At 40.1% G+C, this 72,089-nt stretch overlaps 1 protein-coding gene across 1 annotated transcript; it reads left to right on the forward strand.

Annotated features, from left to right (window-relative positions):
• The first annotated feature begins 2,180 nt into the window (after window positions 1-2,180).
• Window positions 2,181-59,994, forward strand: cops8 (COP9 signalosome subunit 8). Its single transcript, XM_063051808.1, has 9 exons — window positions 2,181-2,308; window positions 5,075-5,145; window positions 9,036-9,084; window positions 19,366-19,498; window positions 36,221-36,328; window positions 38,949-39,011; window positions 39,670-43,549; window positions 50,815-50,883; window positions 59,572-59,994. The coding sequence occupies exons 1-7, from the start codon at window positions 2,231-2,233 to the stop codon at window positions 39,747-39,749; spliced, it is 582 nt and encodes a 193-aa protein (XP_062907878.1). The 5' UTR covers window positions 2,181-2,230; the 3' UTR covers window positions 39,750-43,549; window positions 50,815-50,883; window positions 59,572-59,994.
• Window positions 59,995-72,089: the final 12,095 nt, after the last annotated feature.

Consider the following 72,089-nt stretch of genomic DNA (forward strand, 5'->3'; position numbering starts at 1 on the left):
TGCTTCTACCACCACCCCTGACAGAGTGTTCCACGTACTCACCGCTCTGTGCAAAGAACTTACCTCTGGCATCCACACTATATTTTCCTTCAATCACCTTAAAATTATGCCCCTTTGTATTGGACATTTCCACCCCGGGAAAAATGTAATTGGTTGTCCACTCGATCTGTGACTGTTATCATCTTGTACATCTTTGAAAGTCAGTTCCCTGTCTGGATGAACATTTGAATTGCTTAGGCAGAGATCACTGTGGATCTAATGCCAGGGGATGTGATTAGTTCAGGAAGGTATCCATGGGCTGGCATGGATGAGTTGGGCTGAATGGCCTGTTTCCATCCTGTTCCATTCCGTGAAACTTTGTCTCTATAAGGCACAAGTTCAGATATTAGTAAAGAGTCAATAACAAAAGCAGTGGAACCTGAAACATGAACTATACATCTCTTCCCACAGATTCTGTATGACCTAGTGAATGATTCCAGCAATTTCAGTTTCCTCTTTCAGATTTCCTGCAGAGATGGACATCGTCAGTCCAACCTTGTAGGAGGCTGAGTCTACACACTGTTTTCTTTGGAGCAATCTTAAATGAGTTCCTATGTGTATATGTCCAAACTCATGACGAATTGTTGTTTCTATAGTAACATGGATAGCTGCCACACAACATCTGTGGGCTGCCATTGAAGTCTAGATCACTGTCCACTCGATGAATCTGTTGTCCAACAGATCTGCTTCCCTAAAGGCAGTTTGAATTTCCTTTCTCTCCTTGTTCGTCCCTTAACGTATATATCAAATAAACTGAGCAAGATAAAAGCACGGGGATATAGAGGCAAGTAGAATGAGAACAGGCCCTTTGGCCCACCAAGTCCACAGCAACTATCATCCACTCACTTACACCAACACTGCGCTGATCCCATTTCTTTATTCTCCTCACTTTCTCATCAACCCCTCCCAAATGCTACTGCTGACCGACACACCAGCTACAGAGCGTAATTAACCCACCAACCTGTTTGTTTTTGGGTTGTGAATCCAGGGCACTCAGAGTAAACCTACGAAGTCACAGGGGACACGTGCAAACTCCACATTGACAGAACTTGGGGTTAGGAATGAATCCAAGTCTTTGGTATGTGAGCCAACAGCTCTATTCAAATTTGCCTACACTTTACTCCAGATCAGAAAACAATAAGGAAGAAGAATTTAAATGGCCTGCAAGTGGGTAGTTAACAAAGAAGGGAAGAAATTATTATCATGGGAAATGGGAAATTATCCAGTGATAGAAAAATGATCAAGTAGATTATTGTTGAGAATATGAGAATCCGGGGAAGCTGCCCTCTCTCCTTGGCATCCCACCCTGGAGGTCCTGTTCTTTAACTTTCTGCCTAACTCACTAAATTCTCTTTGCAGAACCTCAAGCAAGAGGAAATCTGCAGATGCTGGAAATCCGAGCAACACACACAAAATGCTGGAAGAACTCGGCAGGTCAGGCAGCATCTAGGAAAAGAGTATCCAGAACAGTCCTGCCAAGGGGTTTTGTCTCGAAATGTTGACTGTACTCTTTTCCGAGATGCTGCCTGGCCTGCTAAGTTCCTCCAGCATTTTGTGTTTCTGCAGAATCTCATCTCTCTTCCTGGTACCAATATAGGCCATGACCTCTGGTTGATCCTGCTCCCCTTTCAGAATGTCCTGTGCCCGCTTAGAGTTATCTTTAACCCTAGCATTAAAGGTGGCCAATTATCAATCCTGGAGTCCCCCATCACTATTGCTTGCTTGGAACATGACCTATCTTGCTGAGAAACACAGCCAGCAGTGGTGCCACAAAACAGGCTGCTACTGTAGCTGACTCCTTTGACCTCCATGCTCCCGCACAGGGAGTGACTATTGTCATGATCCCACAGTAAGGATTAGCAGAATCGGACCACACAGCCACGATGGAACCAGTGGTCAAAGGGACTTCTTGTTTGAATGCCTATCGTTATGTCACTCAGAAAGTGAAAATAATCTTTTCCTTGTATTTAAATTGATGTATAATGATGTTATATGGTCCTCAGTAATTGTTATTTGGCGCTGAGGCAGATCAGCCTGATCATGCCGCACACTTTGCCTTCTCAGCGGCTAGGCTGCCTCACCTCCTCCTGGACAGCAGGGCGGCGCTGCAGATTCGCGGTGGGTGTCGCCTGCGCGCAACCCGGAAGAGGAAACGTGGAAAGGAGAGGACGGCGGCGAGCGGTCAGCGAAGATGCCCGCTGTGGTGATGGCGGGCAAGTCTGTTGCGTTCAGCAAGCTTCTGGAGCAGTGCGAGACGCAGGAGCTGGAGGTAGCGCAAGAGCGAGCGGGATGGTCTCCACAACTGGGGCTCGAATTCGGCGGAGCGGTGGTGGGGACTGGGTGGGTGCAGCGTGAGAGGAGGTAGCACTCCCCCCAAACAATCGTCATGTCCTCCCCAAACTAGCGTCATTCCCCCCCAAACAGTCATTGGCTCGCTCACCTATCCTTCATCATGTACCCCCTCGACCGTCATCTGCCCCTATCAGCACCCTTCATCATTTAAACCAACCCTCACCTGTCGTTATCCCAGCCGGCTGTCAACAAACTCCCACGCGTTGTCTCCCCCTCGCCATCTCCCCACCAATCGTCATCATCTCCCCCTACTTTTCCCATCATCTCCACACCTTCTCCTGTCAGGTCTACTCCACCCCCGCCATTATCTCCCATCCTCGCCCATCTTCTGGCCCTAGCCGTCACTTTCCATCCCCTTCCTTTTCTTTATCTTCCACGTTACCCTTTCACTTGTGCGATGCCTCATCCCTATCTAACTCTTGACTCTCAATCCAAATCTCATACCTCCAGATTTCCCCACCCCACACTTCTCTTGCTTGTTCTCAATGTCTTCACTGCTCCCCCTCCCTCTGGCTTTGAATCCTAAGGTTCAAACTGAATACCAGTAATGACTTCACAAGAAGGCTGACACTCCTGGGTATTATTGATGCAGTTATATTCAGTGATGGATGCTGTCGTTTGTGTGAAGCATTTTACAGAAGTCCTGCATGCCTTTTAATATGAACCTCAGTGATCCATTTTGTAGAAGATTAGGAGAGGCCTTGTTATGGGCCCTGACCAACGTTTGTCCCCCTCAACATTTTTGCAATGGATTGTTGTGTTATTGTTACATTATTTGTGGCAGCTTGACTCCACATTTCCTACATTACAACAAGCGTTGTAATTTTACAGTATGAGTATAAAGCATTTGGATGTCTTCAAAAGCACAGGATCAATGCAAAGCCATTGTAGGAATGGAAAAATCTGCCATTGTATCTATGCTAATCTTGAAAGGTTGCAGGGTTTCTAATTGAGAAAGTGATTGTGAAGGCAAACTGGATAGACAGAAAAATTGGAAAAGGCAGAGTAAAGGTGGCTGTGCAAATTCATGAAGATCCCTAAGTAGTAAAGCTTTTCATTCCCTAATTTAAAGGATTACATACAGAACTTATTCACAGAAAGATCAGTGACATTATCTAATTGCAGCAATGTTGGAGCAAGAGAGTACATAATACAAAGCAAAATGATTTTTATAGCCATGGCAGGTGATGGAAACTTGAAAAGTTGCTGCAAAGTATCTAATCTAAATGGCATTTATACCCTGGGTGTGTATGGCCATGACAATCAACTTGATCGCAGCCCTACTCATCCCTCATATCTCAGCATATGCAATACCTGGAAGCCTACAGCCAAAACACAGCCACTTGGATCTCCTAGAAAGGCAGGGTGAATCTTCAGCCACCCACTCAATACTGTCCAGCATTGCCAGATTATTTTTTGTTGCCCTGTAGATTGGTTGGTAAGTCCCAGTGTGTAATTTTCAGGCTGGTGAGGATTGGAATTGGTTTGTTATTGTCACATGTTCTGAGATCAGTGAAAAGCTTGTCTTGCATACACTTCATACAAATCAAATCATTACAGACTCCATTGAGGTAGAATAAGGTCAAACAATAATAAAGTGTAACAGCTAGAGAGAAAGTGCAGTGCAAGTAAACAATAAAATTCAAGATCATAACAAGGTAGGTTGTGAGGTCAAGCGTCCACCTTATTGGACTAAGGAACCATTTACTAGTCTTATGACAGCTGGGTGAAAGCCGTCCTTTAGCCTGGTTGTATGCACTTTCAGGATTTTGTATCTGCTCCCCAAACGAAGAGGGAAGAAGAGAGAATGTCTGAGCTGAGAGATGTCTTTGATTATGCTGGCTGCTTTACTGAAGCAGAGAGAAGTATAGGTAGAATCCATAGAGTGGAGGCTGGTTCCTGTGATGTGCTGAGCTGTGTCCACAACTCTCTGCAGCTTCTTACATCCGTGGACAAAGCAGTTGCCATACCAAGCCGTTATGCATCCAGGTGCATTGATAAAAATTGGTAAGGGTCAACAGGGACATGCCAGATTTCTTTAGCCTACTGAAGAAACAGAAGAGATGGTTATGGCTATGGCGTCTACGTGGCTGGACCAGGACAGGTTATTAGTGTTTACTCCCAGGAACTTGAAGCCCTCAACCTCAGTGCTGAGGGGCTATGTGGCCCAGCTAACAGAGGTTTAAATGGACGTCTTTAATATCTCTGAAACAGTCCATTGCCCCTGCAGGCTTCAAGGCAGCCACCATTTTACCAGTGCCCAAGAGAGCAAAGGTACTGTAATTGGCCTGAATCATTTCCACCCATTGGTACTGACTCCAACAATCATGAAGTGCTTTGAATGACTGAAAATGGATCATACAAAATTCCACCTTCTAGCTACATTGAACCCTTTCCGGTTCGCCTACCACTCAAACCAGTCCACTGATGATGACATAGCTTCAGCTCCCTCCTCTGTCCTGCCCCACCTAGAAAATGATGTCTCGCGTGCCAGGATGTTGCTTATCCACTTCAGCTGGGTTTTTAACATGACCGACCCTCAGAGGCTGGCGGGTAAAATGTCCTCTTTGAGACTCAACATCCCTTTCTATGACCAGATCTTGGACTTGTTAACAGTAGCTTATTAAAACTGGAAGGTTATTCCATTTTTTAGTGAAACTTACACCTTTATCTTGATTTGCAGGCTCCTGGTGGAATAGCAACACCTCAGGTTTATGGCCAATTGCTTGCATTGTATCTTCTGCACAACGACATGTGAGTACTGAAAAATGGAGCAACATTGCATAAAATTGTATCATTTCTCTGAGCAAATTATTGAATTAAATTCACCATCGTGTTTAAGTTTGTGATCAAGAGGACTGACGAGGGCAGGGCATTAGACGTCTGCAATGACTTTAAAATGATATTTGACTAGGTTCCACATGGTCATCTGATCCACAGCTTTAGATTACATGAGGTCCAGGGTGATCTAGCCAATTGGATACAAAATTGGCTTGGTAGTTGGAATAGGAGGGTTTTTCAGATTGGAGGCCTGTGACCAGCTGTGTACTGCAGGGATCACTGTCGAAAGGATGTTTCCATGCTATTTGGTTCTATGACCTTTAGAATTTAGATGACAATCCAACTTCTGTCTAAATGAAATTTTACTCTTTTTGATGTAATGTTTCAACCAAAAATGAAGTGGCAAACCTCATATTTTTATGGCCATTGTCTCCTCTTCTCAAACTGTTCACAATTTAAGGGAGATGTAATGGTTTTGAAGGTCTTAATAATTTTCAAACTAAAGTGAAGGTTGAAGGTACTTGCATCAACTCAAAATTTACTATATCATTCCATATTGGTGCAGGCGTGACCTGTACAAAAAGGACGGGTTACACTTAAATCCTAGGGGGACCAATATCCTGGCAGGGAGATTAGCGGGGGCTACTGAGGTGACTTTAAACTAGAATGGTTGGGGGGTGGGAATCAAATTAAAGAGGCTAGGTGTGAGGAGGTTAGTTCACAACAGAGGGATGGGAACCAGTGCAGAGAGACAGAGGGGTGTAAAGTGAGCATAGAAGCAAAAAGTACAAAGGGGAAAAGTAAAAGTGGCAGGCCGACAAATCCAGGGCAAGCATTAAAAAGGGCTAAGAGAGTTGTAAAAGAGCGCCTGAAGGCTTTATGTGTCAATGCAAGGAGCATTCGTAATAAGGTGGATGAATTGAAAGTGCAGATTGTTATTAATGATTATGATATAGTTGGGATCACGGAGACATGGCTCCAGGGTGACCAGGGATGGGAGCTCAACATTCAGGGATATTCAATATTCAGGAGGGATAGACATGAAGGAAGGGGAGGTGGGGTGGCGTTGCTGGTTAAAAAAGAGATTAACGCAATAGAAAGGAAGGACATAAGCCGGGAAGATGTGGAATCGATATGGGTAGAGCTGCGTAACACTAAGGGGCAGAAGACGCTGGTGGGAGTTGTGTACAGGCCACCTAACAGTAGTAGTGAGGTCGGAGATGGTATTAAACAGGAAATTAGAAATGTGTGCAATAAAGGAACAGCAGTTATAATGGGTGACTTCAATCTACATGTAGACTGGGTGAACCAAATTGGTAAAGGTGCTGAGGAAGAGGATTTCTTGGAATGTATGCGGGATGGTTTTTTGAACCAACATGTCGAGGAACCAACTAGAGAGCAGGCTATTCTGGACTGGGTTTTGAGCAATGAGGAAGGGTTAATTAGCGATCTTGTCGTGAGAGGCCCCTTGGGTAAGAGTGACCATAATATGGTGGAATTCTTCATTAAGATGGAGAGTGACATAGTTAATTCAGAAACAAAGGTTCTGAACTTAAAGAGGGGTAACTTTGAAGGTATGAGTCGTGAATTAGCTAAGATAGACTGGCAAATGACACTTAAAGGATTGACGGTGGATATGCAATGGCAGGCATTTAAAGGTTGCATGGATGAACTACAACAATTGTTCATCCCAGTTTGGCAAAAGAATAAATCAAGGAAGGTAGTGCACCCGTGGCTGACAAGAGAAATTAGGGATAGTATCAATTCCAAAGAAGTAGCATACAAATTAGCCAGAGAAAGTGGCTCACCTGAGGACTGGGAGAAATTCAGAGTTCAGCAGAGGAGGACCAAGGGCTTAATTAGGAAGGGGAAAAAAGATTATGAGAGAAAACTGGCAGAGAACATAAAAACGGACTGTAAAAGCTTTTATAGATATGTAAAAAGGAAAAGACTGATAAAGACAAATGTAGGTCCCCTGCAGACAGAAACAGGTGAATTGATTATGGGGAGCAAGGACATGGCAGACCAATTGAATAATTACTTTGGTTCTGTCTTCACTAAGGAGGACATAAATAATCTTCCAGAAATAGTAAGGGACAGAGGGTCCAGTGAGATGGAGGAACTGAGTGAAATACATGTTAGTAGGGAAGTGGTGTTAGGTAAATTGAAGGGATTGAAGGCAGATAAATCCCCAGGGCCAGATGGTCTGCATCCCAGAGTGCTTAAGGAAGTAGCCCAAGAAATAGTGGATGCATTAGTGATAACTTTTCAAAACTCGTTAGATTCTGGACTAGTTCCTGAGGATTGGAGGGTGGCTAATGTAACCCCACTTTTTAAAAAAGGAGGGAGAGAGAAACCGGGGAATTATAGGCCGGTTAGCCTAACGTTGGTGGTGGGGAAACTGCTGGAGTCAGTTATCAAGGATGTGATAACAGCACATTTGGAAAGTGGTGAAATGATCGGACAAAGTCAGCATGGATTTGTGAAAGGAAAATCATGTCTGACGAATCTCATAGAATTTTTTGAGGATGTAACTAGTAGAGTGGATAGGGGAGAACCAGTGGATGTGGTATATTTGGATTTTCAAAAGGCTTTTGACAAGGTCCCACACAGGAGATTAGTGTGCAAACTTAAAGCACACGGTATTGGGGGTAAGGTATTGGTGTGGGTGGAGAATTGGTTAGCAGACAGGAAGCAAAGAGTGGGAATAAACGGGACCTTTTCAGAATGGCAGGCGGTGACTAGTGGGGTACCGCAAGGCTCAGTGCTGGGACCCCAGTTGTTTACAATATATATTAATGACTTGGATGAGGGAATTAAATGCAGCATCTCCAAGTTTGCGGATGACACGAAGCTGGGTGGCAGTGTTAGCAGTGAGGAGGATGCTAAGAGGATGCAGGGTGACTTGGATAGGTTGGGTGAGTAGGCAAACTCATGGCAGATGCAATTTAATGTGGATAAATGTGAAGTTATCCACTTTGGTGGCAAAAATAGGAAAACAGATTATTATCTGAATGGTGGCCGATTAGGAAAAGGGGAGGTGCAACGAGACCTGGGTGTCATTATACACCAGTCATTGAAAGTGGGCATGCAGGTACAGCAGGCGGTGAAAAAGGCGAACGATATGCTGGCATTTATAGCGAGAGGATTCGAGTCCAGGAGCAGGGAGGTACTACTGCAGTTGTACAAGGCCTTGGTGAGACCACACCTGGAGTATTGTGTGCAGTTTTGGTCCCCTAATCTGAGGAAAGACATCTTTGCCATAGAGGGAGTACAAAGAAGGTTCACCAGATTGATTCCTGGGATGGCAGGTCTTTCATATGAAGAAAGACTGGATGAACTGGGCTTGTACTTGTTGGAATTTAGAAGATTGAGGGGGGATCTGATTGAAACGTATAAGATCCTAAAGGGATTGGACAGGCTAGATGCGGGAAGATTGTTCCCGATGTTGGGGAGGTCCAGAACGAGGGGTTACAGTTTGAGGATAGAGGGGAAGCCTTTTAGGACCGAGATTAGGAAAAACTTCTTCACACAGAGAGTGGTGAATCTGTGGAATTCTCTGCCACAGCAAACTGTTGAGGCCAGTACATTAGCTATGTTTAAAAGGAAGTTAGATATGGCCCTTGTGGCTACAGGGGTCAGGGGGTATGGAGGGAAGGCTGGGTTCTGAGTTGGATGATCAGCCATGATCATAATAAATGGCGGTGCAGGCTCGAAGGGCCGAATGGCCTACTCCTGCACCTATTTTCTATGTTTCTATATACTGTAAGCACTGGTGGAAATGACTGTACTGGTGCTTTAATGATCTTTAAATATAATGATTGCTACATTGAAAATCATGTTGTTTCTGTTCATTATTACAGGAATACAGCAAGATATCTCTGGAAGAGAATACCCCAAGCCATCAAAACAGTGAGCTATAGTTTAACAAGCATTTTTTTGCTGAACTATTGTTTGTATTAAAAAAAAGGATTTGTATTTCTATCGTACTTAGTGTATAATGAAACAGTTAATATACACATTATTAAACTTCCAGACTGAAAAACATTGTGATATCTGAGCATCTTAATAGCCAAAAAAAAAGGTATAGTCTAAGCTAAAGAAGTTGATTATTTTTATCTATTTTCCATCGCATCTCTATAAATGAAGGTGCATCACCTTTGGAATTACATGGCTTGATAGAAAGGTTTATGTGATTCGTTTGCTGTGATGAATTTGGGAAACGATGTTAAAAGCTATAACCGTAAGCGTGCAAAGGCAAACACTTAAAGAATTATACATAGCTACAATAAATATCTGTTAAATGTCCAGAAACCCAGCAGTAAAATTGGTCCACCCAAAGCCAACAAAAGAAGTTAAAGATAACGTTAGAACAAAGAAGAAGACTTATAAAAGAGCAGTACATCTAAGTGTTATGTTTTGTGACTCCAAAACATAAAACTAATTGAAAGAAAGACACGGACCCAGGGATAACTCATGTACGTTCTTAGTTTTACTTTAGTGAGCTGTGCACATGTGACATAGTGGTGTAATGGTGTATGCCATTCAAGTGCATACAACCCGCAATGAATTATGTAAACAACAGAGAAAGTTAAATCAAACATGTTTGCAATATTACTTGAATATTACTGAAATATTAATTACACAACACTAAAGATTAGAAAGATCTCAGATTTCGGCAAAGGAAGATCAAGAAATTTACAAAGAAAGGAAAATTAGATTAAAAGAGTAATCTATGAAGAAGTATAAATGACCATAAAGGTTTTAGATTTGTAAGAAGGAAATGGTTAGCAAAAGTAATGTAGGTCCCCAGAGTACTGAGATTAGAGAAATTATATCAGGGAAAAAGGAATTAAAGGAAAAATTAAACAAAATATTTTGTTTCATAAAATAAATGGTGTATTTTCTCCTGTAATGTAGCAGAGAACACCAAGTTTGAGTGTGAATGGATAGCTGGGGGATGAAAAAGACAGTAATCGACAGGACAGAAAGCTAATACATCCTCAAATTGATGACCTCAATGTCTTGAAATAAGTGGCCACAGAGACAGCTAGTGCACTGTTTTTCCATCTTCCAACTCTGAGATTCTAGAAGGATTCCTGTATATTGGAAAATAGCAGATTTAAGAAAGGAGTGACCAAGAAAACTGCTATCAAGCTAGCCTTGGACCATTAATAAAACAGATCCTAGAATCTGTTACTAAGATAGTGATAACTGTACCTAAAAAATAATAGGGTTGAACAGAATTACTATGCATTTCTATTTTAAATCATTAAATCATGTTTCCCAAATCTTAAGAAAATAGGAGGTTAACCATGATGGAAAAGCAAATTATTATTTAAACATAGCGAGACTACCAAATCTTGTGGTACAAAATGATATCAATATGTTCTAGTGCCTAAAAGTAGAGTAGTTAATGAAGAAGAAAAAGTGGTGTTTTTTTTGCAGACCATTTGGCCCTTACAGCAGGTGGTATGCGATATAAAAATAGGCAAGTTTTAATGTTACTATTCAGACCACTATTGCAAGTAGAAATGGAGTACTGCATACTAATTTGGTCTCCATTATTCAAGACAGAATATGCATGCATTGGAGCAGTGTAGTGCAGACCAGGTAATTCGTGCAATGCATGAAAAGGATTTTGAAAGGGATCGATGAGAGAAACGTCAGAAGGCTATTTCTTCCAGTAGCAATATTTACAATAAGATATTTTCCATTTATGACTTGAATGAGGAGGCACTGCTTCTCTAGCCTTTTGTTGGAATTCTGTACTCCAGAGAACTGTAGAAGGAGAAATTTACAAGCAATTGAACAAAGGTTTAGGAAGCGCCCAGGAGAGTAGTGTTGAGATCAGGGACTAACTAAATACATGAGGAATATCTGATTTTAAATTCAGAATCAGAATTAGGTTTAATATCACCGGCATATTTCGTGAAATTTATTCCAATTTGCGGCAGCAGTACAATGCAACACAAGATAAATATAGAAAAAAACCTGAATTACAGTGCATCTATGAGTGTATACGTGTATATGTGTATTATATATGTATGTATATAAAAATAAGTAGTGCAAAAACAGAAATTTTTAAAAAAAGTAGTGAGGTAGTGTTCATGGGTTCAGGGTCCATTTAAAAATTGCATGGCTGGGGGGAAGAAGCTGTTCCTGAATCGCTGAGTGAGTACCTTCAGGCCTTTATACCTTCTTCCTGACGGTAACGATGAGAAGAGGGCATGTCCTGGGTGGTGGGAGTCCTTGACGATGAATGCTGCCTTTTTGAGGCATCACTCCTTGAAGACCTCTTGGATACTATGGAGGCTACTACCCATGATGGAGCTGACTAATTTTACAATTTTCTGCAACTTATTTTGAAATTTCAAAAATATCTATGATTAAGTGCCATAAGAGTTTATCAAATAAAGTAAGAACACTTGAGATTGGGGCTAAAATACTGTCAGGAATTGAGGATTGGTTAAAACAGAAAATAGAGTAGGTGTCAAAGGTCATTTAGAGTTGAGAAGCTAGAACTAATAATGCATCTGCCGGTTCTCCTCTATCCACTCGCCAAGATTTAGTCATAAAATCTTAGAGCTATGCAGCACAGAAACCAGGCCCTTCAGTCCAATGTCAGTGCAAACTAAATTTCCTAACTGAGCTAGTCCGATTTGCCTGTGTTTGACCTAAGCCATTCCTGTCCATGTACCTCTCCAAATGTGTTTTAAAAAATCATAATTGTAACTGCTTCTTGCACTTCTTTTGACAACTTCTTTTCATATACAGACCACCATCTGTGTGGAAAATGTTGCTGCTAAGTACCTTTTAAGTCTTCTTCTCCTCCTCACTATAAACCATTGTGGTCTCCTTTTGCGCTCCACAGCTCTAGATAAGAGACTGGTTGTTCATCTTATTTCTTTTCTAAACCTCTAAGATCATCCATCAGCCATCTCCATCCCAGGGCCTAATCTCTTCATAACTCAAACCCTCCAGTCCCAGTAGTTTCCTTATAAATCTTTTAACATCATTTCCAGTTCAATGAGACCCTTTCAGTCGCAGAGTGACCAGTACTGTGCACAGCAGGCCAAATGTGACATTACCAACATCTTGCACGGCTATAACATGATGTTCCAATTCCTGAACTCGGTATCCTGATTGATGAAAGCAAGTGTGCCAAATGCCTTCTTCACTATATTGTCTACCTGTGTCACCACTTTCAAGGAGCTATATATCTGCAACCTGAGGTGCAGTACTCACTAGGGCATTTGTTTTGCAAGTTCTGCTCTGATTTACCTTGCTAAACAGCCTTGCATCTATCTGAATTAAACTCTTTACCATTCTTCAGCCAATGGCCCATTGATCAAGATCCCATTGTAATATTACACAATCTTAAAAAAAAAGTGAAGATTTATTTAAGGTAATTTTCTCCTTCATGAAGCTGTGCTTACTCTGACTAGTTAGATTGATTTTCCAGATGTACTGCTTTCTCCAGTAATTGATTTAACATTTTTCCAATCCCCTCACACTTCTCCAGAAAAGATGGAGTTTTTTTTTTGAAAGGTTCTATCTGTTACTGGCTGGCTTTATCCCTGTCCAATTTTGAGCTCTACCAGAAGTGGAGTCTTCAAATATCTGTACTCCTACCTTTCTTGCCTCTTAATCATTCCCAGGTTTACTCCTTTTATTGTTGATTCGCCTTCAACTGTGTAATCCTACAATGCTGGAATTCCTATCCTTAACCTGACCACTGCTCTTCCACTTTTTCCTTCTTTATAGTGTTCTTAAAACACTGATATATTTGATAGGATATTCACCAGTCCAATATGAGGGACAGCTGTCAAATTCAACGTGATAATGCTCTAGTAAACCACTTTTTGGAGAGCTGTGTAAATACAAATTTGTTTGTGTTAAATACTTCAGGACTTGGCACTGAATTAGAAAAGGTTTTAGAGTATTTTTTTGGGTGTTAAAATATTTTTTTCCGCTGATAAAGGTTTCATAATTTATAAGCAAAGGACATACAGCAAAGAGCACTTACAGAGTTTCATCCATAAAAGAATGATAAAGTCATCAGAATGTCACTTTACAAGGCAGGATTAAGTGTTGCCAACTCAGAGGATTTTATGTTCGCACACAGTCCTTATTAAGATGTATTTTCCTGCTCAAGTTTGCATGCCTTAATTAGAGGTTCTTCAAATGCATATGTTTTCTTTGGAATGCTTTTGAATAACGTGACAAAGAAATGGAAGAAGAAGTTTAATTCGGACAAGTCTAATGTGTTGTGCATGTGGGAAGTCAGCTTCAATCGGGACCCTTGGGAACATGGATTTACAGAGGGTTCTTTGGTGCGAGTCCATTTCTCCCTGAAAGTGACAACATAAGTGGATAAGATAGTAAAGAACATATGCTTTCATCGCTGAGGGCGTTGAGTTTAATAGTTGGCAAGTCATGTTGCAGCTTGGATTAAGATGCATTTGGAGCATTGTATGTAAAAGAGATTCACCAGAATGTCAGCTGGATTAGGGAGTATGAATTATAAGGAGAGGTTGAGCAAACTTGGATTGCTTTCTCTGGTATGTTTGAGCCTGTGATAATGACCTTATAGACGTTTGAAAAAATATAAGAATCATTGATTGGGTAAATAGAGTTTTTCCGGGTGTTAAAGTATCAAATACCAGAAGGCGTAACATGGAAGATGCAGGGAGGATAACCTATAGGAGATTTGAGGCAAACCTTTTATTCCCTAGAGAGTAGTAGGTACCTGGAATGAGATGCCAGAGGAAGTGGTGGAAGCAGACACAATAGTGGAGTTGAAGTGTTTCTTAGACGGGTATGTGAATAGGCAGTTGTGATTAAAGTAGCATCGTGGTCAGCACTGACATCATATGCTGAAGGGCCTCTTCCTACACCCTACTGTTCTTTGTTTTAATGCTAGGAGAGCGCTAAGATTATGAAATACAATGGATTCTGGTTAATTGGGCCTTCAGTTAGTTGGGACATCCACATATTAGGGACAATTCTTTGAGAACAAAAACTGACTGAGAAAATTGCCAGGCTTCCCTTTGTTTATTTGGGACACTATGCTACTTAATTGTGACTGGAGACTGTTGCTGAACAGGTTCCAACTAGTGTTAGTCACACACACACTTGTGCAGCTGTCAGACGTTATACTGTGTTTAAATCAAGCAACTTTTAAATAACATTAGTTGCATGAGTTTGTGTTGAGAAAGCAGTGATTTTTGTCACTGATAGTTGGCGAGAAATAAGCAGTAAGACAATTCCGAACTGTTTTGCTCACTGCACTTTCAAGCAATCAGTCTTGAAGATGCCAGAAATGGCAGGGAGTGAAAAGAAAATGATTTCACTACTTCAGCAAGTTAGGAACTACAAAGAATTTGAAAGTATAGACAATCATCTTTAATGTTGCAATAAAAATGAAGATTTGGCGGATGCAGTTGTCTATATTAGCATTATATGAAAACAATTCATTATTTGCACTAGGTGTCAGTGCTGATTTTGTTCATTCCTTATATAACTATTAGGAACTAATGCACAATTTTACAGTACTGTAGTACTATTGGTAGTGTTCTAATTTATTCTGTATTTCATTTAAATACATAATTTATTACTCAGTTTGTCTTCTTTATATCTTTTCAACTACTTCCATGAACCTGGCTAATTGGGCCAAAAAGTATTGGTCCCTATATGTCCCACTTAACCGGAATCTACTGTAGTTAAATTGAGACGAAACATTGGACTACAATGGTGTCTCTTCCATTTGATAATTTTTTTCAAGTTTACCATAGCATGGATTTTAGTTTAATCGGTCTCAAGAAGTCTCAGTGTAGAAAGGCAGTCTGTTTCAATATTGCCTTGTTCACTGATAGGACAATGCTCAATCAGTGAATGGGAGCACAAGTTGCCAACTGAAGATTGAAAAAAACAGTGTTTTGTGGTAGCTTCTGGAGTTTGGACTGCACCCAATCAATCAACATGAGCTCAAGAAGAAGTGACTTTGCACAGGTCCACAATTGAAGATTAAAAAAGCAATGCTTCACAGCAGTTTTCAGAGTTTGGATTGTGCCCGATCAGTCAACAGGAGCATGAGAAGTGACTTAACACAGGTGAATAAAAATAAGGCGGGGCAAGCAGAGTAGCCATTGTGTGAATGGGCCAGTGTGAGAGTGGCTTTGGCTCATCAGGTTTGGGCAAGGTAAGTATCTGGTAGGTTTCTTCTTTTGCTTTATTCTTAATTTTTCATTTGTTTGGGCACAGTTAGCGCAGTGAGAATAGCTCCAGGGGCAGTTTTGTGTTCTTTGTGCCAGATGTGGGAATTCTGGGAGACCTCCAACCTCCTGGATAACCACATTGGCAGCAGGTGCACGAGCTGCAGCTCCTCAGAGGACGCGTTGAGGAACTGGAGCTGCTGGTCGATTACATTCGGCTCATACAAGAGACTGAGGAAGGCTGATAGAAAGGAGGTACAGGACGAGAAAGGAGGTTGCAAGAGACGAGAAGAAAGAGAAATGGGCAGTCGATGCAGAGTACACCTGTGGCCAATTGCCTCTATAATAAGTATACCGTGAATGTAGCCGCAGCGACCGTGTTTTTGGCACTGAGTCTGGCGCTGTACCTCAAGAGAAGAGGAGTGCAATAATGATTGGAAATTCCTTACTTAGAGGAATAGAGATGAGATTCTGTGGACACGATAGAGTCATCTAGATGATATGCCTCCCAGGTGCCAGGGTCATGGACATGCTGGATTGGTCCACAGCATTCTAAAGGGGGTGGGGTGAGCAGCCAGAAGTCTTGGTACATTTTGGCACCAATGACATGGTTAGGAAAGGTCAAGAGGTTAACTCGCTAAAGGTGAGGAAGTAAAATCTGAAGAGAGATTTTTGGAAGCCATATAGAAAGCTTAAAAGCAGAACCTGGAGGGTGGTAATCTCTGGATTGCTGCCTGTGCTACATGCCAGTGAGGATAAGAATAAGAACATTTGGCAGGTAAATGCATGCCTGAGGAACTGGTACAGTGAGCAGGGGTCCAGATTTCTGGATTATTGGGGTCACTTCTGCGGAAAGTACCACGTGTACAAAAGGGACTGGCTATACCTGAACCCAAAGGGGAACGAGGTCCTTGGGGGCAGGTTTACTAGAGCTGTTCAGGAGGGTTAAACTAATTTGGCAGGGGGGTAGGAACTGGAGTGATAGGGCTGAAGATGGGGTAGTGTGTAGTCAGACTGCTAGCAAGGAGAGGCTGATGATATGGCAAAATTGCAGTGAATGGAATGTAAAAGAGGGACAAAATTGAAAAGGGTGATGAATACAGGACAGAAAGTATATTTGAATGCACACTATACAGAATAAGGTAGATGAACTTGTAGTACAGTTAAAGATTGGCATGTATGACATGGGAATCACTAAATCGTAGCTGGGAGCTTAACATCCAAGAATACATTTTGTATTAAAAGGACAGGCAGTTAGGCAAAGGGTGTGGTTTAGCTCTGTTGGTAAAAAATGAAATCAAATCCTTATAAAGAGATGACATAGGATCGGAAGGTATAGAATCATTGTGGGTAGATCTAAGAAAATGCAAGGGTTAAAAGACCCTGATGAGTCTTATATACAAACCTCCAAACAGTAACAAAGATGTAGGCTATAAATCGCAATGGGAGATAGAAAATGCATGTCAAAAGGGCAATGTTACAATAGTCATAGGGATTTCAATATTCAGGTAGATTGGGAAAACAAGTTGGTGCTGGATCCCAAGAGGGGGAATTTTTAGAATGCCTACAAAATGGCTTTTTAGAGCACCTCATGGTTGAACCCACTGGAGGATCAGCTCTTCTGGATTGGGTGTTGTGCAATGAATGGAATTGATTAGAGAGATTAAGGTAAAGGAACCCTTCGGTAGAAGTGCTCATAATATGATAGAATTCACCCTGCAATATGAGAGGGAGAAGCTAAAGTCAGATGTATCAGTATTATAGTGGAGTAAAGGGAATTGCAGAGGTATGAGAGAGGAGCTGGCCAAAATTGATCAAAAGTGAACATTAGTGGAGATTACAACAGAGCAGCAATGGCTGAAGTTTCTGGGAGCAATTGTGAAGGCATGGGATAGATCACCCCAAAGAAGAAGTATTCTAAAGGGAGGATGACGCAATTGTGGCTGACGAAAGAGAAGTCAAAACCAACATAAAAGTCAAAAAGAGGACATAAAATAGAGAAAAAATTAGTGGGAAGTTAGAGAATTGGAAAGCTTTTGAAATTCAACAGAAGGCAACTAAAAAGTCAATAAAGAAGGAAAAGATGCACTAATACTGTAAACTGTTGAATAATATTAAAGAGGATACCAAAAGTTTCTTCAGATATATAAAAAGCAAAAAAGAGGTGAGTGGATATCGCACTGATGAAAAATTAGTAATGGGAGACAAGGAAATGATGGACGAACCGAATAGGTATTTTGCATCAGTCTTCACTGCGGAAGATACTAGCAGTATGCTGGAAGGTCGAGAATGTCAGGAGGCGGAGGTGAGTGAATTTGGCCATTACTAGGGAGAAGGTTCTTGGGAAACTGAAAGGTCTGAAGGTAGATAAATCACCTGGACCAGATGGTATACACTCCCGGGTTCTGAAAGATGTGGCTGAAGAGATTGTGGAGGCATTAGTAATGATCTTTCAAGAACCTCTAGATTCTGGTATGATTCCAGAGGACTGGAAAATTGCAAATGTCACTTCACTGTTCGAGAAGAAAGAGAGGCAGAAGGAAATTGTAGACCAGTAAGTCTGATCTTCATGGTTGGGAAGATGTTGGAGTCAATTAATTAATTAAGGATATGGTTGTGAGGTACTTGGATGTCCATGATAAAATAGGCTGAAGTCAGGGTGGTTTCCTTAAGGAAAAAGCTTGCTTGACAAATCTGTTGGGATTCTTTGAAAAAATAATAAGCAAGATAGACAATGGAGAATCGGTGGGTGTTGTGTACTTAGATTTTCAGAAGACCTTTGACAAGATGCCACACAGGATGCTTCTTAACAAGCTAAGAGCCGTGATGTTACAGAAAAGTTACTAGCATGGATAGAGAATTGGCTAATTGGCAGGAGACAAGGAGTTTGAATAATGGGAGCTTTTTCTGGTTGGCTGCAAGTGAGTAATGGTGTTCCACAGGGGTCTGTGTTGGGACCATTTATTTTTTACATTATATGTAAATGATTTGGATGACAGAATTGTTGGCTTTGTGGCCAAGTATGTGGATTATATGAAGATAGGTGACGGGGCAGGTAGTGTTGAGGAAGCAGAAAGCCTACAGAAGGACTTCAGCAGATTCGGAGAATGGACAAAGAAGTGTCAGATGGAATACAGTGTTGGGAAGTGTATGGTCATGCACTTTGGTAAAAGAAATACAAACATGGACTATTTTTTAACTTGGGGAAAAAATTCAAAAACCTTTGGTGGATAAAAGTCCCTATCCAAGTTTGGAAGTGCGCAGGATTCTGTAATAGTTAATTTGCATGTTGAGTCGGTGCTGAGGAAGGCAAATGAGATGTTAGCATTTGTTTACAGTGAACATAAAAATAAGTTTGTAAAGTTGTGTCTTTATAAAGCACTGGTGAAGCTTCACTTGGAATATTGTGAGCAGTTTTGGGCTTCTGATCAATGAAAGGATATGGGAGAGCGTTCAAATAAGGTTCTCAAAAATGATACTGAGATTGAAAGGCTTATCATATGAGGAGGATTTGATGGCTCTGGGCCTATATTCACAGGAATTCAGAAGAGTGAGGGGTTGAAACCTTGATCGAGTGGATGTAGAGAGGATGTTTCATATGGTCGGGAAGACAAAACCAGAGGGCACAGCCTCAGAATAGAGGGACATCCATTTAGAGTATGCATGAGGAGGAATTTCTTGCCAAAGAGTGGTGAATCTGTGGAATTCATTGCTGCAGGAAGCTGTGGGAGCCAAGTTATCGGTTATATTTACAGCAGGTAAGTTCTTGATTAGTCAAGGGCATAAATAGGGAAAAGGCAGGAGATTGAGGCTGAGAGTGAAAGGATCAACCGTGATGAAATGGTGGAGCCTACCTGATGGGCTAAATCGCCTAATTTTGCTCCTATATCTTGGTAGTCTTGTCGTCTTATCATCAGTTTTAATACCTGAAATCTCAATGGTTTACCTTAATGTTACTTTCTCTTCTAAATTGTAGGCTAATCCTGAGCTGGGAGCAATATGGTCTGTGGGGCAGCGTGTTTGGCAAAGAGATTTCCCAGGAATTTACTCAGTAATTAGTTCACATCAATGGTCTGATACCATCCAGCCTATAATGGAGGAACTAAGAGGTATGAAATTTTCAGATTTTCTGATAAATTGAGAATCCGGCTGCTTATAATCCTTGCCAAATGAGGGGCTATTGAGTATGGATACCGTGGAAAAGAACTAGCAGTTAATATATTTTGCACTGCAGTGTCATAGAGTCATCCAGCACTGAAACAGGCTTTTCAGCCGCCTGGTTCAGGCTGATCAAGATTTCTCCCTGAATTAGTCTCCTTTAGCTGCATTTGGCCCATATCCCTCTAAGTCTTTCCTATCCATGTAATTATCTAAATGTCTTTTAAAATAGCTGTATTTGGATCTGTTAACACTCAAAGTGGCACTTCTGGTGTGCTTTCAGGTATGTTGTTGAGTGGATTTCGCACAGTCAGGCTAGCTTCTCAGTGAAATGTCAAATGGATCAGGTGCTGCAGAGATTCGTGTAGGGAAATACGGAATAGGCAAAACCTGCAACAGCATCTCCTCCATGATCTCCATCAGCACAGCCTGGTATGGAAACACCAATGCTCTTGAAAGGAACATCCCACAAAAAGTGCACCTAATTTGTGGATTCTGAAGAACCACAGACTATTCCACACATTGGGCCGGTGGCTGATAATGAGAGTGGCTGGATAGTTTGTGAGCTGGAGCCCTACTGCTTGCATGATGATGTATTAAATGTATCTTATCAACTCCCATGCTTCAGGAAGCAGGGTCTCAGCCCATTTTTTCTCTCATATTTCAAGCCATCCATTTCTGGTATTATCCACATAAATCCTTCCTGCAGCCTTTTCAGCTTAATGGCATTGTTTCTGTAACTAGGTGTTCATAAATGCATACAATGTTCCAAGCACTGTCTCACAGGTGTTTTGTACCATTGTAGCACAATGTCCTAGCTCTTGTACACAAAGTCTTGACTGCAAAGACAGGTAGGCCTACCAACCCTGCCCAGCTGTGTTGCCATTTTCCAGGAACTATGTACCTATAGCCCTACATTTCCCTGTTCTCTCTGTCATTTACTGTGCAAATCCTGCCTTGGCTTATCTTATCAAAATGCAGTGGTTCACACTTGTCCAAATTAAATTCATCTGCCATTCTTTGGTCCACTTTCTCAGTCGATCTATATCCTGTTTGCCTACTGAAACAACAGGTCCAGAGCAAATGCCATCTCATTGGCTCTGCACTTTCATTCATAGCTTGTCACACCAGACAGCCAGCCACTCTAGTGTTGGTTGGTTGATCTTGAGCAGGTCAGTGTCAGCTAAATCAGGTGAGAGTGGATAGTTGCACAGAACGTGTTCAATGTGCTGTATCCTTTCGCCACACTCACAGGATTCGATGGTCTTTAAACCCCACTTCACCATATTGTCTCCTGTCCTACAAACTCCCGCTGCCGCTCTGTTGAGAGTGCACCACTTCTGTCTCTCAAGCAGTGCCCCATCTGGCAACATTTCTGTGGGGCCTTGCACTGTTTTGTTTGATGGGGTTCTGGCTTCTGTTTGTTGCCAGAGGTCAATCCTGTATGTTTGGGGGGATGTTCCTCCACTGCAGCAAAGCTTTTCCTCGATATTAGGCAGTTGGAAACTGGCATATAATAATGTAGTGTGTGCCATGGATCCGAGTTCTGTTTACCTTTTTCAATTTTTGTTGTAATGTGTCTTCGGATCTCTGGGGGAGCAATGCCTGCAAGTCTGTAAATGATGTTAGTGGGTGTGGGGCGCATTGTGCCTGTGATTATTCGGCAGGCTTCGTTAAGCAATGGATCTATTTTCTTCGCATGGGCTGATCTGCCCCACACAGCTGCACAGTATTCTGAGTATTCTGCAGGTGCATAGCAGAGTGCTAGAGCAGTTAATCTAAGTGTGTGAGCATTAGCTCCCCATTTCCTGCCTGCTAATTTTTTCAAGGGAGAATTGCGAGAGCCAGTTTTCCCTCGGTGTTTTTGGATGTGGGTGGCAAATGAGAGCGTCCTATCCAGTGTGACGCCTAGGTACGTTGGAGTTGGATGGTGTTCGAGCTCCTTCCCACACCAGAAGATCTTGAGTTTCCGAGCTGCTTCTCGATTCCTCAGGTGGAATGCACACACTTGAGTTTTTGATGGATTTGGGTTCAGAGACCATTTTTCATAATACTGCTTCATTGCTTCGAGGACTGCTGTAAGTCATACTTCAACTTCTTGGAAGGAGTTAGCTTGTGTTGCTATGCATAGGTCATCTGCATAGATAAACCTGCGTGTGTTAGGAAAGGTTGGTTGGTCGTTTGTGTAAACATTAAATAGTAGAGGTGCCAGGACTGATCCCTGTGGTAGTCCATTCTTTTGTGGACGCCACCTACTCTTAATTCCATTCATTTCTAAATAAAATCTGCAATTTTCTTTGAGGCTTCTTATTACTTTGACCGTGGTTTTGTTTTTTAACATTTTAGATAATTTCAGTAGAAGGCCTCTGTGATTCACAGTGTCGTATGCTGCTGTTAAGTCAACAAATACTGCCCCTGTAATTTGTCATATTTCTTTTTTTTTTAATTTTATTTTTATTTGGATAAGGAATTCACAAGTATCATGTACTTTTCACACGTATAACCTTTTCTGTTTTTTATATGTATAAAACTATAATTACTTATACATTCTTAAGTACACATTGAGATGATATAAAAGGAAATTAGACACTTAAATAGATAATTATGTACAGTGGTAATTCGAATCTATTAAGCTAAGTAATGGTATTAGTTGTTAAGAAAAATAGTAATAATAGTTTCCATATATCTCTTCTGGACCATTTCTACTGGTCCAAAATGTTGCATGTAAGCCTATGTAACAACCATTGTAGGTGTTTATATCCTAATTTGTTCATGCTTGCTCCGGCCCGCAGACATAATTATCCAATCCCTATGTACTTATTTACTTAATTTTTCCATTTTTTATCCCTTTCCCAAATCTTTTCCTTTACTTGTATTAATTCTCTATTTTCCAAAAGAAAACAAAAAACAGTAAACATTTGGACTAGGGGTGCTTACGTTAGCAATATTACTGTGTTGATGAGAAGAGCAGTATAAATCATTAGGAGAGTCATCTAAAGTCTGCTCGCATTGGGGTTATATATTAAATCCATTTATTCCAGATGTGATAAAATTTTTCTTTTTGCATTCTCAGGGAGTAAGTCAACTTTTCCATTTTAAATATTTCCAAGATAATTTCGTGCCAATCTTCTAATGTAGATGGTATTGGATTTAGCCACTTCCTAGTGATTGATTTCTTACTTGCCGCTAAGAGGGCCTGCAGCAACTTTATATCTTCCTTCTGTTCAAGAAACACAATACATGCCCCAAATAGAGCGTTTCAAAGTTCAGAGGTATCTGGGACCTAAGTACCTTAACTAATGTTCTATGAATACCTTCCCAATATAGACTTAATTTAGGGCAATCCCAGAAAATATGAAAATGATTTGCCTCCTTGGAGCTGCACCACCTCCAACATGTCACGTTTGTATCTTTATATTTTTCCTGATATGGGGTCTTGAAGTATCTTATAATATTTTTCCAACAATGTTCTCTCCAAGTCAAAGAATTAGTCGAGGACCACTGAAAGCTGCAGATTTTCCCCCAAGCCTCCTCTGAAAGTACCAACCCCACTTCTTTCTCCCACTTATCTTTAATATACAATGTGTTTACATTTTTAGCATGGGAGAGTGCATTATATAATCGAGAAACTGATTTACTAGGTATTGAACTGCAAGCCGAATTCAGAATCTTGAAAAATTCTAATTCTACTGTTGATAGGTCTGTATATCTACAACTCTGGTTAACATAGTTTTGTACTTGAAGGTACCTAAAAAAGTCATTGTGTTCTGGGCCATGTTTGTCCTGCAGGATTTGGAAACTTTGTAATACTCTTTTATCTATAAATGAGAGGTGGGTTGTAAGACCTTTCTTTATCCATAGTTCAAATCTTTTATCTCCTCTGTTGGGAAGGAATTCGGTATCATATGCACACCATCTGAAGAGTTTTAACATGTTATTAATTCCACACGAATTAACCACCTCTGCCATACTTTTAATGTAAGATTTATCCAACTGTTTTTAAATTTTTCCAATTGGACCATCAATCCTTTGTCAGCTATTGAGGCCTGTAGAGGAAACTAATCCAAATTCTATTTCCTTCCATCTAGCCTTATATTCCCTATTACACCAATATAACAGAGGGGTTATCTGTGAGGCATAAAAATAATTTCTCAGGCAAGGAAGAACCATACCTCCTCCTTCCTTCCCTAACTGTAAGGTGTTCTATTGAATTCTAGGTTTCTTTCCTTGCCAAATGAAGCGGGAAATTCATTTGTCCCATTCCCTGAATTGATTATCATCCACCTCCATAGGTAAAGTACGGAAAAGATACAGTAACCGAGGAAGAATATTAATTTTTATACTATTTATACTTGAATTTAAACTTAAAAAGGGGATAAGATTCCATCTATGCATATCTGCTTTTATCTCTGAGATTAATGGCCCATAATTTACCTGTGACAGCGTTGAAAGATCCTTCGGCAGGGTTATTCCTAAATATTTTAATGATTTAGCTTCCCACTTAAGATCGTATGTATTCTGCAGTTTTTTGGATGGTGTATAATTTAGGGACATAACCTGCATTTTCTTTACATATATTTTATAACCTGATATTTTCCCAAAGTCATCCAACAGTGTAAACAATACTATAAATGATTTTTCTGGTTCACTCAGATAGACCAAAACATCATCTGCGAATAACGCCACTTTCTGTTCAATCCCTGCCACCTTGATACCTTTTACGATTTCGCTCTGTCTTATTAGCTGGGCAAGCGGTTCAATATATAGCGCAAAAAAGAGAGGAGAAATTGGGCATTCTTGTCTAGTGCCTCTCTCTAAGATGAAGGAGTCAGAGAGGTCCCCATTTATCTTAATTCGGGCTGTAGGGCTGTCATATAGAGTCTGAATTACTTTAATAAATTTTTCTTGAAAGCTGAATCTTCCTAACACTCTGTCTAGGAATGCCCAACTAACCGAATCAAAAGCTTTCTCAGCGTCCAATCCTACTACCATTGTCTCTGTCTCATTCTTATTAACCTGTTCTAATATGTGTAGAGTTCTCCTTATGTTCACCTGTGTTTGTCTTTGTTGAATAAATCCAGTCTGGTCTAAGTGGATTAGGCCAGGTAAAAGCTTTTCCAATCTGCGTGCTAATATAGATGTAAATAGTTTGTAATCTAAATTAAGAACACTAATTGGCCGATAATTGCCACATTCTAGTTTATCTTTACCCTCTTTAGGAATAACTGAAATAATCACTTCTCTCCAGGAAGGTGGAGTTTCTCCTCTCTGCAAGATCCAATTAAAGGTGTTAAGTAGTAATGGGGCTAACTGTGACCTCAGCGATTTGTACCACTCTGAGGTAAACCCATCAGAACCCGGGGACTTTCCAGCCTTTAACCTAGAGATGGCCACGTTCAGTTCTTTGGCAGTTACTGGTTCTAATACACTTTCATTTTGTAAATCTGTAAGTATAGGTAGATCTAAAGAATTCAATAAACTGTCTATATAGGGCTCATTGGGGGCCCGGGGTTGGGAGTACAGCTCTCGATAATATGTTTCAAAACTCTCTTGAATTTTCCCTATTGTACTCTCCACAAGCTTTGTCTTTCGATTCTTTATTTTATGAATTGTATTGTCTGCTTGTTGTTTTCGTAATTTATATGCTAATAATCTAGCTGATTTACCTCCTACTTCATAATTCTTTTGTCTCAGGTAAAGAAAATTTCTTTGAGTTTCCAATGTATAAATATCGTCAATTTCACTTTGCCACTTCCTAATTTCCTGTTTTAGATTTGAATTACTTTTGTTGCTATCTACAACTTGAAGTTGTTCTAATTTTCCTTGAAGGTCTGCTAATTTTTGTGCATTGATTTTTTTCATGTGAGTGGTAATGGAAATAATTTTCCCTCTCAGTACAGCTTTCAATGTATCCCATAAGATCACTGGTGATGTTTCTCCTGTGTCATTAAGGTCTAGATATTCTTTGATTTCTCCCCTTAATCTCTCCATTACTTTTGGGTTATTGAGTATATGTGATTTTAGCCTCCATAGTGTTTTCCTCATTTTCCTTTCCAGGATTAGAGACATAGAGACTGGGCTATGATCCGACAGATCAATTGTTGCAATATTACAGTTTTTTATCCTGAGTCTATCTGTATTAAAGATAAAGAAATAGTCTATCCTTGAATAGGCTGAATGAGGGAAAGAGTAATGTGTATAATCTTTACTAATGGGGTGTAATTCCCTCCACACATCTATAATTCCCAACTCCTCCATCAATAAATTCATTTTCCGAGTCAGAGGTTTATTCTGAGTAACTATTCTTGAAGAATCTAATACAGGATTTAATCTAATATTAAAATCCCCTCCACAAATTACTATCCCTTGAGAACTGACCATTAGGTCAGAAATGTGTCTATAAAATGACCATTCACAACTTGGAGGAGCATAAACATTCAGCAATGTTATTTCTGTACCTTCTATTCTTCCTGTAATTTTTACAAACCATCCTTCTTTGTCTTTAGTCTCTGAAATATGTTCATAATTAAGAGTACTTGATATTAAAGTAGCTACCCTTCTTTTGTGACTCAATTTATATGATGAATAAAATATATGCTTAAAGCCCATTCTTTTTAATTTTCCATGTTCAGATTGGCTCATATGTGTTTCCTGGAGGAAAGCTATTTGTGCCCTCTTTTTTTTCAATTTAGACATAATCTTATTTCTTTTAATTGGATTCAAAACCCCATTAACATTACAGGAAATTACTTTTACCAATTCAGTTTGCATTTTTCTCTAGTAGAAAAAAAACTCTCCTTTTCTAACCAAACAGTAAGCAATCCCTTCTCAACAGTAAACCAAGACATATAACCACACCCTAGACATTTTTGAACGTATAACATTTGAAAATTTTTCCCGACTTCCCACCGTGAGGCCTGAGCACCAACCCGCCTCAGTTCAGAGGGATAACCTCTATCTTCACCCTGTGTTAGAGGGCCCTCAGCAGTTTGAATAATCATAGAGAATTTTCTCCTATTTATGTCTCGACCATATTGCTATCATTCAAGTTATTCAGTCTAGTTTATTTTCAGTTACTAGTTTTCATTTTACCTTTAAGTCCGATTTACTCTTTTCAGTCATTTCTCTTAATTAATCTGTATTCTCTGTACATTCGCGTCTGAATATTTGCAGCTTTTCCTTGTAATTTGACACTCTGGCTCGTGTGGAGCGTCCCCGCCACGCTGGCTTCCATGACTTCTGCAGAATCCTCTCCAGTAGCGACTCTGGTTGGGTGATAACTTTAATAGGTAGTCCCTGGTCCGCCAGGTCCAACATTGCCTCCTCCACCGTAGCGTAAGTTTTTGTCCCTTCGTCGTAAAAGACTCTCAGCCGAGCTGGATACAGGGTCTGGAATCTGATGTTGTTTTCCTTCAGGACCCTCCGTGTTTCCGTATATCCCTTCCGCCTGGCAAGAATCCCCGGTGCGTAGTCGTGGTCTAAACTGATTTTACAGTTGCTCCACATGAAATCTTTCTTTTGCCATGCCCGTTTAAGCACCTTTTCCGTCGTTCTGTAACTGAGAAATCTGACCAGAATCGATCTGGGCTGGGTGCCTGCCGGAGGCTGTGGTGCCAACGTGCGGTGAGCCCTTTCTATCTGTAGGTCTCTTGCGGCCAGTATATCAAGGTTCTCTCTAAGCAGCTTCTCCACGAAGGGAATCATCAATCTGGGTTTACCTTCAGTTCCTTTGGGAACTCCGTAAATCCTCACATTTTCCCTTCTTGAGCGGCCTTCTTGATCTATTAGTTTCTACTGGAGCTGCTCTTGAAGCTTTAGCATTTCTGCTATCACTTCCTCGGCGTTTTGTAGCTTCTCTTCAATTCCAACAATCCTCGCTTCGGCTTCATCTATCCGCGAGTTAGTTTTTACTATTTCTCCTTTAATATCTTCCAGCTATTTGCTGTTATCTTGTCGGAACTCGCGAATCTCTCCGAGAATCAAAGACAGAGTCACCGATTCCCCCTCATTCTCTCCATCCTGGCTTGCCGTGGGGGAGATAGGTCCGTCGCCTTGCTGCGTCTCTTTGTGTTTATCAGCCTTCGGAGTGGACTTTTTAATCTTGTTCTCAGACATCATCCTTGCCCCTTTTATTAATATAGTTATGCAATATTAAGTATTTGTCTAAATTCGATTTTGGGGCAATTTACCTTTTTTGTCGAGAGACCTTTTCCTTACACCGCCATTCCCTTGATGACCCGGAAGTCCGATCAATTTGTCATATTTCAAAGTCATCCTCAATATATTGGGTTAAGTTCAGGACTTGGCCGCAGCAAGAGCGGCCTGGCCTGAACCCGGCTTAGTCTGGTGTTAGAAGATCTTCGACTAAGGGGGATATTCTTTTCAGTATGAGTCTCGTAGAGTTTATAGAGGGTGCAGAGCAAGGAAATCGGTCTGTAATTTTGAGGAATGTTGGGGTCTTTATTGGGTTTTAGGAGAGCAACAATTTTGGCTCTTCTCCACTTTTTAGGTATTTTTAATGATCTTAGGCAACAGTTAAAAAGGGACAGAAGTCAGTGGAGTGCTTTAGGTCCAAGCTGTTTAAGGAATTCATTAAGAATCCCATCTATGCCAGCAGCTTTGTTGGATTTTAGCTGTGATACTTCATCCTTTAATTCTTCTGGGGCGAGAGGTGGAAAGTTGTTATTCCGGTTTGAGAGAGCTGACTCCATCTCCTGATGTTGCTTTTTCTTTTGCCTCCATTCCTTGTTATTTGGTCGACCATTTAGTATCAGTTGATGGGCAACCTGAATGGGTGTTATGGCAGCAATTCTCTGTGGTGGTCTATTATCTGAGTTGAGTTTTCGAACAGTTGCCCATGCCTTCTTACTGTTCTTGTTGAGTTTCCGAACAGTTGTCCATGCCTTCTTACTGTTCTTGGTCATGTCTGTGTTTTCTATCAGTTCCTGGCAACGCTGTTGTCTTTCTTGGCTCAGTGGGGACAGAACTGACTCTCCCATTTTAATTGTGTCTTGACCAAACGGGTCTTGGTCGTATAAGTTGACATACTCATCATAACTTTGCTTGATATCACTAGTCAATCCCTGAGTATATTTGGTTCTGCAGCCTCTAGGTATGTTCTGCTGCACTACTTTCCAGATTAGTTGGACAAATTCATCATAATGATTAGGTTCTGGTGGTATGGTATTGATAAGTTGAAAAAGGGATTCGGAGAAAGATGTCCAATTCGCTTTTCTCAGGTTAAATCTTGGTAGGTACTTTGATGGTACAGGTCTCAGAACTGGAAGGGATTCTACCTGGACTGGATGGTGTTGGGATTTGGGTATATGTTGGAGGATTGTTCGTGTGAAGAGTTCGAAGTTTGCCGAGGTAACAAAGGCAAGGTCTGGGTTGTATCCTTTTCTCCATCTGTCACTTGTGAAGGTAGGGGTGTCCTTTGACTCGTATAGTAGCTCAAGGCTATTGTTTAGAGCCCATGATACAACTTCTTCTCCATTTGCATCGTCATCTTTGTATCCCCATTTGGTGCTATGGCTATTAAAGTCACCAATAATGAGGTACATTTTGTCCTGGAGATCTAGGTTAGGTGGCCAGATGAATGGTTCATTAGGGGGTTTGTAGACCGAGATGATATTTATGTGTTTTGTTTCAACTTTCAGAAGTTCCATTGAGCCAGCTTGGATGTTTGCTGTGCTCATTACTATAGATTTATCTTTAACAAAGATTCAACTTCCATAAGTTTGGCTAGGGGTGTCAATAGCCAAGTGCATTCCTAGCACATAGGGTTGGTTGTTCAGCCTATGAGTTTCTTGTATGCTCAAGATGTCCGGTTTTAAGTTTGCCTGGATTTCTGCTTTACTGTGGCTGAAGCCTTCGATGTCGTGGCTAACGATTTTCATGATTTCCAGTGGGCCGAGGGTTTATCCTTTTACCACCCACTGGATCACTTGGTCTGGCGCGTAATGTCGGGATTGGTCTCCTTTCGGATTAACAGGGTCATGGCGCGAACGTACCCGACTCGACCCCGGCTCTCCATTGAACCCTGAATCACCTGGACAGCAAAGAAGCATATATCAGGAAGCTCCTTATCAATTACAGCTCAGCATTCAATACCATCATCCGCTGAAAACTAATCAATAAGCTCCAAGACTTAGTTCAATTGGATCCAGGATTTCCTGTCTTCCAAACTTTGGTCAGTTTGAATTGGCAACAACATCTCCATCAGCACAGCCTGGTATGGAAGCACCAATGCCCCTGAAAGGAACATCCTACATCTACGTGAAATGCTGTCGCAGGTAAGCAGCATCCATCATCAGACCCCTACCTGAAGGAGGTACCATGAGGTTCAGGAACAATTATTACCCCTCAACCATCAGGCTCTTGAACCAAAGGAGATAACTTCACTCAACTGTCATTGCAATGTTCCCACAGCCAATGGACTCACTTTCAAGGAATCTTCATCTCTTCTCGATATGTATTGCTTATTTATTATTGTTTCTTCTTTTTGTAATTGCACAGTTTGTTATATTCTGCACTCTGGTTGAACACCCTACTTAGGCAGTCTTTCATTGATTTTGTTATAGTTATTATTTGCAGGTTTGAGTATACCTGTAGCGGCAGAAACTAATCTAAAATCCAAACAATTGCCATTAGCCTGCGATCCCAGATGGGGATGTTATACTTGAATGACACTTGCATTTCCTATGAAATGATTACTCCAAAGGGTTGTATTCCTTCTTTCTATCATTTACTAGCAATTAGCAACATACAATCTTGAAGCGGTATTAAGCAGTGAGCAAAGATATGACCTCCACCGGTCCCAAGCCACAAACTGCCACAAAATAAGCAAGAAGATGGATGTATCTTATTCCCTTCTCTTTTACCATTCCCCCACTTGTGACTATTTGCCATAATAAATATAATAAACACGCAACATTGAGCAATAGAGAACAGTTATATGGCTCCTACATTCCAACCCCCTCATTATTACAACTACATGCTCCTAAGACATAGGAGACATTAAATCTCAACATTTACATAAATGTCCTCTTTTGGTAAGTAGTCTCTTCTGGATTGTGCTCTTCTTCTGCCAAATCAGGTTGTCCCTCTTGACTGCATTCAGGAAAATCTTCCTTGAATCGCTGCTACCAAAGCTTAAGCAAGCACAAAACTGAAGTTCCATTAACTGTCAGGTTGAGTTTTTTCATGAAGCTCACTGTGCAGAACACTGCTGTACTTTCTTGATCTGGGAAAGCATAAGTAACCACTGTCTTGTTACCCTTCTTAGACTTCCTCTGAACTGGAATTATAGAAAGTTTACAATTATGATCGCTAGCCCATTACTTGCTGCTGTGTTTGATTCTTTCACAGCTTGTTTTGAATCTAGATCCTTTTTATCAAAGTGAATATGAAGTATGTTGGAATGCTTGCCACTGCATACTGCAATCCTTGTTGATGTGTCCCGTACACAAACAACTGAATCAGACACCATTTTCTTATAGCAAGGCAATCTTCTCGTTTTGAACCTTATTCTCCAACTGAGAGCAGAAATCCAAGGTATTTTCATTTCACCCTGGCAGAACAGAAAAACTCTTAGCTGACGAGATCATTTCCCTTTCATTAGTTCTGGGCTCAGTTTTAATTTTAATTTTTGCAGTAGCCACAGTATTGGTAAAGCTGTTTCCTTTAGCTTTAGAACAAATTTGTGAATTAGTTTTGTTAATCTTTACTAAGTACTAGTGATGTAGCATCGCATATATTCTCAAAGCTGGGTGTTTATCAATCTTTATTTGCCCTTGAAAAAAGTCAACAATGTCAATGAAAGTAATCTTACAGTTGTACATTTCTTGCAGTTTATGGACCATCGATCTCCATTTTTCCCTGAGTTTATGGGGCAGTTTCTTTATGACAATCGGCATATTAACATGCATGTCCAACTTACACATGTCCTGCACTACTTCTATGGCTTTGCAACAGCCTCTAAGTAAAAGACTGTATTCTTGAAGAACTTTCACGTGTTCAGATTTGCTATGTGGCCAAGAAAGAGCCTTTTTCATGTAGGGTGCAGCAATTTTTCGTCACCAAAATGTTCCTATAGTAAAGCTTTGGCCTTTAGATATCCTTTTTCCGGGTTGGCTTGCTGGCAACTTTTAGCAAGCTCTCTAAGGTGACCTCCGGTGAGCTGTTCAAGAAAATAGACACAGTTGCCATAATCGTCAGTCTTGCCTGCTGTGCTATTCTTGAAAGCCTTCATAAGTACATGAATCTGCAATGGATCGCCATTAAAGATTTGCATCTCTTAGGTAGAGATGCAATGCGTTGTTGCACCGCTAAGCTTGCTTTTTCCTTTTGCATCTTTGTAGCTTCCAGCACACTATTTGGACTTCTATCATCTGAAACACAAGTGTCACCATACTGTAAATTAATGTCTTAAGAATCACCTTCTGCTATTGGATATGACATAGGTTCAGTGTGCCTCCGTAGTGCAGGCTGAGAGTGAACACCCTGAACTACCCCTTGGAGTCTAAACTCGGGGCTCATAGACATTTGAGGAACAAATGGATTCTTGACATTGAGTGTGTTAGATGCTCTCTGTGTCATGTCAACATAGGACCTTGCACCACAGAACTGGCCTACTGGAGCACCTATAGCACCCACAGCTCTTGAAGCCTTCAGCACTTTTGCTTTGGCCATCTTGGCCGCAGTTTCTTCCTGCATATTAAGCTGCTCCATCTTTCTTTGTATCTCCTCCTTTCCTCTCCAAAGTTGCTCTTTGTTTCTCTGAACCTGTTCTTCCATCTGCTCCTCTTGTTCTTCCAATGCATGTTTATCCTTCAATATTTATTGCCTTGTGCATATCTCAGCTAAATCAGCCTCCATTCTAGTGCATGCCAAGGAGGTATTAGATGCCCCGGATGAACCTGCTCCACGCACAGTAGATGCACTGTTGTCTGGATGTATGTCATCCTGAAAATCAACAGCTTTATACATAGTCAAATCACACCCTGGAATTTGGTAAATATTTTCATTTGCTCCACAACTTGACCTTCAACATTAGATGTTTGTTTCAGCCATTATTCAGCCTCTGCTTGGACTGTATTAAGAAGAATCTGAATATTTGCAAGCTTTTGGTTTGTTTATTTTGCTCTGAGATAGGAATTAAAGACAATAACACATTATGTTGCCTACCAACATCTTCACAAAGACTGTTCAAATCGTCCAAATGAGACTGCACTTGTAAGACATTTTACTTTTCTTGTAAAAAACATCTAACAACATTAAATCTTTAATCTTCCCTTGTCCATGCCTTTAATCTTCTTAATTTGGAACACTGTCAAATTTATTTGCCAAAGCTTTCTCAGTAACTACAATTTCTCTTCTAGTCCTGACTTCAGTGTTACTGCTTTCATCTTGACTCCTATTGTTTTCCAAATGCGTGAACCAGACAAAACAAGGGCATTCACTTCAGATGTCAGCAATTGAAACATTTCAGTGTTTCAACGGAACTGAGTGATGAACTCTTAGGCAAGCAACACACTGTAGAGTTTATGGTCAGTGATGACCATTCCAAACTGTTCCAATCCCAAACATACAGCATGAATCAGCAGACGTTTGTTTACTTCCCACAAGCTGCTCCTGGCTGCGGTGCTTCTAATTTCACCGACACGTCCAAATGCTGATGTTCATTTGGTAAAACTGTTTGGGGCACCTTCAAAGGTGAACTTGAAGCAGTGCAGCTCGCAGAATAGGATTAAATATTCCCATTTCAGCCTGCTACAGCTGAGAATCACAACTGTATCCAAACTCTGTATAATTAATAAAAATGTTTTGATGCAAATGAACAATCTATTGCTACTTACAGCCGAAGGAAATAATACTGACTGTGGCTGTACTATCCTTGCAAGGAGGATTTCTTGTCAGAAACGAGGCTATTGCTCGGGGCTACAAGTGTGTTTTAAAAAAACACAAAGTTTTCGACTTCCAATACTGACTACCTTTCTGGCAGAATTACAGTCTCTGGTAAATAAGATTAAAGATTTCAGAGCTATGGTGCTGTATCAGAGGGACATTAGGACCATGTGCGTCCTTTGTTTCACAGAATCCTGGTTAACACCTTCCATACCGGACGCAGCAATTCAGATTGACAGGCTCACTATACACTGTCACGATAGAACTGTTGAGTCTCTCAGAAGCAGAGGTGGAGGTCTATGCCTCATGATAAAGTCCTCTTGATGCACCAGTGTATCAGTGATGTCCCAAATGGGCTCACCATACCTGGAATATCTTGCAATGAAGTGTTGTCCATTTTTCCTGCTGCAGGAGATCTCAGTATACATTCCACCTCTGACTAATGTCAAACAGGCTCTAGATGATCTGAGCGATGTGATCAGCATGCATGTAACAGCACACCCTGATGCCTTCCCCATCATCTTGGGGGACTTTCACCAGGCCAACTTGAAAAAGTCGCTACATAATTATCATCAACAAATCAATTGTAGTACAAGAGGAAACAACACACTGGATCACTGTTACACCATCGTCAAGAGTGATATCGTGCTACTCCATGCCCACACTTCGGAAAGTATGATCATCTGGCTGTACTTCTATTCCCTGAGTGTACGCAGAGACCGAAGACTGCAGCACCAGTAGTGAGGACCAAGAAGGTATGGACAAGGGAAGCACAGGAGCACTTGCAGGATTGCTTTGAATTGGTGGACTGGACTATATTCAGGGATTCATCTTCAAATCTGGATGAGCATGCACCTGGTGGCCTTGTGATCTCTGTCTTGGAGGCTGACGTCAGGTTGTCTTTCAGGAAGATGAGCCCTCGCAAGGTGGCAGGCCCTGATGGAATACCTGGTAAGGCTCTGAAAACTTGTGCCAACCAGTGGGTGGATGTATTCAAAGACATTTTCAACCTCTCACTGCTATGGTTGGAAGTTCCCACTATTTCAAAAGAGCAACAATTGTACCAGTGCCCAAAAGAGTAGTGTAAGCTGCCTTAATAACTTTCGTTCAGTAGCACTCACGTCTATGGTGATGAAATGTTTTGAGAGGTTGGTCATGGATAGAATCAACTCCTGCCTCAGTAAGGACATGGAAGCACTACAATTTGCCTATTGCCACGCTAGGTCTGCAGCAGATGCAATCTCAATGGCTCCTCACACAGCCTTAGATCACCTGAAGAATACAAACACCTATGTCAGGATGCTGTTCATTGACTATAGCTTAGCGTTTCACGCCATCATTCCTACAGTCCTGATCGAAAAGCTACAGAACGCTGGCTTCTGCACCTCCCTCTGCAATTGGATCGTCGACTTCCTAACTCAACATCAGTAAGACCAAAGAGCTGATTGTGGACTTCAGAAAGGGTAAGACGAGGGAACATGAACCAATCCTCACAGAGGGATCAGAAGTGGAGAGAGAGAACAATTTCAAGCTTCTGGATGTCAATATCCCTGAGAATCTAACCTGGTCCCTACACATCGATGCAGCTATAACAAAGGCAAGGCAGCAGCTATATTTCATTAGGAGTTTGAGGAGATTTGGTTTGTCACCTACAACACTCAAAAACTTCTACAGATGTACCACGGAGAGTATTCTGACAGGCTGCATCACTGTCTGGCATGGGTGAAGAGGGAGGGGGCTACTGCACAGGATTGTAAGCAACTTCAGAAAGCTGTAAAATTAGTGAGCTTCATCACGGGTACTAGCCTCCATAGTATCCAAAACTACTTCATCACCCAGGGCATGCCCTCTTCTCATTGTTACCATCAGGAAGGAGGTACAAAAGCCTGAAGGCACACACTCAGTGATTCAGGATCAGCTTCTTCCCCTCTGCCATTTGATTTCTAACTGGTCATTGAACCTATGAACACTATTTCCTTTTTTTTGTCTGTTTTTGCAATATTTTTAAATTTAACTAATAGATACGTGCACGAGCGCACGCACACACACACACAGTATATTTGCTGCAATCAATTTTTTCTATATTTATCATGTTTTGCATTGTGCTGCTGCCACAAAGTTAATAAATATTATGACATACTGGCAATATTAAACCTGATTCTGATTCTGTTGAAATCTTTTGTTGACAAAATGTAGTGGAAAATCGAACAAACCAATGGTGCTGCTAGAGACTGAGCACAGGGAGTTATCCTGTATGCCATATGACACACCCTCAGATCAATCCTATAATAATATTCCAAATATTCAAAGAAATATATTCGATCCTTTATCAGCAACTAGCAAGGCATGCAATCTTGAAGTGGTGAAATTTAGGAAAGCATAACTAGCAACATTACACATAGTTAAGCAGAGTTAGGAAAAGTAGAGTTAAGCGATTGCAAATGTAATCAAGTGAAGTTAAGCGGTCAACAAAAGATAGGACACCTCGTGTGGTCCCCAGTTCTAAACTGCCCAGAACAAAACATAAATACGTAACTTATTCCTTTTGCCCAGCCGCGTGAATGGCTTCCATAATAAACTTGCAACACAGAATACAATGCAGATAGAAAGAAGAAGCATGGCTTCTACACTGTAGATCAGTTACATTTTGAGTTTCACCTTCCTTTAGCTTGGTGTATAATACTTTTACAATAGAACAAACTGACTTTTGTTGAAAATTTGCAGCTGATGAACAGTTTCTTAGCTCTATTAATTTACTTTTTCAGATGCTACAAGACGACGTGCCTTCGGTCTTGTTGCTCAAGCATACACCTCAATTAGTGCCGATGACCTTGCAGCCTTTGTAGGGCTTCCGGTGGAAGACGCTGTTAAAGGTAATATTGTACTGATTTCTGAAATGTGTCTAGACATAGCTACAGTGAATCTAGTCTTATTCTTGTTACTTAGCTGTTGCTGCTCAATGTGAACTCTAGGTCTACATAAACTGCTTCATCCATCACGTTTTGATCCCAAATCATGCATGAATTACTCAACATTGAAGTATTTGTGTGTACAGGTCCACAAACCCTTATCCGAAATCCTTGGGGCCAGTTGCATTTCGGAATTCAGAATTTTTCAGATTTCAGACCCCCGCCCCCCAAATACCAAAAAACATGTATGCTCAAGTCCCTTATTTAACCTGTCTCTGTGCAGTGGACTTTAGGACCCGGCGGCACACCAAACCTACGCACATCCTCTCGTATACTTTAAATCATCTCTAGATTACTTATAATACCTAATACAATGTAAATGCTATGTAAATAGTTGTTATACTGTATTGTTTAGGGAATAATGACAAGAAAAAGTTTTATTTCCAACAATAACATTCAATAAAACATAAAAATATACAGCTTCAAATGAACCGAATCAAACACATAGTAAATGACTTATTGGAGTAAACGTAGAACGTTACTGTCACTGTCACTATAAAACTTTAGTAACTTGTCTTTCTGTTTATTTAATTCATATACAGTGGTAGTTCCAACACTATTTTCTTCAGTAAGACGCCGCACAGACACACCACGATCAAGCTTCTGCAATAACTCCACTTTCTGTGTTATTGATAATGATAGATTCTTCCTTCTCTTTTTCTCATTGTTACCCAGAGGGGTATCTGCAGCTCTTTTTGGCATTTTCATAGTGAAATTAAACACAGAGTCAACAGTGAACACAAAATATCAGCGAACAGCAAATGCACGTGTAACCAGTACGAGCGCTGAGCCACAACTGACACAACTCTGCTAGTGCTGCCACGTCACACCTGAGTGACGACAGCTGTTGCGAAAAAAGCTTCGGTTTTCGGAGCTTTTCGGATTTCAGAATTTCGTATAAAGGAATGTGCACCTGTATAATAAAAATAAATATATTCTGTGTTACTTGGGCTGATATATCCACACCTTTAATTCAAGTGGTGGAATTCAAGGGTGGTACCTTCCAGTTTTTTTTTCTTTTTGGATAAATGGTAGTAAAACAAACACCAGAAGGCTGATGTTCTGAATGGAGCTTTTCAAATGCCTTTAAAGAAATACCTGGTAAAAAGCATTAGAAAATTTCAATCCCATGTGATTTAAGGAAAATGACAGTTTTTATACAAAATTGATGATAGTTAAAACAGAAATGATAATCTCTGATTTTCTGCTGGGAGTGGTTCACTTTTTAAGGAAAAACCATTAAGAGAACATAAGATAAGTCAGTTTTAAAGTGGATAAAATAAAGACTATGGTAATTGATGTCCACAAAGGTGTCAAAATCTGTAAAGGTGTCAATTTTCTACATATAAAAAGTAAGCAGGGATGTGCAAATGGGGTTTAGGAGTTGGCATCATGGTTGGCGGACAATGTTCCCTCCAAGATGTGCGCGTGTATGCACACACACATCTTTTGCTACTAGCGCACAAAGGAATTTAAACTGCGCACAAAAGGTTTTCACCCTCTACCTCAGCAGGCCAGGCAACATCTATGGAAAGGAATACACAATCAGCATTTTGGGCCAAGACCCTTCATCAGGCCTGGAAATAAAGATGAAAAATTAACTTCTCATCTTTTTTTCCAGTCCTGATGAAGAGGCTCGGCCCAAAACATCAACTGTTTACTTCTTTCCATAGATGCTGCCTGGCCTTCTGAGTTCCTCTAGCATTTTACGTGTGCTGCTAGGATTTCCAGCATCTGCATATCGCCCCCTCTTTGTGTCACCCTCATTGGAGTGTTAAGTATATTTCACGATCATACACAATCACATTTCCTTTTCTGGTTTCTGTTGACAATGTAGTTTGCGATGATTTGTCTGCAGATTTATACTATTTTTATTGAAAAAAATTGTTCAGTGCGCACATGTTGTTACTGGGCAAAAAACTGCGCATAATGGTCATTATAAATCAGAGGGAATATTGGTGGCTGAAAGGTCTGATCTGCTGCTGTACTCTTCTGTTTGAAATGGTAAAAATCTTTGGGTTTATGAAGAAAGCATGAATCATTTGTTGGGTTGTCTGTCCAATTCCAGTGTCATGTCTTAGGAAATATGTTAAGGCCTCAATGTCCAAAAGAGATTTGAGAATGGTATTGGGATGAGAAACTTCATCACATCAGGAGACAATAAAAGCTGGAGTTTTTTTTTCCTCAAAAGTAGGCGATGTTGAGGGAAAAAAAATTAAGCTGGCCTATTCAGAATTCAGAAAGGTTTTGGTAGTAAAATAAGCAGAACTGTTGCCACTGGCAGAAAGTTGTGTAATCAAATTTAAAGTGATTTGCAGAAAAGTCAAAGTAGAAAAGGATTAATTTTACATTGCAGGTTCTATATGTGGCTCTCTAGATTTTGCAAAGTTAATTGCATTTCTGTAATAGCTTAATATTAATATTTTAGTTATAATTGCAAAATGGTGTAAAACAAAAGGAATAAGGGTTCAAGTGGTACTTCTCAAGCTTTCCAATGTTCAATCTACTGCTATTCTGCTTCCAGCTGTATTAGAACAAGGGTGGCAGGCTGATCCTTCTACACGAATGGTTGTACCTAAAAAAACCGGTAGGTGGTGTTCTTGTTCTTTTTTTCTCTCAAGGGAGTCAGTTTATGAACAGGATTTTTAAATAGGCCTTTCTCCTTCTGCCTTTCAGAAATAGAAATATTACTTTTTGTGTAAGCTATTCTCCCAAAGTGGGTTGACAGAAAGAGTCTACTTTATTTTTATTATATTTGAACTTATGGTTGCATTTCCCAGAATATTGTTTGTGTTGCTTTCTGGTGTCACATTTCATTAGTTGGTTGTAAAGAAATCCACTGAGGAACACACCTTCTCAATTTTACTTGGTAACTTCAGTGTGACTTTTGAATACAAATTTCCAGTGGAAGTTTTTAAAACAATGTTTATAGATTTTCTTTCAGCATCTAATCTGTTGTCATTCAACAGATGTTTTACAGATGAAATTTGTTTTATGGTTTCAAGGAAGTTTTTTTATTCTTGTAAAGAAAAACAAGTGATCAGTCATCAAAGCAAGGGGAACATACTTTTTTTCCTGTTTGATTAGTTTTTCCTATTTATCCAGGTGCTTGTTTCTCCTTGTGCTTATGGTGATTTAACTGAGCAGCCATTTAAAATATATCCATTTGTTTGAGTCTACATGTAAATGACAGTAGTTACATGAGTATTTAAAATGATTCTTTTACTTTTTTAAAATTTTAACAGAACCTCCTCCAGTACCACAGATTCCTAATGAACAACAGTTGGCCAGACTAACTGACTACGTGGCCTTCCTTGAGAACTGACAAACTACCATCAACAAATGAGAGAGAAAGCCCAGCCATGTTGGTTCGTTGCCTTGAGAGTGACGGAGACCAGCAGAAATTTCTAGCAGACTTTAACTTAATCTTGAATGTACTTGTAAATATCAATGTCATTAAATTAAAGGCCCTCCAGGGACTATCCAGTGTTTTCTACAAAGTAATACTTCTTATTCTTTGAATCCCACTGACTGACTTTAGGGGAAGGCAACATTATGGAGTCTAGAACTTCCTGCTGTGTTTTGAGTTTATCCTCTGAATTGGACTGTTTATTCAGAAAAACAAACAAAAATCCACATAATACAGTCACGCACTTGGTTCTCTGTCTTGGGGCGGGGGGGGGAGGATTTTTTTTCATGATGTGCATAGTTAACAAGCTAAATTATACTAAATGAGAAGGATTTTTTTTCCTTAAAAGTTATTCATATCTGGATTCTAGAGTAATGTGTAGACATTAACTTTGAATGCATTTTGGAAAGCTCTACTTTGTATTTTATGCTGATTAGCAATGGATTTAATGTTGTGAAGCAATACTTAAATCTTTTATCTTTGGAGGATAAAGTTGGTACTTGTGTATAGAGATGAAAAGACTGCATTCAGTCTAAACGTATTGAGTGAACTTTCAGTTTTAACCTATTGAGTGGAGACGTAACTGAAGTGGGGTGTTGAAATTAACCAAATAGTCACTACAATCAAGCATATTTCATGGATATTTATGCAGATGGCAGGAGGCTAGTTGATTCATTAGGCCTAATCTCTTCAAAATATTTTCAGTTACCTCAAGTTTTGATCAGGTGTATCCAAAGGCAAGTATGTCATTACAATTTCAACCATCTTGGTATTTCTGGTGTTTATTCCATCTTCCTAGTTTTTCCTCATCATAAGTATAACAGACTTGTAAGAAACAGGATTAGGGTTTATAGCTGTCAAGAATATAAGCCCTGCACAAGATCAGCTATCACTCTTTAAACTCTAGAGAGCAAAGATTTTAGTATTTCATCATGGATGGGGATTTATCTGCCACCACTTTTTATAGTTACATATTTTACTTTCCTAGATTTGTCAATAACAGACTGTTATGACACGTAGTTCCTTAATCTAATGATTGATTTGTTTTATAAACAGTTGTGCTCAAGTAATGGCATTGTAGTGGTTCACTTGTAGCAACTTAAATGCGGCCTGCTTATTCTTATTTTTATTTTCTGTTTCAAAGCAATACCGCTGTCTTGTAGTACTTTAATCACCTGGTTCCTCAAATTTCACCTTCATTTTTTTCCACTAAAGTTGCATGGTGATAGCTTCTCAAAGAGAACATCTCTGAATGTGGGGAGTAATTTCAGATAATCCTTACACTGTTCAGTGAGTTGATGTATGCATGACTCACCAACGTAAATCACTATTTGGTTTCTGGCATGGAAGCACAAACATTTGTTAAATTTTCTGTAAATGATGCAGTCAGAAGTATTACACATTTTTCGTTTGAGAGATTACACTCGCACTGTCTGAGAGTTGTGTTGGACTCCTTTGCAAACTTAGTGGTCTGAAAGTTGATGTCTGAAAATTCTGACAAAAACGGTTTTGTACTGTAGAGCAACACACACAAGTATGCTGGAGGAACTCAGCAGGTGATGCAGCATCTATGGAAATAAATAAACAGTTGGCATTTGCCCAATTCCTATCATCTGTAAATGTTGAGCATAAAATGCATATTATCCATTTTTATGTATATATTTGCTAACCAACCTCAAGGGGTGCTTGTGTTTAAGCTATAGGCATCTGAGTGGTGCAATAGGCTGAAGAAAAAATCAGGGGAGTTGTAGAGGATTTTAACTGCACTTAAATCATGTTCATTTAGATAATGAGCAGAGAGACAAGCATCCTAAAGGTTCAGTGGTAACTATATTGTCAAACTATACATGTACAATACAACTCTGATATTAATCTACTCCAGATAGTCATTAAATACAGAAAGACCATGGGTGTTGATAACAGAAAAGCCATTAACTCTCTCCCCCCCCCCCAAACCGGCATGAAAAAGAAAAGAAACAAAACTTGCAGACCCCAAAATCCTCCCCTTGCCTGCAAGAAAAATGGGCGACAATAGTGAATCCTGACCCCCCCCACCTGCAGAACAAAAACAGCGACAGTAACAATGCCCAACCCCCTCGCCCCCAGATGAAAGCAGCGACAATAACAATCCCAACCCCCTCATTTGCAGAAAAGAAGGATAGTAACAATCCCCGACCCTCTCAGAAAAGTTGCAACAATAGCGATAAACCCCCACCCTTCCCACACACAAAAAATTAATGGATCTTCAACCTGCCAGTTGTCCACAAGAAAGAAAGCACTGAAAAACTGAAGGAAACCAATATAAAGTACAGTCCAATAATCCCATATATCTTAGAATATCGAAAACATTTTTTTGTCTGCATACGAGAAGAGCCACACAGGCCCAGTCCTTCCATAAAGAGTGATTGCTGACCAGGGTTCGAACTTGCCAATCCGGATGCTGACCACCTCTGTTGGGAGCCATCGCTGTTCCCTCGATGCTTCAACCTTCGCAGCTTCAAGATGGAATCCCACATGACCCCACACCACTAAGCCACCAAGGCTAGTTTCTCATTAAAAGCAGTAGAGACTTTGACCATCTCTACTAAATGTTCTCTTAACCTGCTCTGCTTTAAGGATAGTAACTTCAGTTTCAAAGCAGTCTCTGCAGGCTGAAGTCTTTTGTCATGTTTGTTATATTTTGTCCTTTTTATGGGAATTACAACCTCACAGTGAATTTGACATCCTGAAACCTGGTACTCAGTTGTTAAACCTTTAGCTCATGCTGAGGCCTAATGAATGCTTTATAAAAAGAGAAAATGATGAAAATACTCAGATCAGTCCCCCTCTGTGGGAAAGTATGGTATGAAGTGCTGAGTAATTAGCATTTTTCTGCTGTTATTTTACATTTCCAGCAACTGCAATTTTATTTAAGTTTTTTCAAGTAAAAATGATGACTCCATTTTTTATTTAAATAGGATTTCAATTTGTGAGCAAAGACAATCAGGTATTTCTGTTAATGCATCCCTCTTAAAATTGTTCAATTCATTTTATATTTAATTCTTACAATGAAATGCATCATTCTGTACTTTTGTCTATAAATTGTGTCACCTACTGTATGTATCTGCTCAATTCAAGTCTGTTTTATCTACAGTCTTTCATAACCTGACTTGTTACTGAGTTTCATGTCATTTGCACTCTGCAACTGTGTCCTTTGTAACCAAGTCCAGATCATGGGTACCCAAAAGAGAATTAATCTTAATATCCCTTTACTCGTGTTGGCTTTAGTTTTTGTAGCCTGCAGTAGTACTTTGTCAATAAGTCAATATACCTTGCATCAGCCACAGAATCCTTATTAACACTTTTGTAACTTAATTTGAGTATGTCACATTTGTCAGACAGAACTTGTTTTAGTCGATTCCTGCTAACATTAATTTATTTCTGAATCTCAATTCATTCTGTTAAAATTCCCTAAATGCCTATTCCACAGCAGTTATTGATGTTGCAGCCTTGTTGACAGGTTTATCCACCTCCCTTTTTAAAACCCATGTGACATTTGCTGTTCTCCATTAGCAAAGCAGAACTCTTGACAGGCTTAGCAGCAAATAAAAAGAAGGTGGCCTCCGGCAGATCAGCCATTTTGAGAAGAGCTGTTTTGAGATGGAAGTACTGCTGTTGAGGTCAAAGTGTCAACTTTTAAACGCCAGGCTTCACTGAGGAGGGTGAGCAACATTAAGGTAAGGCCGAGTAAGATATTTCCTTTTTCTTAATTTGGCTAGTATATTAAAGGGGCCGTAATGGGAGTCAGTGGAGCAACATGCTCCTACTGTGAGAGGTGGGCAATCAAGGAGCAGTTGGGTGGTCTACATCTCCATAAATGTGTGCAACTGTAGCTACTCCTAGACCACATGGATGAATTGGACTTAGAGGAGAATGCAAAGGGGAGAGTGTTTCGAGGAGGTAGTCATACCAAATGTTTGGCTAGATAAATGAGTGAGTGTTAGGCTCGTGTAGCTGCCCCCATCTTAGGTAAGTATACTATTTTTGGTATTGTTACGGGTGTGTGAAGTGTGGAGTATGGTCCTGGGGAAAATGGCGGCAGCAGCCAGAGGCATGGTGCTATGACTGGTACAGCATGTTATGGAAAAATCTAGGTGAGCAATAATAATGGAGATTGCTAGAAGCCCAGGCCGGCATTTCTGTAGCCCTGACCAAGACTCCACAATGGTATGTTGCCTCCCTGGTGAAGGATCAAGAATGTCTCTGAATGGACACAGTACATTCTGTAAGGGGAGGCCAAGCAGCCAGGAGTTGTGGTCCATATTGGAACTAACAACATAGGAAGAAGGAGAAGGTTAGAAAGGTAGTAAGCAATATCTCCAGGATTACAATCTTTGAATATCTCCCTATGACACATGCTAGCAAGCCAAGTAGTGCAGTTTTGCATGTTCATGTTTAAGAAGCTGGTGCATGGGAAGTGTTTCAGGTACATAAATCACTGGACTCTCTTCCAGAGAAGGTAGGAAAGATTGCACCTAAACAGGAGGGGCATCTGTATTCTTGCAGGGAGGTTTGCTAGCGCTATTCAGGAAGGTTTAAACCAGCAGGGCATGGGGTTAATGCACACCATGGACCTGAAGGGCTGAAGTGTGTTTATTTCAATGCAAAGAGTATATTGGTAAGGCAGATGAACTTAGACTCTGGATTAATTCATGCATGTTGTAGCCATTGCAGAGACTTGAAAGGGACAGGGCTGGCAGCTCAACATTCCAGGATTCTGATATTTCAAACATAAAGGTTTGAAAAAGAAGTGGGTATTATCTGATATTATTGATCAAGGAAAATGTCACAGGAGTGCTCAGCCATTAAGGCAATGTGAGCAAACGCAGAAACAAGAAAAGTGCAGTTACTCTGATGGAGTTATACTGTAGGCCTGTGGCAGATAGTGGAATAGAATCGGTACACAGAAACATGAAAGAAGCAAGATTGTTGCTGTCAATGACTAATTTCCCCAAAATTGATTGAGACCTACTTTATGCAAGGAGCTGAGATGGGGAAGGTTTTGTTACTGCATCCTGGAAGCTTTCTTGAAACAGTGCAGTATGTTGATAGTCCAGCCAGGGAAGGAGTGCTTACTTAAGTTTTAAGAAGGTTATGGATAACAATTAGTCTAGAGCTTGGGGGAATATGCTAGATTGGGTAACGGCTGGGGAGAGTAGATTGGGGGACAACTGTTTATGCGGTCAATCCATATCAGACATATTTAAAGACTAGCTAATCAGAATTCATGATCAGCGTGTTGCAATGATAGAGAAGGGCAACAAGCTTCAGGAAACTTGGAATATGAAAGGTATTGCAAATTTAGTCAAAAAGCATATGTACTGACAGAGTCTTTGAGGAATATAAAGAATGCAGTAATAAACTGGGAGTCATGAAATCGAAAAGGGACGTATTGTTTTAGGCAAGAGAGATTAAAGAAAATCACAAGGATTTGTGATTGGGAAAGTTGATTCTAAGTAATAGGATTTGCACTTGGAAAGGCATGAACTTTTCTGGGATAGCATAGCTTTGTGCAGTTCAGGTTGTGTCTTATGAACTTGATTAAAGTTTGAGGGTAAGGCAGTGAAGTGGTCGACATTGACTTTAGTAAGGTATTTAACAAGGTTCCTCATGGTAGGATGGGATCCATGATGACTAAGTAAATTGGATTCAAAATTGGCTTGGCCATAGAATACAGAGTATAGTGGTGGAAAGGTACTTCTCTGACGAGGTCTGAAGAGTGGTGGTTATTGGGCATCATTGCTGGAACCTCCGTCGTTTGTGATATAGACCAAAATGTTGAATTGATTCTTTAGTTTGCAAATGGCACAAAGTGGCTGAGTTATGAATAGGTAGGAATGTTCATAAAGAATACAGAGAGATGCTCTATATAATTAGTTTAAGATATGGGTGGAGAAATGTCAAATGGAATTTAATGTGGACAAGTGTGAGGAGTTGCACATTGAGAGGGAAAAATGCACAATAAATGGCATTTAATAGCATTGATGTTCAGGGGATCTTGGTGTGCAAGTCCATACCTCCCTAAAAATAGAAACGGAAGTAAATAGGATAGTAAAGAAGGTATACATTATGCTTATTGTCATTAGTTAAGATATTAAGTATAAAAGTTAGCAAGTCAAGTTGCAGCTGTATAAAACTTAGTTTAGGGCGCGTTTGGAGATTTATGTGCAGTTCTGGTCACCAAAATGAAGGCAGGATGTGGAGGCTTTGGAGGGGGTGCAGAAGAAGCTCATGAGGATGTTGCTTGCTTTACAGAGTATTAACTATGAGGAAAGTTTGGACAGACTTGGATTGTTTTCTCTGGAGCATCAGAGGCTGAAGGATAACAAATGAAGTTTGTAAAATTATAATAAGCATTGATTGAATCTAAACTAACAAAAAAAAATCTGCAGATTTTGGAAATCCAAAGCAGCATGCATAAAATGCTGAGGGAACTCAGCAGGTCAATGAACAAATAGTTGATGCTTTGGGCCGAAATACTTCTTCAGGAAAGGAAGGGGGAGAGGAAGAGGGATAGCTAGAAAGTGATAGGTGAAGATAGATGGGTGAGAAAGGTTAAGTGTCAGAGATGAAGGAATGTGATAGAGGAGAATAGACCATTGAAGAAAGGGGAGGTGATAGGTAGGTGAAAAGAGGTAAGAGGCCAGAGTGGGTCATAGAAGAAGAGGGGAGGCAGAAGGAGAAATTGACATTCTTGCCATCAGTTTGAAGTCTATCCAGGCGGAATATAAGGTGTTGCTCCTCCACCCTGAAGGTGGCCTCATCATGCCACAAAAACAGGCATGGACCAACATATCAAAATGAGAATTGGAATTAAAATGTTGGGCCACCGGGAAATTTTGTATTTGGCAGTGGGGAGGAGGTGCTTGGTGAAGTGGACCCTGCTGAAGGGTTTTGGCCCGAAACATTGACAATACTCTTTTCCATGGAGGCTGGCTGGCCTACTGAGTTCCTCTAACATTTTGTGTGTGTTCCCTAATTTATGACGGGTCTCACCAATGTAGAGGAGGCCGCACTGGGAGCTCCAGATATAGACACCAGCAGATTCACAAGTGAAGTGTTGTCTCACCTGGAAGGACTGTTTGGGGCCCTGAATGGAGTTGAATGGGCAGCTATAGCACTTTCAAGAAAAACTCTGCAAAAGCTGAAAATCCAAGCAACACACAAAAAATGCTTGAGGAACTCAGCAGGCCAGGCGGCATCTATGGAAAAAAGTACAGTCAATGTTTCAGACCAAGACCCTTGACAGCTTACAGGGATAAGTGCTGGGAGGGAGATTAGTAGACCAGGGAATCACAAAGGGAGAAATCCTTGCCGATAGTGTGGGGGAGGGGTGGGAGGTAAAGAGGTGTTTGGTGATAGAATTATTTTGGAGATGGTGGAAGTTGCAGAGCATGATATGCTGGATATGGAGGCTCATGGGGCGGTACGTAAGGACAAGAGGAACACTTATCACTGTTAAGGTGGTGGATGTCTGAAATGGATGAGATGTGAGTGAGGGTAGCATCAATGGTGGAAGAAGGGAAACCTTGTTGTTTGAAGAAGAAGGACATTTTTGGTGTTCTGGAAAGAAAAGCCTCAGCCTGGGAATAGATGCAGCAGAGAGGAAGGAACTGAGAAAGGGAAATAACATTTTTACAGGAGATCTTGGGAAGGAGGTAGTATGAGCAGTGAGACGTAAGGGAAATCTAAGTTTGGTTCATTGGATGAGAGTTCTCCAGAGTTGAAGATGTCTTTCTTTCTTTTTAAATCTTTTTATTAAATAAGTATACAAAAAGGTAAGCCATATAGACACTAATACACTGTTAGAATATAATTAAATTACAGAAGATATTAATACAAAAAAAATACTACAAACAATGTAATTTAAACATAACATACCAAGGTAACGTAATAGTATACTAATTTTATATGTATATCAATAGAGAAAAGGAAAAAAAAAACCCAAAAAAAACCACCGTGCAACTAACTAAAAGCAAAGCAAAGCAATGGGCTAACTTGAAACCAAACAGAGTTAAACTTAAAATCACGTCCTCAATCCCGACCTCCATTAAAAGCAGTAAAAAAAAACAAGAAGGGTATATATTACATTAAATGAAAATATTGAATAAAAGATCTCCAAGTCTGTTCAAATTTAAATGAGGAGTCATAAAGATTGCTTCTAATTTTCTCCAGATTCAAGCATAATATCGTCTGAGAAAACCAAAAAAAAGGTAGTTGGAGCATTAAGCTCTTTCCAATGTTGTAAGATACATCTTTTCGCCATTAAAGTGCAATCATTCTACGGGCTGAAGGGGAGAGATTACTGGAAATTTTAGGTAGTCCAAAGATAGCAGTAATAGGGTGAGGAGAGATATCTATATTCAATACCTTAGAGATAATATTAAAAATGTCTCTCCAAAAAATTTCCAAAGTAGGGCAAGACCAAAACATATGAGTTAAAGAGGCTATCTGCCCCAGACATCTATCACAAAAAGGGTTAATATGAGAATAAAAGCGCGCTAACTTATCTTTGGACATATGAGCTCTATGAACAACTTTAAATTGAATTAGGGAGTGTTTAGCACAGATAGAGGAAGTATTGACTAATTGTAAAATCTGCCCCCAGTCATCCATGGAAATGGTAAACCCCAATTCCTGTTCCCAATCTACCCTAATCTTATCAAATGGAGCTTTCCTAAGTTTCATAATAATATTATAAATCATAGCCGATGCACCTTTCTGACATGGATTAAGGTTGATTATAGTATCTAAAATGTATGTAGGAGGAAGCATTGGAAAGGAAGAAAGTATAGTACTTAGGAAATTTCTAACTTGTAGATATCTAAAAAAAATGTATTCTTGATAAGTTATATTTATTAGATAATTATTCAAAAGACATAAGGGAACCATCTAAAAATAAATCCAAAAACCGTGAAATACCCTTAGTCTTCCAAGTTTGAAAAGCACGATCTGTAAAAGAGGGAGAAAAAATATGTTACCTAAAATAGGAATCGCTAACCCAAATTGATTAAGATCAAAAAATTTTCTGAATTGAAACCAAATACGCAAGGTATATTTAACTATCGGGTTAGACACCTGTTTAAGGCGTTTCCAATCAAAAGGAAGAGAGGAACCTAAAATAGAGCCAAGTGTAAAACCCTGAACAGATTGTAATTCCAATACTACCCATTTAGGAATGGATAGTATATCCTGGTCCAGTAACCAGAATTTCATATGTCGAATATTAATTGCCCAATAATAAAATCTAAAGTTAGGTAATGCTAAGCCTCCATCTCTCTTAGCTTTCTGTAAATGTATTTTACCCAGTCTCGGGTTTTTATTCTGCCAAATAAATGAAGAAATTTTAGAGTCAACTTTGTCAAAAAAAGATTTTGGAACAAAGATTGGTAATGCCTGAAATATATATATAAATTTTGGCAAAAAAAACATCTTAACTGCATTAATACGACCAATCGAAGTTAAATATAAAGGAAACCATTTAGATGAAAGTTGAGTAATATGGTCTATTAATGGTAAAAAGTTAGTCTTAAATAAATCTTTATATTTACAAGTAATTTTAATCTCAAGATATGAAAAATAATTATTAATCAATTTAAATGGAAATTTATAATATAAGGGAAGTTGTTTATTAATCGGAAAGAGTTCACTCTTGCTAAGATTTAATTTATAACCTGAAAAAAGACCAAATTGTGCTAATAACTCTAAAACAGCCGGGATGGATTTTTGAGGATTAGAAATATATAAAAGTAAATCATCAGCATAAAGTGATAATTTATGGAACTTTAAGCCCCGAGTTATCCCAGTAATATTTGGAGATTCTCGAATGGCAATTGCAAGAGGTTCTAAGGCAATATCAAATAATAAGGGACTAAGAGGACAACCTTGTCGAGTACCTCGAAAAAGAGGGAAAAAAGGTGAACTTAAAGAGTTAGTACGGACCAAGGCCACAGGAGAATAATATAAGAGTTTAATCCAGGATATAAATTTCGAGCTAAAATTAAACATTTCAAGCACCTTAAATAAATAAGGCCATTCTACTCTATCAAAAGCTTTCTCGGCATCTAAAGAGATAACACATTCAGGAACATTTTGTGAGGGAGTATAAACGATATTTAACAGTGTACGAATATTATAAAAAGAGTAACGACCTTTAATAAAACCCGTTTGGTCTTCCGAAATAATAGAGGGAAGTACTTTTTCTAATCTATTTGCTAATAACTTAGAAAAAACTTTAGAATCAACATTTAATAAAGATATTGGTCTATAAGATGCACATTGAGCAGGATCTTTATCCTTCTTTAATATTAAAGAAATTGACGCTCTATTAAAAGATTCAGGAAGTTTACCAAGTTTCAATGAAGCCTCAAAAACCCTACAGAGCCAAGGGATTAATGAAGGAGCAAAACATTTATAAAATTCTACGGTAAACCCATCAGGGCCAGGGGCTTTCCCCAAATTCATAGAGAAAATAACATTCTTAATCTCATCCATGGTAATGGGAGTATCTAACATAGAAGCCATATCCTGTGAAATCTCAGGGAAGTCTAAATTATCTAAAAAAATCATTCATATATTTAGAATCTCGAGGAGACTCTGATTGATATAAGGAAGAGTAAAAATCACAGAAGGTTTGATTAATCCCCACATGATCAAATATCAGTCGATCATTTTGGTTATAAATCTGATTAATTTGAGATTTAGCATAATTAGACTTCAATTGATTAGCCAACAGTTTGCCAATTTTGTCACTGTGTACATAAAATTCATTTCTTGTTTTCTTTAATTGGTTACAATCGAGGACGAGAGTAATAAACTGTGTTCCATTTGAAGTTCAGTTCTTTGTTTATATAACTCCTCAGAAGGAGCTATAACATATTTATCATCAATTTCCTTAATCTTATCCACAATTACCAACTCCTCCTGCTTCCGCTTCTTCCAGAGTTGAAGATGTCAATGATGGTGTCGGAGACAGTTTCCTGATGGTCTGCAGTGGTGTCCTCTTCAAGGGGTAAGTAAGAGGAGGTGTTTGGGAGATGCCACCTGGCCTCAACAAGGGAGAGTTAAGACCACCTCACTACAAGTGCACCCCCTCTGATTGTTGATTTGATGGTGAAGTTGGGATTGGTGTGGATGACAGTGTGTTCAAAGGGGGCAAGGTTCAAGCCTATCCACTATCTCCTGACAGCTCGATTCTCCAGTCCAACAGTCTTCCCCAATAACTCATGCCCTCCAATCAAATAATTATGGATGCTGCCCATCTGCAGCTGTGACTATCCTTAGCACTATTAACCTTAAGTACCTCCACACACCATTTAGGAGAACCGAATTATGATCCTTTGCAATATCTTAGCTCTGTTCCTATGTGCAAAATGAAACTAGATGGAAGTGAACATTTGCAGTGAGTGCACCTTTCCATGACCAGGCAAACTGTTCAAACTATGTTGTTTGAGGGGTGACTGTTCTGATACGGTGTGGAATTGGAATTGGTCTAGATCCTGGGTTTGCTTTGTAACTAATGAATACCTTAAAAATAGAATAACGCGCACAGAATGCTGGAGGAACTCTGCAGATCAGGCAGCATCTAAAGAAATGAATAGATAGTGGATATTTCAGGCCGAGACTCTTCATCAGGACTGGAAAGGAAGGGAGAAGATGCCAGAATAAGGAGGTGGAGGGAGAGGAAGAAATACAAGCTAAAAGGTGATAGGCGAAACCAGGGAGGAATAAAGTGTGAAGCGATAAGTGGAAAAGGTAAAAGGCTGAAGAAGGAATCTGATGGGTCTGGAGAGTACACCCTAGGAGAAAAAGAAACAGGAGGGGCTCCAGGGGGAGGTGATAGGCAGGTGAGGTGTAGAGAAGATATAACAGCGAAGCCAGTGGGGAATGGATGAAGAGGGAAGTAGAAAGGATAAAATGACTGGGAGTTAGAGAAATTGATATTCATTCCATCAGGTTGGAGGCTAGTAGATGGAATACAAGATGTTGCTATTTCAACCTGAGACTCGCCTCATCATGGCAGTAGAAGAGGCCATGGACCAAATGTCAGAATAAGAGTGGAGATTGGAATTAAAATGTTTGGTCACCAGGAAAAACCTGCCTGTTACAGATGGAGCAAAGGTGCTTGATGAAGTAGTTGCCCTAGCCTAGGTCGGATCTCCCCTATGTAGAGGAGGTTGCATTGGGAGCACCAGGTACAATAGGTGACCTCGACAGATTTACAGATGAAGTGTTGCCTCACCAGTAAGGACTGTCAAGGGCCCTGAATGAAGGTGAATGAGCAGGTGTAGCACTTCTTGCACTTGCAGGGTAAGTGCCTGGAGGGAGATCACTGGAGAGGGATAAATAGACAAGGAAACCACAGAAAGAGCAATCCCTGCTGAAAGTGGAGAGTGGTGGGCTGTGGAGAGGGAAAGATGTGTTTGGTGGTAGGATACCATTGAAGATGGCGGAAGTTGCAGAGAATGATGTGCTGGATTGGAGGCTCATGGAGTGTTCGATAAGGACAAGAGGGAATCTATCCCTGTAAAGATGGGGTGAGGGTGGATGTCTAGGAAATGGAGGAGATGCAGATGATGGCAGTATTAATGGTGGAAGAAGGGAACCCCCGTTCTTTGAAGAAGGAGGACATCCCTGATGTTTTGGAAAGGAAAGCCTCATTCTGGAAACTGATGTGGTGGAGACAAAGGAACTGAGAAAGGGGAATGGTATTTTTACAAGTGACAGGTTGGGAAGAAGTGTAGTAAAGATAGCTGTGAGAGGCAGTAGGCTTATAGAAGATATCAGAAGACAGTTTGTCCCCAGAGGTTGAGAGAGGTGAGCGAAATGGACCAAGTGAATGTAAGGGCAGGGTGGAAGTTAGAGAGGCAAAGTTAATGAAATTGATGAGGTCAGCATGGTGAATGAAACACCGTTATCAATGTAGCACAGAAATAGGTGGGGAACATTACCACTGAAAACTTGGAACCTGGACTGTTTCACAGAGCCAGTGATGAGGCAGACATAACTGGGCCCATACAAGCACCCATGGCTTACACCTTGGGTTTTGAGAAAGTGGGAGGAGCTGAAAGAGAAATTGTTGAGTGTGAGAACCAGTTCTGACAGACGGAGGGGTTGCTGCCTCCTAGAACAGGTAATCTACTTTCATTCCTGATTTTTGGTGCTGTCTATGTGGAGGGTGCACATTGTCCCTGTGACCTCTAGGGTTTCTCCATTCTGATCCCATGGGTGTGCAAGTTGGTAGATTGACTGGCTACTGCAAATTGCTTCCAATGTGTTGGTGACTGCGAGAATCTGGGGTGAATCGTGAATTGGAAAGCAAGTATTCATGCAAATGGGTGATCGATAGTTTGCACAACTCCTGCTTCTATGTCGTAAGTCTCTGTGACTGAAAATCTTGTGTTGTCAACACCTTCATGAATCCTTTGGCACGATTAGTGACCCAACATTTTCCATGTGATATTTCAACGTTTATCTAAGGCTTATTGAAAGTAGATATCCCATTTCTGTATTTTAGCCTTAACCAAACGTTGAGAAGGAGCATGATAGGAAGCAGAAAAGATTCGTGAGAATACTGCCTGGATTGGAGGGTAAATACTTTCAGAAGAGATAGGATAGGCCTGGAAAAAAGGAGACATGATAGAAGTATATAAAATAGAGAGGTCTTTATAGGGTAGATGGTGAGTGTCTTTTTCCTGCAGTTGAATGGGATTAGATTAAATCGGCATGAAGGTAGGCTGAAAAGGCTGTTCTATCCTTGTGCTGTACTCTAATAAAACTAGAGGGAGGATTAGGTTCAGCATGGCCTTTGCAGTCAGAATGCAGGTGCTCTGCAAAACAGTCACCTAATCTATGCTTGGTCATGCTGATGTAGAGAATGCCACAATGAGAGCACCAAATGGAACATACAACGTTTGAGAACCTGTGCCTCACCTGCAAGGGCTGTTTAAGCCACTGGATGGTGATGAGGGAGGAGTGTTGGGAAGAGTGTCAGGTTACTGGGGGGGGTGGTTGGATAGAGGTAAGCAAATCAGGGAGAGACCAATCCCTTCAGAAAGGAGAAAGGTGGGGGGGGGTGCGGGATGTGACTAGTTGTGAGATCCAGTTGAGTTGAAGGAAGTATTAAATGTTGATGTGCAGGATGTGAAGGTGAGGACCAGGAAAGTTCTATCTCTGTTTTGCCTTGGAGGAGGAGTGGTGGGAATGGATCAAACCCTCACAAACATTTCCTCCATTTCCCAAGTCCCCAACCCAACCAAACCTTTGCCCTCAAAGAAATGGCTTTACCCACTGAATCCTTCCAGCAGTTTGTGTTTTATTCCAAATTTTATCATCTGTCGTCTCTTGTGTGTCCCACCTATTTCTAGAATTCTAGTTACAGCTGTTTTCCCTTGCTGTAGTTATGGATGACATCATTGGAATGCATTAATTTGATTATGCAAAAGAGGAATTTAGAAAGAGAAAAGTTGGCAAGGTATAGAGGAATTTGATTTTATTGTGAGCACCTATGATTAGTGTAAATGGACAAAAGGGTCAGAGTGGACAAGTGGACTGAACAGCCATTTCTGTGCTCCACAACAATGAATCAGTCCTGATGAAGGGTCTTACTGCTTATTCCTCTCCATAGATGCTGTCTGACCTGCTGAGTTTCTCCAGCATCTTGAATTTTAAAATTAATTATTAAAGTTAGCTCATAAGCGATCGATAATTATAATGGTGGAGAACTATTTTCTAACTGGTACATGAGCAATTTAATTCTCGGGTTTAAAGGGTCTGGGTCATTTCAATACAGTTCAACCTCTTGTGATACCAACCTTTTGAGTGCTTGTATGTCATATTGGCCAATGAGGGCATCCATAATTGTACTACATCCCTCTGGATTAGGTCCTACAAAATTAGTCCTGTTTGGATTAACCACTATTAGTGTAAATGAATTACATTAAACATTTTATGGTAGTTTATCGTCAGATTGTGTATGTCTAAGACCTGTTCTGCAGTGTGAATTCACCAGGCATTTACAGGGCTCATCACATCAATCACAACCAGTCACTCATGCACATTCTCCACTGTATCCCAGTCTCGTGCCAAATGCATTATCTAATGCAAGCCAACCTTTAGATTTCCACAAGAATGTGAAGTGCCTAAGGATATATACTTCTATCCATGTTTTGAGCAGTAGTCAGTTTATCAAATGCTATCTCTTAAAATGTTCATGGATAAGGACGGACACAAATTTTCCCATGAGAAGGTAATTAATTACCTATTCTTAATCACAGCTTCCCTAGCTTAAACTTCAGTCAAATTAATTAGTAAATTATACCAAACAAATTTGATCTTATTCAAAAAATTTCCATTGGTGGCATTTGCCAGTGATTGGGAATGTATAATTGAAATTACTATTTACCTAATACTTTGTTTTCACAACAACTTTAAAATATTTAGTTCCTATCTTGGCCTTCTTTGAATTCCAGAAAAGTTCTAGTGTATCACAATTCCTTATGCCTCTGTTTTCCCAGTTAAAACATTATTATTTAGTATGTAGCAACACTCCAGAATCCACTTTTCTCTTTTTTAACTGTAATCAAGTTTTTTAAAAAATTACAACCACAAAAATGTTGAACCCAATCTTCTGTTGTGCAGTTTTATATCCAAACTGTTAGAATGCTGCTCTCTGATGCTTGCAGACATGTTTTTATATTCATGAGGAGAGAAAAAAAAATAACAAACTGCTGGAGAAACTCAGCAGATAAGACTGGCAGAGGGATAGTTAATATTTTAGGTTGAGAATTTGTATCAGGAATCCTGATTCCATCATTTGAAGACTCCTGTTTATATCGCTGTAATTCTTGTACTTCAAAGACTATTGTCAGACTATAAAAAGAAAAGATCAGAATCTGAATAAGACCCCTAGAGTTTGCATTTAAATTAAACAAACATTGAGAGGTGGGGGTGGCAGTGGAATGGGGTAGGAACTGCCAGTGGGTGTGGTTCATTTCTTTGTAGAATTATCCACATGAGCAGTATTTCAATCTGAAGAACTTGTCCAGAATAAATATTTTCTGTTGTTTTTAATTTTTCAAAAGTATCTCTTGAAGGTTATCTTAAGGATCCAAAATCAGACAGAATATTTAACACTACTATCATCATTAACTGTGAAAATAAACATCCTTATATATTAAAAAAAAAACTACTTGAAGTTATACCCCGATTATTCCCAAGCTATTTTGTAAAGTGCCAATTGAAAATTCACAGATGCCATTTCTTAATTTGTGGGAATCTCATATCTGGAATTAGACTATATAACTCACAATCTTATCTGGAAATAATGGTCATTCAGGAATTTCAGCCGTTTTAACTTCCACACACATTAACTCCCATGAAGATATTTTAACTGATAAGGCATGAAAAAAGGACAAATGGAACAAACTCTGTAAATCACAGCTTGTTGATTCTTGCTTCATTTGCTTTTGCATTTCTGTGGGATAATCAAAAACAAAAGCTCCCCATGCTTTTTCTTCAAAATATAAAACATTAGAAACTTTGCGCATTTATGTACTCTCGAACACTGTCAACTTTTTAAAAGGATGTTCTCAAAATGTAAACGGCATATTTTAAAACACATTATAATGAAGAATTTTTTTCATCTTCTTGTATCCATTACATTCATTTAAAGTTTTTCCTCCAGTGGAGTCCATATTACTAGTTAATTGGGAAAATGTGTAGGATTAGAAAAGTTAAGTTAAAAAATAATTACCTCTCAGATTTACAGTAATTGAATCAACCTGTATATTAACTAATATTTGAACTGATCCCAAACTATATTGATTTTAACTACCCAGAACAAAAGTTGCGTATTGACTTTAGCTCAATTAAAATATCCTCCATTGATTTAAATCCTGAATCTGTAACTTTAAATTTCAACTTCATTGCTATGTCTTTCATTTTACAAGGCAGTTTGAAATCTGTTGGGTAAAGGAAAACATCCCAATATCTTTTAGTTTTGTAATTCCTTCCAAAGCTGGGTGTAGGGACTTAAAGACATTAACAAGTAAAGAACAAAAAGCATATCTTTACTCGGTTTCAAACATTAAGCCATATTGTGGATTAGGAACTTAAATGTTTGCCAAATTTTAAGGATCATCTGAGATTCTGAGTGCACTACATATGCATATAATTTAAATCAGTTAAAAAGTGAAAACATCATACAAGGATCTTAAAACAGTCTTGCTACTAAGACAAGATCATGAAAGATTAACAATTTTTAGCTCTCCCCATAACTAAATTTTACTGAACACAGTCTAAAAGTCATCTTTTAAAGAGGTATTTCACCCAAAGAATGTTCAGACAAATATTTGTATCACTAACGTCAAATGAAGCAAAATCTGGCTGGCAGTCCTGGGCTCAACAGGCAGTGCAATTTACACCACAATCATATTTCAAAGATAATTAAGTTTCAAGACTTTAAGACAAAGGAATGCTGGAAGATATTGAGCTTGCATTGAACACCACCACTGCCCCCACCTCCCCCAGAAAATAAAATACCACCAAGTTAGCTAAGGACAGCTGACTTAACATTTGATCAAAGTGAAATCCTTTAAGTAGAATTTAGAAGTAGAGAGGCTAGAAAGATTTTCCAAAATGCAAAGGGTTTAATAACTAAACAAACAGTCACTAAGGAAGCAATTAAATGTGTGAATGTGCAAAAGGCCAAAATTGGAGGAGAGTGCTTACTTTAAAAAGGAGGAAACTTGGAGGAAGCTTGGAGCAAACTACAGGAAGTAAGTAATGGATGAGAATGTTAACAAGGAGTTTTTACTTAACCTGGGATCAATAAAAGTCATCAAACCCAGAGGGACTTGGGCAGCAGGGAATTCTGAAAGTTTTAACAGAGAATTGAACAAACAGGGAAGGCTATCCATGTTGAATTCGAACTAGACAAATCTTGAAATATTAAAGGCAGATGTGAACTGAGGTACACACAGAGTAAGGCAATTGCTTTGAGGTGGTAATCGTGATGGCATGAAATCGAGATCTGAACACATCCACCGGCAGAGCGAATGGAACCAAAAGAAAAGTATGCGCATTAATTCGCAATGTGATTTTAGTGTTAATTTTCATTGAGAATGAAATGGTTAAATCCCATATTTTCCTTTAGCAAGTTTGTGTAATGCATTAGAAGAATCAGGTTTAATATCACTGGCCTATGTCGTGAAATTTATTAACTTAGAGGCTGCTGAACAATGCAATACATGATAAATATAGAATAAAAATCAGTCTGTCAATTACAGTAAGTATATATATGTATATTAAATAGGTAAATTAAAAATAGTGCAAAATCAGAAAAAAAAATGAGGTATTGGTCAAGGGTTCAACGTCCATTTAGAAATCGGATGGCAGACGAGAAGAAGCTAGTCCTAAATTGCTGAATCGGTAGAAATCATATCCAATGAGCTGCTCTGCTTCGAGTTTACCCTTGAAGGTGCCCTGTAAATCACATTGACTAAAAACAGCCATATAATTTAAAAACAGATGGTATACACTCTGTGACCATTTTATTAGGCACCTCCTGTACCTAATAAACTAGCCACAGAGCGTATGTTCATGCTCTTCTGCTGCTCTCCCATCCACATGATATTTCAATGTGTTCTGTGCTCAGAGATTCTCGTCTACACACCAATGTTGTAACATGTCACTTGAGTTATGTCACCTTCCTGATAGCTTGAGCCAATCTAGCTATTCTCATTAACAAGGCATTTTCGTCCACAGAACTGCTGCTCACTGGATGTTTTTTGTTTTCACGCCATTCTCTGTAAACTCCAGACAGAGACTGTGCGTGAAAATCCCAGAAGATCAGTAGTTTTTGAGATACTCAAACCTGGCATCAGCAGTTTCAAGTTTCTAGCTGCCAACATCTCAGAGGAGCAAACATATTATAAACACAAGATATTTGCAGATGCTGGAAATCCAGAGTATCACACACAAAATGCTGAATAAATTCAGTAGGTCAGGGAATATCTATGGAGAGGAATGAGCAGTCAACATTTTGGGCGGAGACCCTTCATTAGGCCTGAATTGTCAATTGTGCATTTCTCTCCATGGATGCCGCCTGACCTGCTGAGTTCCTCTGGAATTTTGTGATACCCAACTCATTAATGCAAACATGTGGAAGGCACACCAGCAGCTTCACTTCATTTAGAATTTTGAATGTGACATGTCACTAAGGACTCTTACAATGTTCCACAGATGTGCAATGGAGAGCATTATGATTGGTTCTATTACTGTCTGGTATCAAGGCTCCAATGCACAGAATCACAAGAGGTTGCAGAGCATTGTAGATATAGCCACCTCCATCACAGGCAGAATTCCCCCGAACATTGAGGACGTAGATTCATTGAGCACTACAGATCAGAAACAGATCCTTCAGTCCATTAGTCTGTGCCAACCTGTTTCTTCTGCCTATTTGCATGTGTCTGTACCAAGACCATAGCCCTCCATGCCTCTCTCATCCACATCCCATCCAAACTTTTTTTAAACTGTTGCAATTGAACTCTACCACTTCCACTGGCAACTCATTCCACAATTGCACAACCCTCTGAGTGACGAAGTGCCCGCTCAGGTTGCACTGAAATATTTCACCTTTCACTCTATTTACCTCCTCTATAATTTCACCTTTCGGTGAGACTTAATTATTTTCTCCCAGTTTCTCCAGTGTAACGGCTCCAACAATCTTCTGAACCTCTTCAAGCGATGGTGCCTCAAGAAGATGACATCCATCACTAAGGATCCTCCCCATCGGTGATGTGCTCTCTTCTCGTACCCCCATTCGGGGGATGTGCAGGAGCCTGAAAGACCGATGCTCAACAATTCAGAAATAGCTTCTTCCCTATACCATTAGATTTCATGAACACTAACTTGTTAATGTACAGTAATGTAGAGTTAATGTAACTCATTTTTAATACACAGTATTTCTCTTTTTGCACATTTTAATAATCTATTCAATATATGTAATTGATTTATTATTATGTTTTATTTTATTTATTTATTTTTCTCTGTCTGCTAGATTATGTATTGCATTGAACTGCTGCTGCTAAGTTAGCAAATTTCATGTCACATGCCGGTGATAATAAACTTGATTCTGATTCTGATCTGTTATTCCTCTGTTTGACAATTTATTTATTTTTTGTAATTTTGATAATTAATTTTAAGTCTTTGCACTGTACCACCACCTCAAATAAACACTTTTCATACCATATAAGTCTGATAATAAATCAGATTTTGATCCACTGGTGGTGCTGGACTAGAAAATTTATGAGACCATTGGATGTTATTCCTAGTAGTACCCATGAACTCTTACCTTTTCTTTATATTCCACAGTAGTATGATGAATTTTCAAGTGAACTAATGAAGTGGTTAAGTAGTATAGGGGAACAGGAAATATACAAGCACTGTGGAACCTGGTTCTACCTATATACATACACACACACACACACCCCTCCCTCCCTCCCTCCCTCTCTCACCACTACCAAGCAACATGCACAAAATGCTGGAGGAACTCAGCAGGCCGGGCAGCATCTACAGAAAAGAGTACAGTCGATGTTTCGGACAAAATCCTTCAGCAGGACTAGTGAAAAAAAGCTGGGGGAAGGGGAGCGAGAAACTCCAGGCGATAGGTGAAACTTGGAGGGGGAGGGATGAGGCAAAGAGCTAGGAAGTTGATTGGTGAAAGAGACAGAAGGCCATGGAGAGGGGCAAGGGGATGGGAAATGGTGAAGTGGGGGGGGCAGGGGGTTTGGTAGATGCATTACCGGAAGTTTGAGAAATCGATGTTCATGCCATCAGATTGGAGGCTACCCAAATGGAATATACGATGTTGTTCCTCCAACCTTAGTGTGGCCTTATCCCAGCAGTGGAGGAGGTCATGGATGGATATATTGGAATGGGAAGTGGAATTAACGTGGGTGGCCAGTGGGAGATCCCGCTTGTTCTGATGGACGGAGTGTAGATGCTCAGCGAAACGATCTCCCAATCTACATCTGGTCTCTCCGATATACAAGAAGCTACACTGGGAGCACTGAACAATCAGGCTTTCTAAATTGATTCTGAATTATTGGAATTCTCCTGTAGTTTCCTTTCAGTATTGTATATAACCACATAGAACTAATTGTACTTCAGTTTTATTGTGCAAAAGTACTTTAGGTAATGTAGCTAAAATTTTCACCTACTGTGAGAATTTTTATTTTTGCACGTCTCTCTGTAGCTCTGGTAACTGAAACATAGCTGGTCTGTAAATAGCTCATTGACGTAGCGCCTGGACATATTTCATGTGTAACTGTGAGCTCTACCTCCCAGGTTTACTTTTCCTACTGGGAGGCCCGTTGGGTGGAGGAGTGAGAAGAGAATCATCTGAGCACTATTAAAGTTTATGATATAAAGCCAAAAAGATTTATTTTTATTACATCCATCCTTTCCTCTTGTTACATGAAAACAGCCATTAGAAAATTATATTGTTTAATTAGTGATACAGTACAGTAACAGGCCCTTCCGGCCCAACAAGCCTTTGCTGCCCAATTTTGCCCATGTGACCAACTAACCTACTAACTTATATGTCTTTGGAATGTGGGAGGAAACTGCAGCACCCGGAGTAAACCTACATGTCACGGGGAGAACATGCGAACTCCTTACAGGCAGCACCAACATTGAACCCGAGTCACTGGCTCGAATCGTGTTACACTTATGGTTGCATTACCATGCTGCCGCTTATGGTGGATTAAGAATTCGATACTAATTGATACAAACTCAGTTGTCCAGTCGAACCAATATAGTTGTAGGACTGCTTTGACAGAGTTGAACCAGCATGTGGAGGAGAAAACAGGACAAGGAGGAGGTACTGGAGCATGAAGCCACACACTCAATGTTTCTCCTCCACCATCAGATTTCTGAATGGACAATGAACCCATGAGCACTACCTCAGTATTTTTCCCCTTCCTTTTTGCACTATTTATTTATTTTTTATATGTATTTATTATTTTAATTTATAGTTTTATTACTATGTATTGCTATGCACTGCTGCCACAAAAACAACAAATGTCAGTGATGTTAAACCTGATTCTGATTCAGTTTATGACATGGCCAACATCTCTTCTACCGAAGGCAATTCTACAAAATTCTTTCTGCACCCTCTTTAGGGCCTTCATCCTTCTTCCTGTTCAAGAGCTGGACACACAGTTCTGGTCGTAATAGATGAATAAGGGTTCAAATTAACTTTGCCTAGTCTGTTAACGTGCACATTCAAAGATGAAAAATACTGATAGAGCATGACGGGCCACATACAGGAATGATGTTTCCCCTTCCTTGAGGGGCGTTAATGTACAAGCAGTGATCAGAGTCTGATGATACAGGGAAATTCATTTAGGACTGATATGAGGATAGATATTTTCATTTGGAGGGAGGGGAAGGTGTGGAATTCTTTACCACAGAAGGCCATGAACATATTGAATATGGGTCTAAATAGATTTCTGGACACAAAAGGAGGCAAGAGATTGTGGGAATACAGGATAAGTACTGTATCGGTGATGTTGTTTGGTGCTTTACCCTTGGGTCTGCTCCAGTGCCCTCAATTGTTTCTCAATAGTAAGTCTTATAGTCATATAGTCAATACAGGAACAGACACTTCGACCATTTGATCTATGTTGGCCTCTTTGTCCACCTATATTAAACCAATTGCCTGCATTAATTCCATATCCCTCCTTATTCAAGTTCCTGTCTAGATGCCCTTTTTTAAAAACTGTTCCTGCCTGCCCCACCACCTCTTGCAGTTCATTCCAAATACTAACCATTCTTTGTGTGAAACAGTCACTCCCCATTTCTCATTTATACCTCTACCATCGCATGTTAAACCTATGCCTTCTGGTTTTAGACATACTTACCACAGGAAAGAGACTCAGGCTATCTACCCTATCTTTGCCTCACATACTTCTGAATGTTTTCGTGGCACCTCTTAAACTACTTTGCTACAGGGAAAACAGACCCAACTTGTCTAATTTCTTCTGGTGTCCGATATCCTAAAATCCAGGGAACATTATAGAATAGGGCAGCACAAGAACACACTCTTAATATGAACCTAATGTTGAATTTGACAAATTTAGGTAAGCTTATTTCTCCTGTCTGCAGAGGTCATTCATCTGTAACAGTGACTCATCTCCCCCTCTAGGACTGGATGATCTGTTCAGCCTGAACTGCCAGGCACATCTTCCTGCTCTATATTTCACTACTCTTACATTCTTTTGTCTTTGGAGCTAAAGGGCTGGGTGATGTTTGGGGTTGAGATCTTACATCAGGACTGACCAGCTTAACTTTCCAGATTTTTGCAGAGAGTTCTGTGAAAGTTTTACTGGGCTGTGAGCAACTTATTCTCTGAAGCTGGTGCTCAGATGAGTGCTGTCTGGTTTTATCCTTTTACTGTTGCAACAAGGTGATGATTAAGCAATTGAACGGATCGTTATTACTTCACAGAACAATTAAGAGTCAACCACTTTTCTGTGGGTCTGTAGTCACATACCGATCTGAGTAATTCTTTCTTTGGAAATTAGAGAGCTAGATGGGCTTTTCCAATAGTTCAGCAGTTTGTGATCACCCTTACTAAGACCAGTGCTTTTAACTCTCATTTTTAAAAATTTGGATTAATGTCAAATCTATTTTAATTATGTTCATTTGAGATGTGTAATATTCTGCTATTTTAAAAATGCTATTATATATCCACAAGTCATTTTGATAGCTCTTATAAATGTACAGTTTGCTACTGGATTTCTAAATCACATTTGCAAAACAGTTTGTGCATGACATACTTGACAGGATATAATCAATAGGCCTATTGAAAAGCCCTAAGTGGATGTGTATACAGTTGTACACTTTGTAACCCTTAATTTAAGAATGTCTTAAACCAACCCTTTTCTTTACTTATTATCATTGAGTTTGTGGGTTAACCTATTCTTTATGCATGTGAATGCTAGACACTTTGAGCCCTCTTCTAACAAGCATAAACTTCCAATAGTTAAACTAGTAAAATTTAAAACAATGAGCTGAAGTAATTCAGAGAACCTTTTTTTAAACCGAGGTTATTATTAATGGACAACAAATACAAATTAAATCTCCAGGATGGATAACATTTGTGTTAACATCAAAATCTGATGTATTGCATTCTTTATACCTCTTCTCTCAGTAACTTAAGTTGCAGGATTTCTGACCCATTTCATTCTTTGCTTTCTTCTACATTGGACCTCTAAAATATTTTGGCAGCACTTAACTACTCTCCTCTTTATTCCAAATTAAAACCAGCTGGTTCTTATGCTATGGTCTATTACCCAGGTTGTGAAAAACAAGAAGAAATGATCATTGATACAGTCCAACATGTATAGAAATTTGTAGATTGTAGATCTGTAATAGCCACTCTATGATACTAACTCTATATATAACTATCTCCAGTGGTGTATGGAACTGAGTGATAGGATTTGCTTCGAGTCATACAGATATGCAGCACTAACACAGGCCCTTTGGCCCACTGAGTTTGGGGCAACCATCAACCACCTATTTACATTAGTCCTATATTACTCCCATTCTCCCTACGTTATATAATCTCCCCTAGCTTCTAACACACACTTACACATGAGGCAACTTGTAGTGCCCTTTTAATGTACGGACCCACACATCTTTGGGATGTAGGGGAGAATCCCACAAGAACATGCAAACTCCACACAGACAGCATCCAAGGTCAGGATTGTCCTGGGTCTCTGGCACTGTGAAGCAGAAGCTCCTGTAGCTGTACCAGCACTTGAATTGAGTGGGAAAATGAAAAACTATTAGATGACAGTTTGCATTGTGTGCAAGGCTGACTATAAAGTGTTAGGCATAGAATAGCAAATGGCCTTGTATCCTGGTTGGCAACGTCATCAAAAGCGGAGCAACACACACAAAATTCTGGAGGAGCTCAGCTGGTCAGGCGGCATCTAAGGAGGGGGAATAAACAGTCGTTGTTTCAGGCTGAGACCCTTCATCAGGCCTCACATATTGACCTGAGCGGTTCCTGCTTTGAACAGTAATGAGCTAGATGGGTTTTTAATTTGGTCACCCTTACGAAGACTAGAGTTTTAAATGCTCATTTTTAAATGCTTGGGTTAATGTCAACTGAGTCCTGATGAAGGATCTCTGCCCGAAACATCAACTGTTTATTCCCCTCCATAGATGCTGCACAACTTGTTGAGTTCCCTCAGAATTTTGTGTGATATTCTGGATTTCCAGCATCTACAGAATCTCATGTTTATCCTTCAAAAGTGGAACCTCCAGCTATCGCTTGTTGTTTTCCTCTCTCCTTACCCACACTCACTAAAGGAAATTCTCAGTACAAGTTTCCTGGCCAGAGATCTTATTAAGAAATAACTATGGTTTTTATAATTTAACAAGTGATTAAAACCCTTTCCTAATGACTGCTAGTCATTACTGTCTGCAAAGTGAAAAATATGTTTGCTAGACAGTGTGACATATGAGAAGGCAGCAGTACAGCTGTCCCATAGCTGCAGCTGCTCAGGTTGGATCCTGACTGTTAGTGCCTTCTGTGTGGTATTTTTTCATATTTCCCCTTTGATTCTGTAGGTCTCCCCCGACCCACCATATGAGTGCCACTGGATGATAGTTATTAAGGCAGCTCACCCCGCTCTTATTGGGCGCTGGTATAACTGTTGCCCTTTTGAACCAGGTGGGAACTTCTGACTGTAGCAATGAGAGACTAAAAATGCCTTTGAACACCCCCACCAGTTAGTTGGCACAGGTTTTCAGAGTCTTAGCAGGTACTCCACCAGGGCCTGTCACCTTCCGAGGGGTTAACCCCTTGAAGGACAGACTGATGTCGGCCTCTGGGACAGAGATCACAGGGTCACTGGGCGCGGCAGGGATCTCGATGGCTGTATTTTTATTCTGTCTTTCAAAACGAGCATAAAAAGCATTGAGCTCGTCTGGTAGTGAAGCATCATTGCCATTCATGAAGTTGGTTTTTGCTCTGTAGGAGGTAATGGCCTGCAAAAACCCTGCCAAAGTTGACATGCATCTGATGTTGCTTCCAACCTTGCTCGGAATTGTTTCTTAGCTCTTGAAATAGTCCTCCGCAAGTGATATCTGGTTTTCTTGTATAGACCTGGGTCACTAGAATTGACTGCTACAGCTCCAGCCCTCAGCAGACTACGAACTTCCTGGTTCATCCATTGCTTTTGATTTGGATACGTGTGCTTTCATAGACTAGAGTTGGTTCACTGTGCCCTTGGGGAGGGCTGTTAAATCAGTTGTCCAATCTGCCTTTTTAAATTACCTTAATTCAATACTGTTGTGTGTTTCCTCTGGGTGTCCGGTTTCCTCCCACACTGCAGGGACATACAGGGTGGGGTTGGTGAGCTGTGGGCGTGCTATGTTGGTACCAGAGGCATGTTGACACTTGCCTGCATGAAAATGAATCTGAAGGTAGTATATGGTGACTTACATGTACTTTGATAGTAAGTTTACTCTGAAAGTTGAAAACTTTGCAAATTGGCATTTTCATCCTTGTTATCTCAACCTATACACACTCTTTCATCTATCATTTTTTGACCATTCCAAGATGAGAAGATGTATGGTCAGTTGCTTTTGACATGAGTATCTTGTACTTGCAGACCTTCTGGGCTCATTCCTAAAGTATCCTTTCATTGTGTTAAGCACTCGGTTCTCTTTCTCTCCAGTATCACCTTCTCCACATGGGTATTTCCATTCTCATGTGAACTGTTAGACAGACTAGATCTGATTTAGTTAATGCACAAAGATTCTCTTTGTCAATATACTTCATTATACAATATGCTTGTTGACTCTTCAGGCTATGTCTGACCATTTCACATATTAGATCATGTGTTCAATGCAGTCAGTAAACAATTTTGGTTAATAACACCTTCCAGCTCTTGCTTTACACTTTTATGATTGTTCAAGTACATAATCAAGAACATTTAAAACTCGATAAGGGTTCTGTCTCCACCGTTCTTTCACTATTTCAATAAAAGGCATCTTCCTCAATATCAACAACTAACCTAAATCTAAATGTTCCAACTCTCTGGGGTGGGAAATAGATTCTTCCTGTTTACCCAGTCTAGGCCTCTCATAATTTTATACAGCTCGATTAAATCTTCCCTCAGTTTCCTTTGTTCCAAAGTAAAACAACGATATCCTGGCCAATCTCTCATTAAAACTAACATTCTCCAGTCCTGTATCCTCTTAAAAATCTCCTTTGTACATTCTGCAATGATGCCACGTCCTTCCTGTAATGTGGTGACCAACTCTGCACACAGCACTTCAACGGTGGCTCAGTTTGTGGCTTATACGTTTCAGTATGAACTCTGTGCACTTGTAATCTGATCCGTGCATTGCCCATTGCAGAGAGGCATCAGTATGACTTCTCATCCACTTCATCTACCTGTTCTGCTGTCTTCAAGAACTCGTGGACATTCATTTGGTTCCTCTATTCTGCTACACTGCTCAGTGTTCCACTGCTTCCTATATGCAGTAGAACAGAGGGATCTAGGAATAATGGTGCGTAGTTCCCTGAAGGTGGAATCTCATGTGGATAGGGTGGTGAAGAAAGCTTTTGGTATGCTGGCCTTTATAAATCAGAGCATTGAGTATAGGAGTTGGGATGTAATGTCGAAAATGTACAAGGCATTGGTGAGGTCAAATTTGGAGTATTGTGTACAGTTTTGGTCACCGAATTATAGGAAAGATGTCAACAAAATAGAGAGAGTACAGAGAAGATTTACTAGAATGTTACCTGGGTTTCATCACCTAAGTTACAGAGATAGGTTGAACAAGTTGGGTCTTTATTCTTTGGAATGTAGAAGGTTGAGGGGGGACTTGATAGAGGTATTTAAAATTATGAGGGGATAGATAGAATTGACGTGGATAGGCTTTTTCCATTGAGAGTGGAGGAGATTCAAACAAGAGGACATGAGTTGAGAGTTAAAGGGCAAAAGTTTAGGGGTAACTTGAGGGGGAACTTCTTTACTCAGAGAGTGGTAGCTGTGTGGAACAAGCTTCCAGCAGAAGTGGTTGAGGTAGGGTTGATGTTGTCGTTTAAAGTTAAATTGGACAGCTATATGGACAGGAAAGGAATGGAGGGTTATGGACTGAGTGCAGGTCGGTGGGACTAGGTGAGAGTAAGAGTTCGGCAAGATGGCCTGTTTCTGTGCTATAATTGTTATATGGTTATACGGTTATATATTCTTTTACATTTCCAGCCTGCGCATTTCTACAGATCGAATACCATTTGCCACATGTTTTTATTCCACCAGTAAATTCATTTCAATCTTCTTAACTGCCAGCCACATTGCCTTTAAGTGTCATCTGCCACCACCTTATTAAATGGCAAAGCATTCTTGAGGGGAAGTGTGAATTGGAATGTGTTTATTATTGTCACATGCACCAAAATACAGTGAAAAACTTGTCCTGCATAACATTCATACAAATCGATTCATTATGCAGTGCACTGAAGTAATGCAATTGGAGTCCAGAGAAAGTGCAGTGTAGGAAGACAATAAGGTGCAAGATCATAACGAGATAGATTCTCAGGTCAAGAGTCCATCTTATTGTACGAGGGAACCATTCAATAGTCCTATTACAGCAGGATTAAAACTGTCTTTGAGCCTGGTGGTATGTGCTTTCAGGCTTTTACTGAATGCTCAGTGTGGGTGAGGTCTTTGATTATGCTAGCTGCTTTACTGAGGTGGCAAGAAGCATAGACAGAGTCCATGCAGAGGAGGCTGGTTATCATAACCTGCTGAGCTGTGTCCACAACTCTCTTTACCAAGCTGTTATGCATCCAGGTGAAGTGCTTTCTATGGTGCATCAATAAAATTTAGTGCATTTAAATCATATATCTGTTTGCAGACTTTGTAATCCTGGCCCTTACTTTTAATCCGAGACATTAATGCTATTAAGTGAATAAAATATAAATCATTTTATCTTACAAGTTAAACCCATCATTTGATAAAGTTGTAGTTTAAATATTATTTAGGAGAAAGTTCAAATATTGTTTGGGAGAAAGGCTGGGAAGCTTGGAAGAGGAACGTGTGGGAAAGTGAGAAAGAGAAGCCTAAACAAAAGGGAGAAGGAGAAAGGGTGAAGAAAGAGAGGAGAGTGAGTAAGGTATGTCTGAAACTGCTAGCCAGGAAGTTCATTTTCCCCTACTCCTATGTATCTTTCACAGAACACTACCCTTCCCAGCTCTCTCTGTGTTTGCTTCCTATCTTTTCTTTTCCTAGAACTATTATTACCAAGAGTTCTCGATGTCAGCAGGTTGAGCTAAGTAGGTTCTAACTTCTCTTCTCCATCTTGAGGTTTATGTGGACCACAAGGTAATCAGGATTAGTATCCCACAGAGGAATTGAGACTCCAAGCTTTGAGGTTCTATCATTGAGACTTAGGGTGCAGGCAGTGGACAAAGTTGGAGACAGCTTGCCAGACCACTTGTGACCAACAAAAGTTTGTGTGAGACTGTTGAATGGCCAATTAATGTGGGTAGTTATACCCACATTAATTAATGTGGGTACTTGAATCCTAGGGAGACCAATATCCTGGCAGGGAGATTAGCGGGGGCTACTGAGGTGACTTTAAACTAGAATGGTTGGGGGGTGGGAATCAAATTAAAGAGGCTAGGCGTGAGGAGGTTAGTTCACAACAGAGGGATGGGAACCAGTGCAGAGAGACAGAGGAGTGTAAAGTGAGGGTAGAAGCAAAAAGTTCTAAGGAGAAGAGTAAAAGTGGCAGTCCGACAAATCCAGGGCAAGCATTAAAAAGGGCCACTTTTCAACATAATTGTATAAGGGCTAAGAGAGTTGTAAAAGAGCGCCTGAAGGCTTTGTGTGTCAATGCAAGGAGCATTCGTAATAAGGTGGATGAATTGAAAGTGCAGATTGTTATTAATGATTATGATATAGTTGGGATCACAGAGACATGGCTCCAGGGTGACCAGGGATGGGAGCTCAACGTTCAGGGATATTCAATATTCAGGAGGGATAGACATGAAGGAAGGGGAGGTGGGGTGGCGTTGCTGGTTAAAGAAGAGATTAACGCAATAGAAAGGAAGGACATAAGCCGGGAAGATGTAGAATCGATATGGGTAGAGCTGCATAACACTAAGGGGCAGAAGACGCTGGTGGGAGTTGTGTACAGGCCACCTAACAGTAGTAGTGAGGTCGGAGATGGTATTAAACAGGAAATTAGAAATGTGTGCAATAAAGGAACAGCAGTTGTAATGGGTGACTTCAATCTACATGTAGATTGGGTGAACCAAATTGGTAAAGGTGCTGAGGAAGAGGATTTCTTGGAATGTATGCGGGATGGTTTTTTGAATCAACATGTCGAGGAACCGACCAGAGAGCAGGCTATTCTGGACTGGGTTTTGAGCAATGAGGAAGGGTTAATTAGCAATCTTGTCGTGAGAGGCCCCTTGGGTAAGAGTGACCATAATATGGTGGAATTCTTCATTAAGATGGAGAGTGACATAGTTAATTCAGAAACAAAGGTTCTGAACTTAAAGAGGGGTAACTTTGAAGGTATGAGACATGAATTAGCTAAGATAGACTGGCAAATGACACTTAAAGGATTGATGGTGGATATGCAATGGCAAGCATTTAAAGGTTGCATGGATGAACTACAACAATTGTTCATCCCAGTTTGGCAAAAGAATAAATCAAGGAAGGTAGTGCACCCGTGGCTGACAAGAGAAATTAGGGATAGTATCAATTCCAAGGAAGAAACATACAAATTAGCCAGAGAAAGTGGCTCACCTGAGGACTGGGAGAAATTCAGAGTTCAGCAGAGGAGGACAAAGGGCTTAATTAGGAAGGGGAAAAAAGATTATGAGAGAAAACTGGCAGGGAACATAAAAACTGACTGTAAAAGCTTTTATAGATATGTAAAAAGGAAAAGACTGGTAAAGACAAATGTAGGTCCCCTGCAGACGGAAACAGGTGAATTGATTATGGGGAGCAAGGACATGGCAGACCAATTGAATAATTACTTTGGTTCTGTCTTCACTAAGGAGGACATAAATAATCTTCCAGAAATAGTAGGGGACAGAGGGTCCAGTGAGATGGAGGAACTGAGCGAAATACATGTTAGTAGGGAAGTGGTGTTAGGTAAATTGAAGGGATTGAAGGCGGATAAATCCCCAGGGCCAGATGGTCTGCATCCTAGAGTGCTTAAGGAAGTAGCCCAAGAAATAGTGGATGCATTAGTGATAACTTTTCAAAACTCGTTAGATTCTGGACTAGTTCCTGAGGATTGGAGGGTGGCTAATGTAACTCCACTTTTTAAAAAAGGAGGGAGAGAGAAACCGGGGAATTATAGACCGGTTAGCCTAACGTCGGTGGTGGGGAAACTGCTGGAGTCAGTTATCAAGGATGTGATAACAGCACATTTGGAAAGCGGTGAAATGATCGGACAAAGTCAGCATGGATTTGTGAAAGGAAAATCATGTCTGACGAATCTCATAGAATTTTTTGAGGATGTAATTAGTGGAGTGGATAGGGGAGAACCAGTGGATGTGGTATATTTGGATTTTCAAAAGGCTTTTGACAAGGTCCCACACAGGAGATCAGTGTGCAAACTTAAAGCACACGGTATTGGGGGTAAGGTATTGGTGTGGGTGGAGAATTGGTTAGCAGACAGGAAGCAAAGCGTGGGAATAAATGGGACCTTTTCAGAATGGCAGGCGGTGACTAGTGGGGTACCGCAAGGCTCAGTGCTGGGACCCCAGTTGTTTACAATATATATTAATGACTTGGATGAGGGAATTAAATGCAGCATCTCCAAGTTTGCGGATGACACGAAGCTGGGTGACAGTGTTAGCTGTGAGGAGGATGCTAAGAGGATGCAGGGTGACTTGGATAGGTTGGGTGAGTGGGTAAATTCATGGCAGATGCAATTTAATGTGGATAAATGTGAAGTTATCCACTTTGATGGCAAAAATAGGAAAACAGATTATTATCTGAATGGTGGCCGATTAGGAAAAGGGGAGGTGCAACAAGACCTGGGTGTCATTATACACCAGTCATTGAAAGTGGGCATGCAGGTACAGCAGGCGGTGAAAAAGGCGAATGGTATGCTGGCACTTATAGCAAGAGGATTCGAGTACAGGAGCAGGGAAGTACTACTGCA

The sequence above is a fragment of the Mobula hypostoma genome, chromosome 6 (genome assembly GCF_963921235.1).
Source record: "Mobula hypostoma chromosome 6, sMobHyp1.1, whole genome shotgun sequence".
In the NCBI taxonomy this organism is placed as follows: domain Eukaryota; kingdom Metazoa; phylum Chordata; class Chondrichthyes; order Myliobatiformes; family Myliobatidae; genus Mobula; species Mobula hypostoma.

What these genes read in the sequence shown, in the direction of transcription:
- cops8 (XM_063051808.1), top strand. Translation starts at nt 2,231, where the DNA reads ATGCCCGCTGTGGTGATGGCGGGCAAGTCTGTTGCGTTCAGCAAGCTT. An exon ending in TATCTTCTGCACAACGACAT is followed by an intron (nt 5,146 to 9,035) that starts GTGAGTACTGAA and finishes TCATTATTACAG; the next exon opens with GAATACAGCAAGATATCTCT. An exon ending in GGTGGAAGACGCTGTTAAAG is followed by an intron (nt 36,329 to 38,948) that starts GTAATATTGTAC and finishes TTCTGCTTCCAG; the next exon opens with CTGTATTAGAACAAGGGTGG.